At 38.2% G+C, this 63,787-nt stretch overlaps 2 protein-coding genes across 3 annotated transcripts in view; both read right to left on the bottom strand.

Moving 5' to 3' along the window:
• Nucleotides 1–9,585, bottom strand: part of LOC121380128 — a 16,287-nt gene extending 6,702 nt beyond the window's left edge. Inside the window, exons 1-3 of the mRNA XM_041508909.1 lie at nucleotides 9,535–9,585; nucleotides 5,816–6,125; nucleotides 3,028–3,333 (exon numbers count right to left, since the gene is read on the bottom strand). Coding sequence (XP_041364843.1) covers nucleotides 3,028–3,333; nucleotides 5,816–6,089 — 580 coding nt within the window. The 5' untranslated portion in view covers nucleotides 6,090–6,125; nucleotides 9,535–9,585. The remainder of the gene's footprint in view (nucleotides 1–3,027; nucleotides 3,334–5,815; nucleotides 6,126–9,534) is intronic.
• A 28,520-nt stretch (nucleotides 9,586–38,105) lies between these two features.
• LOC121379416 lies at nucleotides 38,106–57,602 on the bottom strand. Of its 2 annotated transcripts, none has more exons than XM_041508028.1 (5): nucleotides 57,480–57,602; nucleotides 53,341–53,644; nucleotides 44,469–44,768; nucleotides 40,641–40,940; nucleotides 38,106–39,003 (listed from the first exon to the last, which is right to left on the bottom strand). In XM_041508028.1, the coding sequence occupies exons 2-5, from the start codon at nucleotides 53,606–53,608 to the stop codon at nucleotides 38,714–38,716; spliced, it is 1,158 nt and encodes a 385-aa protein (XP_041363962.1). In that variant the 5' UTR covers nucleotides 53,609–53,644; nucleotides 57,480–57,602; the 3' UTR covers nucleotides 38,106–38,713. The 2 variants fall into 2 exon arrangements, with proteins under 2 accessions (XP_041363962.1, XP_041363961.1); XM_041508027.1 differs by having other exon boundaries at nucleotides 57,464–57,602.
• Between the last annotated feature and the right edge of the window lie 6,185 nt (nucleotides 57,603–63,787).

The raw sequence follows: 63,787 nt of genomic DNA on the forward strand, positions 1-63,787 counted from the left end.
CTTGGCTTCTTGTAAGTCGTCTACGTCGAAATGGAAATGGGGCGTCATTGCGAGCATTGCCGCTTTAAATAGCCATCACTACCCCAATCTTTTCCCCGAGTTTCACGTGCATTCACCAAAATCTGACCATTTCACGACGATTTACTGCAATTGTCGCACAACGTGCGTTAAATTTGTTTTAGAGAGCATTTGGGCATGTTGTCCCATTCCAGGAACATTAACAAACGTGGTCATTCAGCAACATTGTAAAAAAAAACAAACATTTTTTAAATCAAACACTTTTCTTCTTTCCCTATCACCTTTGCTTTTAGAGTATATATATGTGTGTGTGGTGTAGTATGGAGCTTTTCCTTGTATTAAATATATAATATTTTCCTTTTTGTTGAGTTACCTTTTCCATAATCTTTAGTACGTGACAGGGATAATGTTTGACTCATTGAAACAACTGATACAACTGATACTCGTCGAATAACATTTTGAACGCAAATATAAGGATTAGATGCCATTTGATGTTCATTTGTTAAGACATCTTATTTACACTGCACCACAACTGGTCAAAGGCCGTGGTATATGCTTTCTGTCTGTGGGGAAAGAGTGTATAAGATCTCTTGCTGCATTAGATAAAAAGTTCCCATTCAAACCTCAGGATAAAGCCGATATCCGACGTCATTAACTAAGCTTAGTTATTGTCTATTTACCTATCGCCAAAAGATTATGATATACATTTTTAAACCCAAAATATCATTGGTAAGCATGAAAACTATAGATACTTTTTCAAAAATGAGTGCCTAAATATATTACTGTTTTATAGTGGGGTAATTATTGGTTATGCTTTTATATTCGCGTGTATATATACATGCTTTATTATTTACATTTTTAATGATTAATACCTTTCCACCAACTTTGATATGAATCTACAATCTTTAAATGAGGTTGTATTATTCGACATACTGGTTTTGCTTTCACAAAATGTACTGAAAAAGTAAAAAATACTGAAAATGCAGATGCAATGCCTTCACATGTTATTACTGTGCAAGTTTCACTCCCTTAATGGCGGACTGATCACGTGATTATAAACATGGCCCCGCACAGTACTTTGACGTCACTGGCCAATAAACCCGTCTATACTTTTAAATAAATGTGCAAAATTTCTTGGAACCAAGAAGACACTATTCAATAAATAAAATTGTTCTAATAGTTAACAAATGTCTACAAACTCTAATATAATGTAATACTAGCTTTATATTTAAAATTTAAGCTGTCCTTAGCGAAACTGCTAAATCCGATTAAAATTGTATTCGGCTAATAATTTTTAATGTTAATTAGCTTAGTTATTGTCTATTTACCTATCACCAAAAGATTATGATATACATTTTTGAACCCAAAATATCATTGGTAAGCATGAAACCTATAGATACTTTTTTCAAAAAGGAGTGCCTAAATATATTGAACTCTGTTTTATAGTGGGGTAAATAACCAAAGGTACAATTTGGAGACAGAACTCTTATTGATCTTGGGGTGGGACGTAGCCCAGTGGTAAAGCGCTCGTTTGATGCGCGGTCGGTTTGGGATCGATCCCTGTCGGTGGGCCCATTGGGCTATTTTTCGCTCCAGCCAGTGCACCACAACTGGTGCATCAAAGGCCTTAGTATGTGCTATCCTGTCTATGGGATGGTGCATATAAAATATCCCTTGCTGCTAATTGAAAAGAGTAGACCATGAAGTGGCGACAGCGTGTTTCCTCTCTCAATATCTGTGTGGTCCTTAACCATATGTATGACGCCATATATGACCGTAAATAAAATGTGTTGAGTGCGTCGTTAAATAAAACATTTCCTTCCTTGTTGATCTGTGATGCTAAGTCCGGTTTTCGCAATAATTATGGAGAAATAGTTGGGATTTTGTTGCGGCTTTTGCATTACATTAGTAATTATGTATATTTTGAAGTACAAATATGCTTATTTTAATTACCTATTTTTTAATATTTAATATTTATTTTTTATTACATTTATTTATATATTGATTTATATGTTTGTTAATTTGTTTATTACTATTATTTGTTTTAATGGGGTTTTTTGTTTTTTTGCATACTTAAAAAGCACTTGCATGAACTGACCATCAACTGCATATTTGGTTTCATACTCAGTAACTGAGTTAGATACAATTGGAGTGAATCTGATATTTGTCAGTAGATGGTACAGGCTAGTGGCAGTGAATGATGGATAGACATTTTTTCATATAACAAATACGAGGTATATCTCTCTTACCTCTCACTCGGTGGATTATCTCTCGGACCTACACTGTTCAACTGAAATCGGTTTGTGCCCAACAATGACCATATCTACTTTGTATTAATCATCTACATCAGTCGGGATTTTGAAACAGGGCAATTGTGTTACGAATACATGTCATATTATACTGTGTATATTCTGTCCACATAAGTTTTCGTAGATCGTGGTACTGGGGAGACGATGAAAGTCGCTTCCGTCAGTGGTTTTCTTCGTTAATGCAGTATCAATCTTTATTTTACTGTTTGGATGAGCTGTTGTTACCAACAGACGTCATGTATAGTTTGTACGATGCAGACGTGCATTGGAGCCCTCTTCTGTCCCATGCAAACCAAAGAATAGTCTTCAGTGTATCATTATACAGTATATTATTACAATCATGGATATGGGCTGACGCTTTAAGTACTCACAGAACATATGTGAGTTGGTTCTGTAAAATTAGGGTTGGGGATTGATTTGATTGATTTACTGAAATATATTTCAAAATGCCCATATATGACAGAATCCCATCCGCCGAAAATATGTTCTAAGATACATCCTTAAAAAACCCAACTTAATACCCTAATTTCGATTTATATTCTAGAATTGTTAACAACTTCAAACAACTGGAAATGATCGCAATGTGTGGCGGTCCATAGGTGCCGTTAATAACAATAATAATAACAATAATATAATTTAAAGACATTTCAGCTCCATTAAAACCAGTTATAGCAACAAAAGTAAAAGTAAAAAGACTTGCCAAAATAATTTCTTTTTTCTTTGGCCTGGACACGTTTTTCCAAAAGTGCTGCCAGCGTTGAGTCGCTTATGGCCGTACATGTTGAATCAGTAGCCTCTTCGACTGTTAGGTTCAGTTCTGCCGCTCTACCTATAGCTTTCTGGGTGAGGTTCTTCAAGTTAAGTTGTTCAGCAAGTTTTAGGTACCTGAGAACGACGTTCGCGTCAACGTTTGGCGAACAATCGCAGAGGACGTTTTCACACGTTTGTCTCAGATTGGTGATATCATACTCGTCTGCCAGAGGTAAGAGAGTTTCTGCTCTGTATTCTAAATTAAATAACGAAGACAATAATATCACCCCGTATTGCGCAAAAGGCATTTCATAAAAAATTATAAGTTAAACAATTTATGTACACCTCTATATGTGCGCAGACTTAATATCTTCCGTTACGATACCGTAATAATAACAGCTATGACCGTTGTAGGTATATGTACAGAGAATACTAGACGACAACCTGAGCTAGACGGACATTTGGACGCTTATGATCGCTCTCTGCCGTCAGAAATAACTGTATTGTGAAAACACGGAATGGCTGCCTACCACCGGGCAGGTAAAGATCCCCGCTCTATTACAATATTGATAATTTTCAAGTTCGCTGATAACACAATTTCACATATTAATCACTATTACATACACTACAGGAAGAATCCATCAGCACCAACGTATTGAAACGATATTGTGTGTATTATTGGTTAATATGTGAAATACTTGTTATTGGCGACCTCGAAAGTGACCAATGTAAAGGTATTCAACGTCAAACATAGGATTATTGTAGTACTCGAGCGGGAATAATTTGCCTACTCGGTGGTAGGCAGCAGTTCCGTGTTTTCGCCATACAGTTATCTCTGGCGCTTGTTAAAACCCTAAGATGAGAAACAGATTTAAAACAAATACGTAAACGTACCTCCACCACCTCTAGCTCTTTCATTTCTTTTCAATTTATTTCCCAGCTTATATCCAGTTAAGATTCAAATACATCCAACAAAATATTAACTGAAGAAAATGGAACCTTTTATGGCTCATGTTCGATACAACCGAATGTTTCTACAACACCCTTAGTTTCACACACGTATTATATGTAGTATTCATAGTACCAATATTTTACTGGTACTGTAGTACGTGTTTCAATAACAAGACCATTTGATTGACACGGTGGTACTAGATTACAAACAATTGCATGCATTTATTATCCAGATCAAAACAAAATGTTTGACAACAATAACTGTTAAATTTATTACCGATGGCAGGACTGGTTGTATTAACTGATCTATCATAAGTTAGATGTACCTTGAACTTTGATCCAACAGAGTGTTATTTCGTTTCGCTCTAGTTACACCAACCCATTTAGTCGTTAAAATTATCTTTGGGTGGGAGCAAACCTTTGGGTGGGAGCAAACCTTTGGGTGGGAGCAAACCTTGCACGTCTACGAAATCGGAAATGTTTATTAGCCATATAATAGTTATAGCTATCTCACCACTATTGATTTTATATTGTCGAGCATAGAAACATCAGCATATGCAGCAATTAAACGGGAAAAACTAACTTTATTAGCAATTACACGAACAACTAATCATTAACCACTGTTCCAAAAAGACAACCCGTGTGTGTGTGTGTGTGTGTGTGTGGTTGTGTGGTTGTGTGGTTGTGTGTGGTTGTGTGGTTGTGTGTGTGTGTGTGTGTGTGTGTGTGTGTGTGTGTGACAGCGGGATTGCCTTAGACGTCATTCTACTAAAAAAAATAAAGCGTTGGCCACCTGCAGTTTGCAATATTTCATTTTATTTCATTTCAACTTATTTTCGTGCTTATATCCAATTAAGGTTCAAGCACGCTGTCCTGGGCACACACCTCAGCTATCTGGGCTGTCTATCCAAGACAGTGGGTTACTTGTTAGTAAGAGAAAAGAGGATTTCGTGGTCTTACACCTAACCATAGTCGTTGAACGTCGCTTTAAGTAGGAGCCGGTACCGGGCTCCAAACTCTGTACCTTCCGACCGGCCTTGGTGGCGTCGTGGTTAGGCCATCGGTCTACAGGCTGGTAGGTACTGGGTTCCGACCCCAGTCGAGGCATGGAATTTTTAATCCAGATACCGACTCCAAACCCTGAGTGAGTGCTCCGCAAGGCTCAATAGGTAGGTGTAAACCACTTGCACCCACCAGTGATCCATAACTGGTTCAACAAAGGCCATGGTTTGTGCTATCCTGTCTGTGGGAAGCGCAAATAAAAGATCCATTGCTGCTAATCGGAAAGAGTAGCCCATGAAGTGGCAACAGCGGGTTTCCTCTTAAAATCTGTGTGGTCCTTAACCATATGTCTGACGCCATATAACCGTAAATAAAATGTGTTGAGTGCGTCGTTAAATAAAGCATTTCTTTCTTTCTGTACCTTCCAGCCTTATGACCGACGGTTTAACCACGACACCATGGAGGCTGGTTTGAAATATTATCATTCTTTATTTCTAGAGATTTGGAAAGGGAGACAACTCTCATTAAATATCAGTAAACAGGCAACACACTACATGATATGGCATTCAGTTCTAGAGGTAGGAATGAATCTTGTTCTATATTATAATTATTATTGCATAATCTAACAGTCAAATCAGTTCTGATTGCAACAAAATAAAATAAAGAAAATGGACAGTTTTCAATGGGACTGTATAATCCATATGTAAGGATAGAGCTAGATGATATGTAACCTACACCAGCATCACGCCATCGCTAGTAAAAGGATAAAACGTTTAGTACTTTACCATCTATTTTAAATGCTAAAGCCGGATCAATCCACGCCAGTAAGATCACGATATCTGTAAAACGTTTCCCCTCCAGATTGACTGTACGTGTTTTCTTTTCTTTGAAATCTAAACACAGCATCGATTTGAACACAGGCGACACCAGACACAACAGCTGTTTGTAGAAATACAGTCTTCTTCCTTCTACTAGAAAGAGAACGTCCGAGTGCTTGCTGGGTGTGGAGTACATGGCCGCCATTATTTTCCAAATTTCATTATGCATATGTGATGCCATTTCAGTGATCAATATCTTGGAGCAGTTGGAATTGGACTGAAATGTAGAGGCAAAATGGAAATATTTTAAATGATTGGCTATACGCTCCAGAAACCAGCACAAAGAATCATCACACGGGCTCTGGTGTGGAACTTCCAGGGCAAGAGAAAAAGATGCCGCTCAAAAAATTCATGGCGGGTCCTAATTCATAAAACCCTGCTAAGCCTAGCTGGTTGCTAAACTGATCTCTATCTAGTTTGTTGCTAAGTTACATTCATAAACATATTTATACTTTAGTAAGCTTCAAAGTTGCTTGCCAAGTCTACAGTTGATCGGGAGTCCTCTAAATCACCAGTAAGCTGCTACGTTATTTGTTTGTCGGGATGTCAGGCAGTAAATATGACACGGAGTGTATTACAATTTTTTGTTATATGGCATTTGGTGAAACTTAAAATATCAGTGAAATCAAAGTGTTATCAGTCACTCAGTGACGATAACACATTTTAGAGTGAAAATGTCACTATTTTACTCTAAAGTGTATTATCTTCACTGTCAGAAAGCCGGAACTATTATGCTACTTGAATTTTAAAAATAAAGGTAAATTGCCAAAAATTATATAATAAATAGAAAATTTCATGCTTTTTGACAAATATTATTTATATCTCATCTCGTGAAGTTTGCAATCATATCACACTCAAGATATGATTGCAAACTTCACTCCATGAGATATAAATCATATTTTACCACAAACAAATATCCTCTATATCCTCAGACCCATTTAACAATGCTAGATTGGGACAGGAGGCTATAGCGTGTGTTATGTTTGCATTAAAAATACACTTCTGAATACATTGTCGGTAGGTGTAGGCGTGTCGGTAGGTGTAGGCGTGCGTAAGAACTAAACTGATTCATTTTGCGTGACATAACTGTTAAACAGTCATCTATAATCGATTGTCGCAGGAAATATTAACTGTAATGGTTCCCAGAGGCGGATCTGGGGTGGTGGTGGCCAGGGGCCCGCTCCCCACCCCTAAATGTTGCGATAGTTATTATTTTATTTTATTTTTTTACGATCCCCTCCAAACCTCCCCAAAGTTCTCTTGGCATTCCACCTCATATCACTTGGGGCCCCTAAATGGATTTTCTGGATCCGCCACTGGTTCCAACAGTTTGAATGATGGAAGCAATGTAAATATGCTGTGGTTTGGGTTTGTTTTTATGAGTACGTAAAGAAAACAGACATGGAATGCATATTAAATGTTAAATTAGTAATTTGTAGTTTTTCGCTATAAACACAAAAATAGGTGCAGTCCTGATAATTAATATGTTCATATAATTCTGACAGATTGTGTCATCGAAAGTTGATCGATGGTGAAATTCCAACCGATTCTCAACACTATTTGAAAGAATAAACTTAATTTTCTTTAAATATATTTATTCTGCAGTAGACGACATCCTGATGTTTATGTTAGTGGTTATTAAAATAAATATGGAAATAAAAGATGTATAAACTGCTAATGCTTATAGATACAATTATTTGAAGAGCTTTCATGTCCTGATTCCACCTCTTGTAACCTTAAGGAACTGACGATATCGTCATATAAATAACAAAAATAGTTATCTTCAAAATTTGATGTATTATGATCTAAACTTCATGTTAGTTTGTTGAACTACCACGTTAGTATTTTCCACGCTGAAGTAACACATCTGTATAATCAACATTGTTTACTTACAGGGTATATCTGTGTAGATCTTCTCTGTCTGTAACCGAGTTGTATAAATGACGTAGGAGCTATTTACATCTTCCTTGAACACTTTTCCACCGAATTCATCATCAGATAGCTTTCCGTGAATTTAACCCATTAACCTACTGATATGATGTCATGATATGTTTGCTGCACAGTATTGTGCGCATATAGATTACAGCAAAAATGTCGAGTAGATGTAGCAGGGTTGAATTTATTGGGGGGGGGGGGGGTGCACGGTACTTACCTTGCCGGCAACCTGTACCTTAAGGCTACTAGTACTAGCGTTGTATCTCGGTTTTATATTGACAGACACTATTAGTCCAGTAACTCTGACATATTTCCACAATCCTAAATTAGCCCCTACTTTGTAATAGTGTTAGTTTAACTGTTAATATTATACTATGTGAGGACAGATAATAGAGGTTGCATGTACCAAGGAAGAAAGTTGGAGAAGCATCGTGAAATATTTTTGGAGTAAAAACAGCTGCGGTTCCGATTGGTATTATTACATTGTGACATTGATTATTTGTACAAGTACTATTATCCACTGACATTAAAAAATAATAAACTTTTATTTGTTATACAGTTGTTATGCAGTATAAAAAAGTGATTGAAACTAGTGAAGAGTATCCCCAGACATGGAACAGCGGGTTTTTTGTTTTGTTTTTAAACCAAAACTGAGAGTTGCTAATAAAACTATTAATTAAATATCGTAAATGGTATGTAAGCCCCCATTTTCTTACAGATATATTAAATGTGAGGTGCCACACATTTTAATGTTGTACTGCCTGGGTGTGTTGATACGCTGTTTATATCAGTTTTATTAGTAAACGTTAACAAGATCGGCAATATGAATTGATTTGGTACATTGGAACCCTACAGTACCTGGCGACTTTGCAACACATACACAAGTACGCCCTAGCCTCACACAAAATGGTAGAGCTAAATAGCACTCGAGCTACAGCAGCATCCATCTGGAGTGTCCCATGGTTAGTAGTGGGGCCACGGCACCCCCTTTGTTGGCATTGTATCTCGTTCATAACTATATAGTACTAATAATCCAGTATATATAAACTGCCCCCACCCACCTCTCTCTCTCTCTCTCTCTCACTCTCTCACTCTCACTCTCACTCTCACTCTCACTCTCACACACACGCATACACACACGCACAATGTAGGTGGTCCCCCAATTAAAAAAAAGCACTACCCCAATGGTCATCCCCTCACCCACACTTCACATATCGTTTACTTTGGTCTCTTCAACATGGAGATAACAAGGGGTAGGACGTAGCCCAGTGGTAAAGTGCTCGCTTGATGTGCGGTCGGTTTGAGATCGATCCCCGTTGGTGTCCCCATTGGGCTGTTTCTCGTTCCAGCCAGTGCTCCACAACTGGTGTAACAAAGGCCGTGGTATGTATTATCCTGTCTGTGGGATGGTGCATATAAAAGATCCCTTGCTGCTAATCAAAAAGAGTATCCCATGAAGTGGCGACAGCGGGTTTCCTCATCATTGCATGCATACATACATCAATACATACATACATACATACATACATACATACATATATGTAATACATACACACACACATACATTAATACACACATACATACATAAATACATAAGGTGTTTGAGGTTTTGTTTGCAGGTTACCAATGAACCAAGTTAATACGTTTCACTTTGATTGTTTGACCTTCGTCATAATCATTAATAAACTTACATGTAGCTTTAGGCTTGCCTTGTTGTCGCACAAACCATGGACACTGTTATGTTGTTAACGGGTGGGGGGTTTTCCTCGGAAATGTACCTACTTTCAATTTTGCTTTCCTAGAATTAACCTAGTTCACCAAGATAAACCTCGCGTGCATGCACAACAGCGAGGTTTACCTGGCCTAGCCATTCCGCCATTAGCAGTTTCTGGACAACGTTCCGAGGAATTGTGCTCAGAACGAAATTGCGGTCAAAATAACGATTACCATCACATTTCCCCACCCTAATTGTATATTGTGATCTATTTCGAGCTCACTGAAACCAAGAAATACTTACTTTGAAACGATCTTCACTTTGAATTAAAGGAAAAAAGTCCGACTTTACCGAGCGGATTCTAGCAGCCACTTTCTAGCAGACAATTACGCTGGCAGACAATTTCAGCTGACATGCATGGCGACGTTCTAAACACCGGACTCGTACGCCTTTCAAAGACCTTTTAAGACATAAAAATGAGTCGTGGTTATTATTTTGATTTTGTGTGTTTTTTTATATAAAGATACTCTTTTAAAATCTTAAAATCTGAAATTCTTAAGTTATAGTGAATACTAATAATTAGTATATCAGTGTGTTTGAAAGGCGTTTGAATCCGCTCGGTAAAGTCGGACTTTTTTCCTTTAATTCAAAGTGAAGATCGTTTCAAAGTAAGTATTTCACAATATACGATTAGGGTGGGGAAATGTGATGGTAATCGTTATTTTGACCGCAATTTCGTTCCGAGCAAAATTCCTCGGAACCGTTGTCCAGAAACTACTAATGGCGGAATAGCTAGGCCAGGTAAACCTCGCTGTTGTGCTTGCACGCGAGGTTTACCTTGGTGAACTACCTCTAGCCCTGACCTGTTTATATGCTGTCATACAGCACACCAGGGCTAGGAGACACGCGACCTCAGGCGGGTTATGGCCATGCAGTTGTATAGATGGCCCAAAAATGAATTCTACGCAGTAGGACAACTTGGTACTTACCAATTAAGAATATCTACTTCTCGGCACTAGTTAATTGCCCCATTATATATTTGTCGGTGTGTGCAGTCAAGATGTCGGCCCGGGACGTAGAAAAACATATTTTGTGTAGTACCGGTGTAAACGGAATGCAAGTCCGTAGGAACAGTTGGCTGCCCGGACTTAATCTCCTAGGAATACAGGTCCTAGGTCTAATACACCTAGGAATGCAAATCCTGGTACTTACGTTCCTTAGGAATACTGGTCTGACTGCCAGGATATCAAGTCCGGGCCGGACTTGCATTCCTGGACAATCAAAATTGAAGTCCGGTCGTACACATAAAAGTAAATTATAAATGTAAACAAAGCGAAAAACAGTTTCCTTTTTGGTTTATTTAATTAACTTAGGATACTAGCGCCTCTCTTTATTTAAATATTTTCTATTTATTCCAATATTTTCCATTTATATCATTTGCAAGAGTTTGTACACATTTTCTTGACCTTATTACATGAGCAGAGCCAAGGTCTTTATTCACTGCGTATTGTTCCAACTAATAAATGTTTAAACATTTAAAAGTAACTCAAAAACATTTTCCATAATTCGAAGCATATTAGTACTCGCAAATACGTAAAACTTGCCCATATGATATACCAACACAATTATCTGTTAGACATTATATACTGGTATTTGATGATGATGATGATAATAATAATAATAATAATAATAATAATAATAATATACATTATCTTGTTATTATATAATTTAAAGTTTGTGTCTTTTTGTCGATAATGTTGCAGGCGCGTGTACATAGGGTGTGGGGTGGGGTGGCGTGTTCTAAACACCCCTCTTCAAAGCACATTTCTAGACCTCTCCCCTGCATAGCTTACTGAACATGTGCCTGCCTTGTCAATTTTGCTCATTTTCAAAAATTAATTTGGTCTAACGTATGACATATTAGACTCTAGCCTCTATGATATCTTAGTCCCAACAAACCATACCTTCGATAAAAAAAATGTTAAATGGTTTTCATTAATGTTTCTCAATTAAAGGGACATGTTTGCTGCATTGTAAGATGTTTTCGGCTTATAAAATATTTCTACGATTAAACTTACATATTAAGTATATGTTCTTATTTAGAATATCAGTGTCTGTATATGCAATGTGTTTCTGATCGTCTTAATATTTGTAAGAAGCCCAAACTTGATTTTGTCTAAGAATAATTTCGTACGTACGAAAAGAAATAAATTGAAATTTTACCTAGTACAAATATTAACACGTTCAGAAACACGTTTAATATACCACCATTAATATTTTATGCAGAAAAATATATTTATTATGTAATTACAATCGTTAAAAAGTCTCTGTTAGTCGATAACATCTTAAAAATTGCAGCAAACTCAGGAACCCCTGAACAATTATCATGCTGTCAATAATATGCACACACAATTTACAAAGGTCCTTTTAAACAGAATAACTACTCATGACACTTTTGCACCTGACAATTTTGGTCGCAAAGGCATTCAGGCTCCGTTTTTTGGAAGAAAGGGTGGGGAGGCATGGTGATTTTTATTGGCCGAATGAAACGAAAATGTCCGAATGTGGAACACAACGTATATTTATATTCGCATTACTACCAAGACGCTAAATAGGATTCCAAATAAATCAGTCTGCATTTTTATATGGATTACAACTAATATTGTGAGTAAAATTGTGGAAATGCATGGTGAAGATTTTAGGCCAGCTCATTTTGGCCGAATGTGTCCATCCCTCCCCCCACTGGGGGAGTGACTTACACACACACACACACACACACACACACACACACACACCCCCTCCTCCGACCCCCACCTCTACCCAGTCTCGAATGCTTATGGTGTTCCTAATGGCCAGGTATTATAATACAGAGACCCTTTTCCCAACTCATATCTTATGCATTTTATGGTCAAAACTGCCATAAGGCAGTCAGTGATAATTAATTTCAAGTGTTTTGATGCTATTTTTAATTGTTCATCAATAAAAGTCAAATTTTCATGCTTATTATTCCTGTTATTTATATTGTAGTAACTGGTCATTATAGTACTAGTTATAAGTAATAACTACTAGAACTAAGTACAGTTTTTAAAGTTTTATTTCAGGGATTTTCAGGAATCATATATATAATAAGCAAACTATCGGAAATAAATTCCAGAGTACTAGGAATACTAGGATTGAAAGTCCTGTGGACTAGGAGTACCAGGAATAAAAGTCCCACAGACATAAATTCCTAGGGATACAGGTCCCACAGACTAGGATTCCGAAGAATGGAAGTCCGATCGAACAAAGATTAAGAAAATCACAATCAATCAGATTGTGACTTACCGTCAAAACATAAACTTGCAAAACATATTATTAAAAATTATGTTGGTGTATACAGAAACTGTCTTTTGTTGTTCACCAAATGTTAAGGTTTTTTTAGTTACCAGTTTTCATATATATATTTTAAACACAATTTTGGGCTACATATTGAGGGGGGAGGTATATTTCTTCGTGTTTAACACATGGACATATAGCCTACTTTATATCTGTAGTTGCATTATATACTTTTGAAAAAAGCAAGATATTCGTCCTACTTCAATATGCTAACGAAAATGTAAGACGATTACAAAAATTCACTCACTTGTCTGATTCTCAAGTCTATGAAGTAAAAAACATAATTAAGTTGATACTCAAACTTAAAAATATTTGTTTACATGAAGATTTGAACCCACAGACTCGTACACTTATCCATCACACTACGAGGGAAGGCTGCCAAAACCTCACTGTTTTTCTCGTGTCTTTCTGGCAGTTCGTGCAAATTGCAGAGTATAAGTAACGGACATCTAATTTGGCGGACTAGTATTTCTGTCACTGCTGTAGAAGGAATTTAAGTCCGGTAGGAATAAAAGTCCTAGGATAAAAACAACTTAAAAATAAACCAGGAATGAAAGTCCGGGTAGGACTATGGTTCCTAAGCTATGGAGGTCCGATAGGACTACTCTTCCTAGGAATGCCGAAGTATGAATATCCCGGGTAGTAGAAGGAACTAATTGGTTTACATGTTCTGCGTTGCAGTGTGAGCCGTGGGTTTTTTTTTACCAACGAAATGAGAAGCGTTTATATTCTAGCATTACTATTATGGGTAGCAATTGAGCAGGCGCTTGTGTGTGTGTTTTCCTTTCTTTTATTGTTATTTTTTCTTTTTCTCCTCAGTTTTGTTTTATTTTGCTCGTATTGGTCTCTACTGTTTTAAAGGTTAGTAGTATTTTTATATTTGTTGATTGAGCAGGCGCTTGCGCATTGTAGGTTTTTTCCTGTTTAATCTATATAAAGTTTTGCATCGAAATGGGAAACTCTTTGAGATTTAAAATAATGTCAGCTGAACAGGTTCGGGTGACTTATATTGACACAATAAGAGGCGGCAGGCATCTATATTATAACGAGCATAAATTTCGCGTAAATAAAAAGAATAGAGAGAGAACATATTGGATATGTGTTAACTCGCAGTGCAGAGCCTACGTCCTGACTGTGGACAACATGTTGCAGATGGCAGAACAGATGCAGCACAACCACGCGGCGGTGCCATTCATTAAGCACGTAGACACATTCAAGGCAAAACTCACTGACCGGGCTAAGACGGAAACTATGCCAATTCCGAAAATTTACGGTGATGAAATGTCCAGTCTGAGGAAGAACCATGACGCTGTGCCTGACGGTTTGTTAGCCAAGATTCCTCATTTTAGTGCCATCAAGACGGTACTATACAGACAAGGCCACAAAACTCTACCCCGACTACCACAGACAAGACAGGAAATCAACCCGGAAGGCGAGTGGACCCGTACCGAGGGAGGGGATCCTTTTCTGCGCCGATTTGAAGGACGAGAGGCTGATGTGGTATTTTCAGATGGGACATTTTCGTCAGCACTCAAGCTTTTTGATCAGTTATATACTATCCATGCCAAATCTCACGGACATATGTTCCCCCTTGTGTATTCACTACTCCCCAACTGCACAGAAGATACATACATGTACGTACAGACTTTCCAATACATCCAAGATACTTGCCATGGCCTAGGTTTTCACTTCGCTCCAAGGACGTTTCAGATGGACTTGGAGAGATCTGCTCACAACGCTGTACGCACTGTATTCCCCACCACACGATTGAGAGGCTGTTTTTTCCATTACATTCAGTGTATTTGGCGTCGTACGGACAAAGTACCAAGCTGGACAACGCTGAGGACGTTTGGACTGACACAATTGCCGACAGTCCCCAGGATGAAAAGGTAACATTACTGATGGACTACGTCACTAACACCTGGATAGAAGGGCCATGGAGTCCAGAAATGTGGAACCACTTTGGCATTGACAGCCACCGGACAAATAACCATTTGGAAGGATGCCACCATAAAATAAATCAAATCGCCCAGAAGAGTCATCCGAACATATTTGAGGCAGTAGGTCTACTGAAACGTGAGCAGTCTACAGTGGAAGTTAAACTACAGCAGTTAGATGGTCACTGGCGAGCTCCGGCACGAAAACGAAAATACCGCACTATCGATGCCAGAATCCGGTCTCTGAAAGACTAGTTGATCAGTCACAACATCACAGACATGGAGTACACTGATCACACCGGAGTACTTTTGCATTTCAACTGAAAGCTGCGAGAATCAACGGAAAATGTTTTGCGATCAAAATGAATCGTGGAACTGAATTATGGAAACAATTAATGTGTTACTGAAGTTTGAATAAAAATGTTATGCTACTTTTAAACTGGATTGTTTGTTGTATTAACATATAAAAATTAACAAACATACAGACATAGATACAGAGAGACAGATACACAGACAGACGACGAATGGACAGACAGATTTACACCAGAGCCGTTAAAACTTAGGTTGAAGCCGATATTATTGTATATCATTTTAATTTATTTCATTTTATTTGTAATACCCACAACATAACCAGTGAAACGAATTCTTAGTGCTAATAACTGCACTGTGGTACAGAATTAGTTCGTTGTTACCTTTTGACTGCACACACCGTCAACCAGGTAAAAGGGCAATTAACGAGTACCGGGACGTAGATAGATCCTAATTAGTACACACCAACAAGTCCCGCGACGTAGAATTCATTTTATCTACTTCCCGGGCCAACGACGAGCTGATACTGTATTACAGTACAAATATTAGTACTGCGAATACATAAGTCTGGTGACATCGTGGGTATTAATAATAAATATAATAATATATAATAATAATAAATATAATAATATATAATAAATAATAATAATAATAATATAACTAAAATAATTAGTTCATGAGCTGAGACCCCCGATTTGACCATTTGGTACCATCTGAGGGCACCAAACTTAACCATATTTTTTGATAAATGTATGTATGTGTCTCAAAACAACATGATGGACGTTTCTCCGTATTAATCTGTATGTCATAATATAGCTGATTTTAATTATCATACAAACTGAAATGCACTTCATGAAATGAACCAAACCCAGTGGGTCTCGAGTGTGTTCTGTCTCTCCCTCTCTCTCTCTCTCTCTCTCTCTCTCTCTCTCTCTCTCCTATGTGTGTGTGTGTTGAGCGTGTGTGTGTGTGAGAGAGAGAGAGAGATGCACACAACACACACACGCTCAAACACACACACATACACAAACACACTCGTAAACACAACACAACCACACACACACACACACACACACACACACACATATATATATATATATATATATATATATATATATATATATATATATATATATATATATATATATAATAACAAAAAAAAAGAAACTTCCGATTTGTACATATAGTATTTGTTGTGTTAAAGAATTCATTCTGTAATGAAATTATATAGGTCGTATTAGCCTTGAGCTGTATTATCAGGGTTCATGAATTTTATCGATTATTTTTGCACTGTTAATCGTCGACAACGTGAAATTCAATTTGCACGTGCATGCATGGTTCGACATGTCCCGTGTAGTATTCGGTCAATTTGTTTTACTTGTCTTACTGACATTGTTGTCAAGTGAACGAAAACGCTTCAAAATTTGTAAATAAAATTAACGTTTTTTACATTGTAGCATTTTTAGTATGCCAAGAATACCCAATAATTTACGCGAACGGGCGATTGGCATGCTTGATGCTGGCATGTCGACAGAAGACGTTACAAGGCATGTTCGGAGTTCTAGTCGAGCGATACGAAATCTTCGCGTAAGATTTCGAACGACAGGAAGCACCAACGACTTGCCACGTCGTGGACGTCCGCGTGTTACAACGCGTGGTCAAGACCGCTATATCATGAACACGCATTTGCGCAATCCAAACTGCCACTGCTACTGCTGCTAACACACCTGGGCTTCATAATAACCGAATCAGTGGGCAAACTGTTCGTAATCGTCTGCGGGAGAACGGTTTACATGCACGACGTCCTTACGTCGGATGCGTTTTAACGCAACGTCATCGTCTAAATCGTCTTAATTGGGCACGTGTACACACTCGTTGGATACGGCGACGCTGGAATACTGTTCTTTTTTCGGATGAATCCAGATTTTCTTTACAACGTGGTGATGGCAGGGTGCGCGTCTACCGTAGGAGAAATTAACGCTATGCTGACTGTTGTGTTCTTGAACGAGATCGTTTCGGGGGTGGGGGTTGTGTCATGGTCTAGGCAGCCATTGCTCATGGTTATCGTTCACCACTAGTCGTCATTGATGGCAATTTAAATGCTATACGTTACTGCGATGACATTCTCGCTCATCACGTCATTCCTCTGTTCCATAACAACGCCAACATCTCGATTTTTCAGCATGATAATGCCACCTCTCATACAGCTAGAGACACTGTAAATTTTCTTTGGACAAATAACATTGATTTCATTGATGACTGGCCCACTAAAAGTCCTGATCTCAACCCCATCGAGCATGTCTGGGATAGTCTGGACAGACGATTGAGGCGTCGTCCCAACCCACCCGCTAACGTCAACGAACTTCGTCAAGCGCTCATTCAGGAATGGAACAATATTCCACAGGCAGAAATCAACACTTTAGTCAATTCTATGCGCCTGCGATGCACTGCAGTGGTCAATTCAAGAGGTGGTCATACCCGTAATTAAGTGGGTGGGGTTTTTTTTAACCCCTACCACACTTGGTCAAAATTTCTCCCAGTTTCTGTTAACCTATGGCCATGATTTTTGCACCAAACGATGCATCATGGAACACTCTTTAAACGCATATATAACAATTATTCCCCCGATTTGTTTTCATATATGTTGTCATACAGCACACCAGGGCTAGGGGACACTCGAGCTCAGGCACGTGTGTAAGAATTTTAGCAGGGGTGGGGAGGGGGGGAGGTCTAGACTGGGGCGACCGAAGTTTAAAAGGGGTTCGAGTCATGCTTCCTCGGAAAATATACATGTATATTGACAAAATGAAGAAAATATGTTTGGGCAGGGAGGGGTTTTTGACACCTACCCCTGCACTCACGCTTACGAGCTTTATAGTGTACATGTAACAATAAACAAAGTACAAAAAAAACCCGAATGCATGCATTATTTGTCCAATCGGAGATTCGATAACGTGGCCAGACAGATCAGAAGATTAGATACGGTTGAAATTATTCTTTGTTACTGGATACCTAAAACTGAGCTCGTATTTTTTTATTAATTATTTTTTAAAACATATATTATATTTTAATTGATTGTTATGTAAAATAAATGTAGCCATTTGTTTCTTAAAGTGGCTACGAAAGTCTGAAAGTGGCGATTTTTTAAAAACAAAATGGCGACCTTTTTGTTGACCAAGGCCGACCATTTATATATATATATAGGGATGACAAAAAAGTTATAAATCACAAACTAAATGTAATAATATCAATATTAACAATAAATCATCATTAAATAAATAAATTATATATGTTATTGATATTTTGATATATAATTGTACTGTGGCTAGCTAGCCATAAACATTTTTAAAAATTGGTCGTTCATGTTTTGATAACGTTCGTTACGATAAACAATGTGTTAACAGAAGATGAACGCATAAGACTAGATAGACATTTCCAGTCGTATAATCCGTTACAACACTGTTATTGTTGTTGTTGTTGTAAGACCATAAGAATGTCCTTAAATCGGTTAACAAAGATGTCCAGCCTACCAATCACGCTCTGTAATTATATGTTACTCACCTGCCCTGTTTCAAGACGTTTCCACCAGGTTATATTTGTAATACCATCAGTCACTTCGCTGTTCTATGCACTAGCGATGCCATTTAATTAATATTTACCGTTTATTTCTTTTGGAGACACCCTTTTCAAACGAACAACTGTGTGATCTTTTTCCGAGAATCTAATACCGGTCTAGCTACGTTAGTGTAGACACTCGCACGGGGTTATTTTTTAGTACAATGTCGCTGGCTGTTTGAGTATGAGCAGTGTACCATGATAAATGTAACTCTTCCTTCTGGTGGGAGTGGGGGGTATGCTTTAATGTAATTTGTGGAAAATCACCAGGCTTCTAGGTCGTTTATATCTCGATTACGACTGAACTATGTGGAAGAGAAAACAACATTATGGTACTGGTTTGAAAGTGAGTTTTTTTTAATCACACCACTAGAGCACATTGATTTATTAATCATCGTCTATTTAATGTCGCACCATTGATAATGTTTGACTAGTAGTGTTAGAGGAAACCCGCTACATTTTTCCATTAGCAGTAAGGCATATTCTATATGCACTTTTCCACAGACAGGACAGCACATACCACGGCCGTTCATATATCAGTCGCGGAACACTGGTCGGGGCGGAAAAAACTACACTGGAGAAAGAAAATCATGGTCATTCTGTCAATCTGTCTACGATTTTCTCCTGTTCCCTTTAGGGCCAATTTCGAGTAACACGGAAAGAACATAAGTATATAATGATAAAATATCAACATTTTGTATCCTTGTTTAACAATTTCTGATGCAAAGAAGATTATCTTTGTGTCAGCTTCTTCATGGCTTGTAGTAGCTTTCACAGTTGCTATTGAGTTCATATTATGCAAGACACCTCCTCTGGTGACTGTTACAATTGGTACCTGGCAGCTTTTGACTAGCTTCTCAGAAAGAAGCAGTGGGCAGGACATAGCTCAATGGTAAATCACTTGTTTGATGCGCTTCGGTTTGGGATCGATTCCCGTCGGTTCCAGCTAGTGCACTACGACTGGTATATCAAACGCCTTGGTATGTACCATGCATCTCCTGTCTGTGGTATGGTGCATACAAAAGATCCCTTGCTAATAATTGAAAAATGTAGGTGTTTCCTCTCTTAGACTATAATATGTCAAAATTACCAAACGTTTGACATCCAGTAGCCGATGATTAATAAATCAATGTACTCTAGTGGTGTCGTAAAACAAAACAAAACACAAAAAACCCAACTCCAAACAAACAAAAAACACACACTTTCAAAAACTGAAAAAAGCTCTTTTGGTTTTACGCCAAAGTGCTCTGAGAGTTTTGTATTTTTCTCTGCAAGGGCCTGAGGGATGTATCATGTCGGTGCTAATATATCAGTAGACATAGCATAAATAAATTATAATTCCCCCACTGAATATGTTTAAAATAAAATCAGTAAACAATGAAAATTTTAACTAATAACGATTGTATATAAATGTATGTGAGAAACAATATGTAATCCTCACTAGTGCGACTGCGAGTACGGATAATGTTTACATGCTCATATACCACTAGAGTTTCGAGCATGTCCGTCCCGGGGCCTGTCTCTGGATAGCCAGTGACTTGCTCCGGGACAGAAAAATTTATGTGGACAATTTTGAAATTTACATCCAAAAATTAATTAGTGAGCCTTAAAAATTTTGATGCGCATGTTTTAAGTCCAACTAAACCCAAAACAGGAGGTGCATGTTCTAAGAGAGGTTGGCGCCTACGGAGAGTTGAGGACCGGTCCAGCAGTCAGTGACGGGATCAGGTGCTTCCTGCCGAGCAAATCCTGGATGACGATGTTGTAACCGGCGCCGCAGATCGTCTTGACGATTCGGTGGATAGTTGGGCTGTCCATCTGATGTGGAAGAATCGCCTGTCTGAAGATCTGCTGGCACCGGTGTGTCATGATAAGTCCCGTCGCGTCGTTGAACCATTGGGTGTGCAGCTCGTCGTGAGTCCCATCCGGCAGTGGCTTCCATTTCTGATTGCTGTACCGGCCTCTCAACTTCTTCGTGTCTGTTGTATCCCCTTCGACGTAGTCCCGGAATTGTCTCTTGAGTTTCCCCAAGGCCAACTCCCACGGGTCTACGTCCTCCTCTGCAGCAGGCGGGGGGATTGTTGGTGCAGGCGGCTTTGACTTAGCAGGCTGGTCGTCTGGTGGTGTGACGGCTTTCCGCTTAGCAGCCGCGGCACCAACTGTATCCATTGCCGACTCAACGGGAGCGGTAGGTAAAGTTAACCGCTTCATCGGAGTCGGCTTGGGAGTAGAAGTGGGCCGTCGCGGTGGTGACTGGTACATGGCCGTGTCCAGTGTCCCGCTGGTCGCGTCCGTCGACGTGTCCGCCTGTGGCGAGCTGATCTCCTTCCGCTGAGTAGATGGAGGGGGCGACGATGCAGATGGAACCGCCGCTGGCGGTTGAGCCGCCAAGTTTGGTTCCCCTGTGTCGCCCCTGGCGCACGTCTCCTCTTTCCACGTCCTCTTCTCTTCCTCTTCGGGGTATCGAGATCGCAGTACACTAAAGTCACGGTCGCCCGTGACCCAGTGTACGCGACTCGATGCTTACGCAGCACGCCGTAACTAGTTAAGAGTCCCCGAGAGCTCGAGAGCTCGAGAGAACAAACAGCAACGTCTTGCTTCATAGCGAGTTTAAATCGGGGTGGCTCACTAATGCACTCATTTTGTGGAAATGAAGTCAACCTGATGACCTATTTTTATTTTTTTTTTTTTTTTTTTTTTTTTTTAATACATATTTATTGTCCCAGATCATATAGCAGTGTCGGGTTTGATGACCTAGATTTTCATACCACACAACGCTCGAAACTAATGCAGTTTAAAACTTTTTGTAGCTAGTAATCAAACATTCAGTATCAACAATGCAGAATGTCTCAAACAGTATTTTATATTATTTTATCGCGTTTTCTAGCTTTACGACAAACAGCTGGTTATTGAATAGTAGAGTGAGGTGAAGTGGATCAGTCGAACAAAACTGGTTGAAAGTATATTTAGTTACTAAATATTGACATTAAAAACTGATTCAATTTTTTTCGCCACACCGAAAATTCTTTTACCAATTTTTATCATTTTTGATAATTTGCCTTGAGTACCACCTTGTTTGAAGACCTGCCGACTTGAGTATCATCTTGTTTGAAGACCTGCCGCCTTGAGTATCACCTTCTGTTTGAAGATATGCCGCCTTGAGTATCACCTTCTGTTTGAAGACCTGCTGCCTTGAGTATCACCTTGTTTGAAGACCTGCTGCCTTGAGTATCACCTTGTTTGAAGACCTGCCGCCTTGAGTATCATCTTGTTTGAAGATATGCCGCCTTGAGTATCACCTTGTTTGAAGACCTGCCACCTTGAGTATCACCTTGTTTGAAGACCTGCTGCCTTGAGTATCACCTTGTTTGAAGACCTGCCGCCTTGAGTATCATCTTGTTTGAAGATATGCCGCCTTGAGTATCACCTTCTGTTTGAAAACCTGCCGCCTTGAGTATCACCTTCTGTTTGAAAACCTGCCGCCTTGAGTATCACCTTCTGTTTGAAGACCTGCAGCCTTGAGTATCACCTTGTTTGAAGACATGCCACCTTGAGTACCACCTTGTTTGAAGACCTGCAGCATTGAGTATCACCTTGTTTAAAGACCTGCAGCCTTGAGTATCACCTTCTGTTTGAAGACCTACCGCCTTGAGTATCACCTTGTTTGAAGACATGCCACCTCGAGTACCACCTTGTTTGAAGACATGCCGCCTTGAGTATCATCTTGTTTGAAGACCTGCCGCCTTGAGTATCATCTTGTTTGAAGATATGCCGCCTTGAGTATCACCTTCTGTTTGAAAACCTGCCGCCTTGAGTATCACCTTGTTTGAAGACCTGTTGCCTTGAGTATCACCTTGTTTGAAGATATGCCGCCTTGAGTATCACCTTCTGTTTGAAAACCTGCCGCCTTGAGTATCACCTTGTTTAAAGACCTGCAGCCTTGAGTATCACCTTCTGTTTGAAGACCTGCAGCCTTGAGTATCACCTTGTTTGAAGACATGCCACCTTGAGTACCACCTTGTTTCAAGACCTGCAGCATTGAGTATCACCTTGTTTAAAGACCTGCAGCCTTGAGTATCACCTTCTGTTTGAAGACCTGCATCCTTGAGTATCACCTTGTTTGAAGACCTGCTGCTTTGAGTATCACTTTCTGTTCGAGTATCATCTTGTTTGAAGATATGCCGCCTTGAGTACCACCTTGTTTGAAGACCTGCCGCCTTGAGTATCATCTTGTTTGAAGATATGCCGCCTTGAGTATCACCTTCTGTTTGAAAACCTGCCGCCTTGAGTATCACCTTGTTTGAAGACCTCCTGCCTTGAGTATCACCTTGTTTGAAGATATGCCGCCTTGAGTATCACCTTGTTTAAAGACCTGCAGCCTTGAGTATCACCTTGTTTGAAGACCTGCCACCTCGAGTACCACCTTGTTTCAAGACCTGCAGCCTTGAGTATCACCTTCTGTTTGAAGACCTGCAGCCTTGAGTATCACCTTGTTTGAAGACCTGCTGCTTTGAGTATCACTTTCTGTTTGAAGACCTGCCGCCTTGAGTATCATCTTGTTTGAAGATATGCCGCCTTGAGTATCATCTTGTTTGAAGATATGCCGCCTTGAGTATCATCTTGTTTGAAGATATGCCGCCTTGAGTACCACCTTGTTTGAAGACCTGCCGCCTTGAGTATCATCTTGTTTGAAGATATGCCACCTTGAGTATCACCTTCTGTTTGAAGACCTGCCGCCTTGAGTATCACCTTGTTTGAAGACCTGCTGCTTTGAGTATCACTTTCTGTTTGAAGACCTGACGCCTTGAGTATCACCTTCTGTTTGAAGACCTGCAGCCTTGAGTATCACCTTCTGTTTGAAGACCTGACGCCTCGAGTATCACTTTCTGTCTGAAGACCAACCGCCTTGAGTATCACCTTCTGTTTGAAAACATGCCGCCTTGACTATCACCAACTGTTTGAAGACCTACCACCTTGACTATCACCTACTGTTTGAAGACCTGCCGTCTTGAGTATCACCCGCTGCTTTAAATATCATCTTCTCTTTGAAGACCTGTCATCATGCTGATGTTTGTTATCTTATTTTGTCTTCTATTCTCGTGTGGAAGTGCCACCAATCAAGGTGTATCGTATTAATTATGTCGACACATTATTTTTTCTTTTATAAGTCTAGTAATTTTTAAATTGGTAGTCTTTATCTAATGGTTGCTTTACAGTTCAGTGGTACATATTCTCAATGAAATAATTTGGTGACAGTGCACCAGATTTTGGTGAAGCAATCTGAAGCCGATAATGAAAGATATATTATGTGAAAGAAATGCGGTAGCATGTTCTAAATCCCATGCAGAATTAATTTTAAAACTTTAAAAACATTTGGATTTTTATACAAGGTTCTAACATATACTTATCTGTGATATTTGTATTTCTTTCACAGCTCATCACACTATGTTTTTACATAATTATATATATTTTTAATATTTTAATTTAAATAATCATGTTCATATACCTTACCTTAGTTATTCATTTTATGTGTCTGATATAGCCGATATATTATATTACATTCGTATCGTTAAAAGCGCTCGCTTGATGCGCGGTCGATCTAGGATCGATTCACGTCGGTGGCCCATTGAGCTATTTCTCGTTCCAGCCAGAGCACCACGACTGGGATATTAAAGGCTGTGGTATGTGCTATCTTCTCTGTGGGATGGTGCATATAAAAAGATTTCTTGCTACTAATGGAAACCTGTAGCGGGTTTTCTCTCTATGACTGTGTCAAATTGACCAAATGTTTGACATCCAATAGACGATGATTACTAAATCAATGTGCTCTAGTGGTGTCGTTAAACAAAACAAACTTCGTGTCGTTAAACATTTATATTATTCTCTTCCTGTTTAATCATTGCTAATTTAAAACATGTTTCGGCGGACTCCACAAACAACGTGGTAATATGAAGCTTTCGAACCAGTCGCCATTATTTTTGTTTGATGTTTGTTGTTTTGTTTTTGTTTTATTATTTGTTTTATGTTTTGTTTTGTTGTGGGTTTTTGTTGTTATTGTTAGGTTTTTTAGGGGTGGGTGGGTGGATTTTTAGGGGGGCTTTGGGTGGTGGTGGTGGTGACTGTACGAGTTGTTTTTTGTTGTTTGTTTTTTGGGAGTTTTTTTTTAATATTTATTTTCACCAGTCCATTCTGACCATGTCAAGGTTGGGGAGCCTTGAATTCATGGCCTTACATCAAAGTAATATAATTTATATACAAGTACATATATCTAATTTGTTGTATAATAATGTTATATAGTCATATATAACAATTTGATACATAAATGCATTTGTAATGTTTCTGTATAAATTAAAGATTGGTAAAAAAAAAAAAATTGCTATGACGCATATAATGGAAAGGACTGGGAAATATAGGAGAAGAAGAAAGAAGATATAATGGTTAAAGCACATAATAATAAATTGATAAATAAATAAATAAGCAAAAAAAAACCCCAAAAAACCCAAATAAATAAATAAATAAACAAATAAAATCAATCAATCAATCAATCAATACATGGGGGGGGGGGGGGGGGGTGGGGGTATAAATCTGTACTAGCGCGAAACGAAAAAGACCTGGAATTCGAAACAAGCTATTGTTAGGAAATACGTTTCAGTCAAAGAGATTAAGCCATGGTGTCCATTGTTGATTAAAAATTTCGTAATTGCAATTCTTATATAAAATATATCTTTCTATGTCAAGCTTGTTTCGAAAAATGTTTTTTAATTCCATTGATATTTAAAAAAAAAATTCTGTACTTTCATACAGTAGATATAATATTTAATGTTGATAATCAACCAATTTACAAAGTTACTATTTTCGTCATTGATCATACCAAACATAACAATATCTTGACTAAAAATAATGTCAATTCCTGTTTCAGTCAGTATCTATTCTCGTATTGATTCCCAAATGTTGTTAACCTTGTTACAGTCAAAGAAAAGATGTTGTAACGTTTCACATGAAGCTTTGCAGAAGTCGCAAGCATTAGAATCCACGTAATGTATCATATACAAAAATGTATTAGTAGTTAAGATTCTGTGTACTATTCTATACTGAAACCATGATAATGTTGTGTCTTTTACACATCGAAAAGGAATAACATAATACTTTTCCCATTTCTTTGTATCATACATGTATCCTTCATTTGCATATTTCAATTGTGCTTTTGGAATGACAGTTTGTGAATTTAACTTATCATACATAGGTTTACAACCGCTTTTGTCTTTTAATAAATGTTTTATCTTAAACGGGAAAACAGGATTTTTATGACTTGTGAAAGTGTCATGGTTTATGTTTTCTAATTTGTTTATAAATGATTTAACAGCATTTGTTATTGACGCATATTTCAAGCAATTTGTATTTATATGATATTTTGTTATAAACTGTTTGTATGTTAAAACATCACCTTGTTCGTTTAATAAATCATTAATAAATGTGATACCATTATTGATATGTTTGTATATAAATGGTTTGTTACCTATACATAGTTTGCTGTTATTCCAGATATTAATACTTAATATATCATCCACACTTTGTGGGTTTTGAACTTTTTGTATATCTATCCAGCTGGACAGTGTTTTTCTCAAAAACCTATTGCGAATATGTTCTATTTTGCGCGTTAGGAAATAATCACCTTGTTTAATCATGTCTGTTAACGATATCTTTGTAATTGACTTAAACAAAGTGATCCACTTTGAGTTATTTAAAAACATTCTACGAATCCATGTACATTTCAATGCTGTTATAAAATTATTTATGTTTATCATTTTAATACCACCCCTTTCATAATCTTGCGTTATTAAATTTCGTTTCAATTTTTCAGTTTTACTCTGCCAGATAAATTAAAAAAATAATGTATTTATATGTTTTATCAGAATTTCATTTGGATTCGGTAAAGCTATTAATAGGTGAGTTAACGTTGGTATTATTAACGTTTTCAATACTGTTATTCTTCCTAAAACTGTCAATCTTCTGCAAAACCATACTCTCATCAATTTTTGTACTTCTGATATTTTTTAATCATAATTCAGTTCGATTATATGTTCCATGTTCACAGAAAAGTTGATACCAAGCAGGTTAAAATGAGTTTGACCCCATTCTAACTTCCATCTCGTATGATGGAATACATCCTTAGAAAAACTTTTCGTTCCTATCCAAATAGCTTTAGATTTGGACTGTACGAGTTTTTAAATGTGTTTCTTTTCTATTTGTTGGTGGGGGTGGCTTCCTTTTTACATATTCATTCATCTAAGCACACAATAAATGTAAGAAGCAGCTGCCGTAGAGGATATGTAATATATTGCTGCACATCATCATCCTGGCGTCAGACTTAGGAACCGGGGAGGGGGATGGCGCGACCCGGCACCGCCTCCTCGCATCCTATGTTCTATTTGGGGGGGGGGGGGGGAGGGTTCAGAATGTCAATACCAGGGTGGAGGTTGTATTGCAGAAACGTCTGCTCCACCACACACCTATCATCTAACCAGTGTTACATGTAGCCAGAGTTATAAAATATGCTGCAAATATATTTAACTTGGCACGCGAAAAGACCGTTAACAGGTAAGTAATGCCGGGAACAACGGCAGATTGACAATGAATTGTATTCTCATAAACTGTAGGCTTAGAGAAGAATGAAATATAAATATATCAATTTTCCTTCTTCTTTTTTTCGATTTCGAGGAAAATTTAAATCAAGGAAAACAATTGTCTGGCGTTTCTTCTTGATACTATTTAAAGCATTTTTTCTAGTGCATACTTAGATAGATATTTGATACAAAACATGTATATGGTTATTCATGATTTTCCCGTCAACCTATCATTTGGTACATGGATGTGATGACTGTAAACACTGTTTTAACATTAATTACAACGTGTACACATGAATGTACGATAATTAACATAAACAAGTGTTGTTTGTTTCAACTTACCAATTCAAGTTTTACGACAACACGGCCTCAAATGTTATATTTATAGGTATTAACACAGTGCTAATTTTCTTTGTTTTATACACTGTAGGTTTTCTTTTGTGTTTCACCGGAAATGTTAAATGAATAACAGAAGTCACAAATAAACATGATTAACAAGTTAACAACATGGTGATACAGATAATATATAATTCTAAGCTCTTAGGTGAACGACAGAGTTGACACTGCGAGTGGGGTGGTGGTAGGGGGTGATATAAATATTGAAATGATTTTTTTTTTATAGGTCATATTTTTTCCATGTTATTAGAATATGACCGAGTTGATAATAAACAATCTAAATTGTTTTATATATTCAGAGGCATAATAATGCCATGGGTATTTCACTTATAGATAGGTCATATCATATATTAAGCATGCTGACAAATGAGATATTGGTAAGAAGTGTAATTGAAAGGAAATATCGTTTAAATCGGAAAAAATGCAATACAATGCGTTTGAAACAAAAAACAGAACAAAAAACAACAACACAACTTGGGGACTATTTGTCAGAATTACAAAATGTTTGACATCTAATAGTTGATGATTAATTAATTAATGTACTCTAGTGGTGTCTTTAAACACAATAAACATTTAACATGTCCGGATACTTAATATATACATTCTGAAATGCTCACTGCGTTATTTATGCCTCTCAATATATATATAATACACACAGACACACGTATATATATTAACATATTTATATTTTATAAAAGTAATCGCCAACAGTCAATAAATATGGGAGGGGGTGGGGGGAGGGGGGAGATATAATATAATAAATATATATAATTAATATAGAGCATACTTCGCGGAAAGATAAAAATTGCTGAATAAAAATAAGGTACTCTATAAAATGCAGTGAAACCTGTCTTAAACCGGACTCTAAATAAACCACAATTCTGTCGAAATCTGCCAATATCATGATTTCGAATATTCTAAATAACATAAAATGCGACCCTCTATACACCAGAACCTGTCTAAATCGGATCAATATTAGGTCCCCGGCGTGGTCCAGTTTAGACAGGTTTCACTATATTCGTGTTCTCAGCATAAACTGACAAATTTAATTTAATTATTTATTGTTTTGTTATTCGTATATTCTCACTTTTTCACACACTAAATTGTTGCTTTTTAAAATGTTGATGCGCAAAAGAGACCCCGTTTTCACTGTCAGTTATAACGTATATAGCCTACAGCATCATGTGCTCTAGATGTTTCAAACTTTCTTGGCAGCTTGCCAAACTCGTCCAGGATATTCGGTGGCTTCATGTCGTCATGAGTAAACACACATATTGTTACAGTCAAACTGCGCGAGTGACATTCGTAGAAATTTACCTGTGTTAAAACTCTCTGATGCATTTACCTTCTTACTTGTATGTGTTGTTTGAAGCATTTTGCAAGCTACGAATGATGTCATTTGTGTTTTCTAGAGAAGAAAAGATTCTTGGCCATAATTTCTGTATGACCATTTGATTCAGTAATAATTAAAATACTAACTGTCAAAATTGAAATGTGTTACATTGTAAAGTAGTACATGTATATTGTTTGATGCTTCTTGTCATACAATTTCATTTTCCAAAATATGCATATATTCTGATTTTCACCATGCGTGTATATTCGGACATTTTGATAATACTTTGTAGTTACTGGATGCAAATTTGTGATAACTTAATTTTCTTTTACACAGCTGTTCCTTTCATACGATGCGTAGTAAACAAGTAGAAAACGTTAAAACATTGTTAACGCTGCCATCACTGTTCGGGTAGAAAGGTGATGGTGTACACCTATGGTATTGATATTACTAAATATAAAATACAAAAACATCATAAAAGCTTCCATCATTATTCAGATTGTAAGGGGATGATGCCACGCTTATGGTAATGGTATCTAGATAATAATTTTGCAGTCCTGTAGTATATGCTGTGGTGTCCGAAACTTTGGTTTCGTGAAAATGTTATATAGATTTTTAGCAATATACCTTTTTAGAGTACAAGGAACACAAACATCGATGTTTCCATTTTATCTTCCGCAGTCTTGGATACATGGCGGCCATTTTAAAACATGCTACCGAACATTCTAATTCAGACTTTGTTTAAGACAAAGTTACTTTATTAGCTGTGATACATGTGGTTTTTGACATTTTTATAAACACATATTTGTGAAAATAATCATTTATTTATATTTCGGGTAGCCATTTTTAAACATGGCTGCCAGATATTCAAGATGGCGGATAAAAAATAAACATCAATTTTTATGTTATTTAACACTCAAATTACACACACACAAAATCCATCATACACTTTCTAACACACACACACACACACACACACACACACACACACACACACACACACACACACACACACACACACAGGTTATTACCAGAGTGGGTGAGGGTTTTGGGGGGGGGGGTATCGTCAATATCATATATTAGGAATAAAAATAGTATTATTCCTAATATGCTAATAATAGATCGATAGACGTATTCGATCTAGGTTAGAGGAAACTTGAGTTACCGGCGTTGTCATGACAGGTACACAAACAGTGAACGAATAACAGCTATAGCCTATTAGTGCATGCTGTTTTGTAATTTCGTGAATATTTCATATAGATTTTTAAAAACATGATTTAAAAAAAAAAACTTTGTAATTTGAGTGCCCAATAGTAAAACGAATTGATGTTTCAATTTTTTTATCTGCTATCTTGAATATCTGGCAACGAATTTTAAAAATGGCTACCTGAAATATAAAAAAATTATGATGTACCAATCGTGGTACACTGGTTGAGACGAAAAAAACAGTCATGGTGCACTGGTTGGGACGTGAAAAAACAGTCGTGGTACACTGGTTGGGACGGCATTGTGGTATTGTAGTGAATGAACATACTGACAACAGCCAAATCATGCAATCTCCTTCAGCGAGACAAAAAACATAATTAAGAGAAAGTTCCGATGAACCCACGCTGCAAGCAACAAGGATCGAATCCATCATCTGGAGAGATACCAGGAGACAACCATTTTCAGGCTAAGAACCGGTCACTCATCTCAGATCCCATATGTACCGCCTGAAACTGGCAGACACTGCTGAATGTCCATCTCAAACAGGACCACAGTCCCTAGAGAACATCCTGCAATTCTGCCCCCTCTACGATGAAGCCAAGATAAAGCACTGGCCGAACGGAGCAACACTGGCTGTCAAGCTTTGGAGTTCCAAAGAAGACTAGACAGAGACAGCTTTTTTCATTACCACAACCGGACTCAAAATCTAAAGCATGATCAACTACAGCTTGAACGCAGAAGAAGGTTGGAACGGGGGAAAACAGTCCTGGTGCACTGGTTGGGACAGGAAAAAACCACATTCGTGTGGCACTGGTTGGGACGGCGAAAAACAATCAGAGAATGGGTTCACTAAAATGATTTGATCCATCGACGCAAGCACCTCAGGCGAGCACCCTGCTGAGTGTGGCACTATGAGACACACCTCTCACAAAATAAAATTTAATTTAAACTTTATTTGCAGAAAAGCAGACAAAGAAGTTTGTTTGTTTTGTTCTAGAGCACATTGATTTACTAATCATCGGCTATTGGATGTCCAACATTTGGTAATTTTGATATATAGTCTTATTTTTCCGTTATTAACAAGAGGTCGTTTATATGCACCATCCCACAGACAGAATAGCACATACCATGGCCTTTGATATACCAGTCGTGGTACACTGGCTGGAACGAGAAATAGTCCAGTGGGCCCACTGACGGGGATCGATCCCAAACTAACCGCACATCAAGCGAGCGATTTACCAATGAGCTACGGCCCGCCCCCAAAAGCACAAACAAAATACCACGAGGTGTAAAATAACAACGAAGTGTAGAATAACCACGAGGTGTAGAATAACCACGAAGTGTAGAAGAATAACCACGAGGTGTAGAATAACCAAGGTGTAGAATAACCACAAAGTGTAGAATAACAACGAGGTGTAGAATAACCACAAAGTGTAGAATAACCACGAGGTGTAGAATAACCACAAAGTGTTGAATAACCACGAGGTGTAGAATAACCACAAAGTGTAGAATAACAACAAGGTGTAGAATAACCACGAAGTTGCTTTCTGCTTTCCCAATGGTTCCTTCATTGTAGAATCGAACTCTCTCGGTAGACCTATTCTCTGATTGGGTTTTTCTCGTCCCATGACTGGTGTATCAAAAGCCGTGGTATGTGCAGTCCTGTACGTGGGAAAGTGCACATTAAAGATCCATTGTTGCTGATTAAAAATGTAGCGGGTTTCCTTTCTAAGATTATGTCAGAATTACCAAATGTTTGATATGCAATAGCCGATGGTTAAATCAATGTACTTAATGGTGTAGAAAAAAACACCCAAACCTATAACAACAGGAATCCTATGAAGACCATGAGTCAGAATTATTAAATGTTTGACATCCAATACCCGATGATTAATAAATCAACGTGCTCTAGTGGTGTCGTTAAACAACACTGTCTCGTGTGAATAGTTCTGAAACAAGCCTAGTAAGTAGACAAAAACGATACTGACCGACATTGCGTTGTCGATCAACGGCTAACGTGTTCATGGTCTCAACTGAACAACTTCAAGAGCGTTCCTTGTTCCTTACTGGGCGTAAACGGTGGCGGTAAATTCGTCCAGAAATAAACGAAATGATTGATTAATATGACTGATTGGTACGTTGTATGTGTTGTTGTGTTGTGTGTGTCGTGTTGTGTTGTGTTTGTGTGTGTGTGTGTGGTGTGTGTGTTGTGTTGTGTGTGTATTAGTGTGTGTGTGTGTGTGTGTGTCTTGTGTGTGTGTCTTGTGTCTTTTTGTCTGTGTGTGCGTGTATCTGCGCGCGCGCGCGTGTGTGTGTGTGTGTGTGTGTGTGTGTGTGTGTGTGTGCGTGTATCTGCGCGCGCGCGCGCGCGTGTGTGTGTGTGTGCTTGTCACCCAACCACCAATACCCATTGGTGTAGCCGGGGGACGAGCATTAGGCGACCACCCCCGGTCACGTCATTTCTCCCAACACCTTTTATATATGTGTATGTAGTTCAATAACAACTCGGACACTGTATATGCCCCCCCCCCCCCCCACACACACACACAAACACACACACACGCAGGCACTATGTGAGGACAGATAATAGAAGAGGTTGCATGTACCAAGGAAGAAATTTGGAGGAGCGCCGTGAAATATTGACAGAGTTAAAACAGCTGCGACTCTGATTGGTAGTAACATGTGGCATTGATTATTTGTGCAAATACTATTATCCATTCACAATAAATAAATCAATACATTTTTATTTGTTGTACAGTTATTATGCAGTAAACGTCATTAAAACTAGTGTAGGGTAGCCCACAGAAATGGAACAGCGGTGTGGGTTTTTTGTGGAGGTTTTTAAACCAAAAATTAACGCAAGTAGCCTACGCCCTAGCCTCACATAAAAGGGTAGGGCTAAATAACATTTGAGCTATAGCAGCGTCCATTTGGGGTGTCCCATTTGTCGGCAAACTATACCTTATAGCTAATAGCATTATATCTCGTACTAATAATCCAGTATGTATAAACTCTCTCTCCCTGTCTCTGTCTCTGTCTCTCTCTCTGTCTCTCTGTCTCTCTCTCTCTCTCTCTCTCTCTCTCTCTCTCTCTCTCTCTATGAATGAGGTTGGATACCATCGCTCGGTGGTGTTGTGGTGAAGTGATCGGACATAAGGCCGGTAGGTACAAAGTTCGCATCGCCATACCGCCTCCTACCCAGAGCGAGTTTTAACGACTCAGTGGGTAGGTGTAAGGCCACTACACCCTCTTCTCTTTCACTAACCACTAACAAGTAACCCACTGTCCTGGACAGACAACCCAGATAGCTGAGGTGTGTGGGTAGGTGTAAGGCCACTACACCCTCTTCTCTTTCACTAACCACTAACAACTAGCCCACTGTCCTGAACAGACAGCCCAGATAGCTGAGGTGTGTGGGTAGGTGTAAGGCCACTACACCCTCTTCTCTTTCACTAACCACTAACAAGTAACCCACTGTCCTGAACAGACAACCCAGATAGCTGAGGTGTGTGTGCCCAGGACAGTGTTCTTGAACCTTAATTGGATATAAGCACAACAAATAAGTTGAAATTAAATGAAAGGAGGCTGGATTATAATTTGCAGGTGGCGAAGTATCAGTATTAGTCCGGTAGTATATATAAGCACCTACTCTTAACAATTTAATCAGTGCTTAGCTCTGTTTGTACAGTCACCAATGTTTATTCAATATAGTGGTGAGACACGTACGGTACCTAGCGAACAAACACACAAGTAAGCTATAGCATCTAGCCTCCCACATAAACAGCCACGGTAGGCTGATAACGGGCACTGCTCGGGCTATAGTAATATCCGTATGAAGTGTCTCCGGGTAGTCTCGAGTCAGGGTCGACCTAGAATAGCTGTGGGGGCGGGACAATAAAAACGACTCAGTCCACAGTGGTACATGGTTTTCTTCGTGTAGACAAAAAAGGCCACTTTAAAACTGAAAATGGATTTTTTCTGTAAGAGTATCTACCCGCTGCCCCTCTGGATTTGGAACAGATTTTACCCAGTATATCAGCTGTACTCCCCAGTTCCAACTAGTGTTTTTACTTGGTGTATTAAAGATGGTTATTTGCTATTGTGTGAAGCCATGCATTGAGTTATTATCGACTTATTTAGCGTTGTCTATGCACAAACCCAGACTGGCACGCGGTAACTATATACGAGTTGGCTAGCTCTTTTAAACGGCACAGTAAACATGCCAGTTTGTAAGGACTGGGTTCGGATCCCATTAGGGGGCTTGGGATGTTACATACCAGTACATGAATCATATGCTACATGCAATAGTTGTGTCCAGCAAATCGTACGAGTAGCTAGAATTGAGGGTTGCGTGAACATTATGGACAATTGTTGGGGCAGAATTACCTTTTAAATCGGGGGTGGGGGGTGGGGATTTGAGTGCTCACCTGAGGTGCCTGCATCGCAGGATCGAACCACCTCGGTGGTTCCTTTCAGCCGATTGGGTATTTTTCTCGTTCCAACCAGTGCATCAGAACTGGTCAAAGGCCGTGGTATGTACTTTCCTGTCTGGGAAAGTGCATATAAAAAGATACCTTGATGCTAATGGAAACATGTAGCGGGTTTCCTCTGATGACTAAGTGTCAGAAATACCAAATGTTTGACATCCAATAGCCGATGATTAATTAATCAATTTGCTCTAATGATGTCGTTAAACAAAAACAAACCAACAAATCGTGCGAGTAGGTAGAATTGTGTGTTGTGTGAACATTGTGGACAATTGTTGGGTCAAAATCACTTTTTACATCGGATATATCAGTCGTGAGATTTGTAAAATTTGGGGACAGACTCGAACTCGAGTCGGAAGAAGCGCTCTCTCTGTCAACTAAATAGTCGGGAGACTCAACAAGTTCGCGAGTTAATCAACTATCAGTGGCGTCGAGTGGCTACGATTTGGAAGTGGATGGGAGCGTGATAGTAGACTTACCCTTTCACCTAGTCAGAAACTTTATAGCCATGGCAAGGATGTAAAACGTGTGATGACAATGCAGATTAGAGTCTATTAAAGTTTTATAAGCAGGGGTCATGTTTCTTAATGGGGTAGAAGATTTTCTACTGGGGTTTGTTTGAAGGTCGGGCTGTTTTTCTCTGGTTCTAGTACAACGGACAACATGTGTTGCTCCTCTTCAGGGCATAGCGTCCGCACTCTTCCAGCATGACGCATCTCCAGTGGATGAACACCATTTCTCATTGCTTTATTAATTTCTTCATGAGTGAATGGGTGCTTGGCCAAGCTTATCTGACTTGTTCTGATCCATTTTAATCTAACCTCTACCCTTTGAGCAATCTAGCTTTGGGTGGCCCTTCTACGAGCGCTTAGTGTCCCTCAACTGGCATATCAAATAATCAAAGGTCATGGTATGTACTGTCCTGTCTACAGGAATATGCATATAAATGATTAGCCTGCTATTTTGAAAGGAAAAGCTGTTTACAACATGCCTCCCCCCCCCCTCCTATTTTATGTCCGTCTCTCTGTCTGCCACTGTCGCTCATTTTCTCCGTGTGTCTGTCTGTCTCTTTCTCTCACTCTTTTTCTTCATATGTCTCTCTCTCTCTCTATTTGTTAAGGGGCGAGACGTAGCCCAGTGGTAAAGTGCTCGCTTGATACGTCAGTAGGTCCATGGGGCTATTTCTCGTTCCTGCTAGTGCACCACGACTGGTATATCAAAGGCCGTGGTATGTGCTATCTTGTCTGTTGGATGTTGCATATGAAAGATCCCTTGCTACTAATGGAAAAACGTAGCGGGTTTTCTTTTTAAGACTAATTGTTTAAATTACCACATTTTTGACATCCAATAGCCGATGATTAATAAATCAATGTGCTCTAATGATGTCGTTAAACAAAATAAACTTTAACTTTCGTTTTTAACTCTGTCTGCCTGTCTGTATAAAACATAGCATTAACTACAAATAAAACATGTTAATCTGTCATATACTTGTATACAACTTTATTTTATGATTTTTTATTGATATTTATGGAACGCAGTGATTACGTTGATCACAACGCATTTGACACGTTCAGTCTGTGCTCACGGCGACTGTCACTGGTCTGGGGCGGATCTAGAGGGGGGGTCCAAGGTGTCCGGACCCCCCCCCCCCCCTCAAATTTGAGAAGTGCCCCTTTTATTTAGGATTTTTAGGTTTTTTACAAATTTATTTAGTTTTTTAAAATTATTATTATTTTTTAAAAATCGAATTATATCAAAGAAAATCCATGTGAACCGTGTGTAATTTTTCAATAGTGCCTTTTCATAATGTTATGGTGCCCTTTTTGTCTTGGACACCCCCCCCCCCCCCCCCCCATCAGAAAAGCTGGATCCGCCCCAGCTGGTGTGTAGAATAAAGTCGCGAACATTTAAAATTACCGCATTAACAGTGATTTGTGACTGCTTGTCTGGACCATATGCGGATACTTAATTTCGGGCAAAATGAGCTAGTCTGAAACATTTTCACCATGTATTTCCATCATTTTACCCACAATATTACTTGTAATCGTTGTACCGTATAACCGGAAATTTTCGTGGTCTTAATTTTTCGTGGTTTGAGGTATAAAAACATTTCAAGGTTTCTTATTTTCGTTATTTGCCAAATCTAAATTGAAAGTGATTTTATTTTCAAGTTTTAGCAAGTCTAGTTGCGAGAATACTTGCTATTGTTGATTAAAGTTTCACTTCGGCTGCCAGTTGTTCGATACTACCGACGTGTAAAGTTAAACAATAGAACAGTCACCTGTAGCCTAATTGGCCACTGTGATACCCGGTATGCTATTCGACAGACAACTGATCACAGTCTTTGATTTTGTGTAAAGCCAATTACGACGTATGTGTGAACAAAGCACTTAAGGACGCCATGAAGTCTAATTTTACCACATGGTATTCAAAGCGGGTTTCCTTGGCTATGAAACACGGACATCAAGATCGAAATGCTTCGAAGTACTTCGGCGATAAAACCAATTCATGCAAGTTGGATTATGAAAGTTATGGCAGAATTAAAAATACGCCAGGAAATGTTGAAATCAGCATTCATCCACCCCAGAATCTCTGATGCAGTGCGGGCGGACATTGACAAAAACAATATACAAAATTTAAAAATATTTCATTATATTCTACAAACAGTGATATTCACGCAATGACATTTTAAAAATTCTAACTTGTTGTTTTGACTATACTATTCTCTTGTCGTATCCGGTGGACTGCGCATGACAGGAAATAAAATGTTCCGGTAAATTGTCAGTGTGTTATGGTTTTCACAATAAATATTTTAGTTAGAAAGTGTTGATTTTTTCAAATATTTTCAAGGATTTATATTTTCGATGCTGACTACGTACCCTCGAAACCCACGAAAATAGAAATCCGATAATTGATTCGTTTTCAATCCTATATATCTGTTTGACAGTAATGTCAATATGAATACATGTTGTTATCCACATTCAGGCAGTTTCGTTTAATTCGGCAAAAGATCTCTTGGATTCTATCTTGTGTATAAACATCGATTTAATCACAGCAGCTGTTTTGTCACCAATACTTATGTCAACATTATTACATGTAAACTATAGTGAATCTTAGTGGCAGTAGGCCACACCATACAAACTCTGGCTATTGTCATCACGGAATCTAAAAAACAATGTGTGTTTTTTCTTGAAACTTTTAATGTGCGGTCTCAAATTTGCATAATGTTCAAACATATTTATTGATTCATTCATTCTTGTAAAATTTAAAGATTATACATATACATGTAATATTAGTTACATGCCCACAAATTATTACATCCAAATAAATACATTTACATGTATCAATAAAAACTAACAAAAATTAAACAGAAATCATAAAAGTATTCAAAAGGTTACACCAAAATTGTGTTAAATAGAGTACATTGGAATATGTAATCAGTTTTTAAAAAGACATAACGTCAATGGCTGGGACATTGTTTTAAAGAAAGAACAAACTACAGCTAAACATTTAAACTATTGTATATTTTGTTTATCGACTGATATACGTAGACAACACCACGGCGTAGCACAATGTATGGCGCATACCTACAGGATATGGGGACACGCTCACTCTCTCACTGCCACTGGAAATTTTACACTGAAATTATCATAAAATAAAAACACAAGAACAAAGTTGTACAAATAATATTTGAGTGCATTTGTGTATAAGTAGCTACGTTCATAAACGTCTGATATACACACATGTATAACGAATTCTACTCGAACATACTAAATGTTAATACATAATTTTACATGCTGCTACTTTTACCTTTTCCTCCTTCACTTGGTTCAAAACACTGAATTGTGTATGTTTCATCTGAATACCTCAGCTGTCAATTAATTTCTTGTAAAAAGAATTTCAACAGCTGAATACGAGTATCTGTATCCAGTTGTTTGTACGACTCCGTCGCTGCTATCGCCGATATCTGATATTTTCTTGTTTCTCTCATGGCTGTTTTCATCAACTCTGAGCACTGCCCTCTGTTGGCCAGTAGAATACACCGAGTCAGGTCGTGTTCGTTAAGCTGTGAAATATTTGTCATTAGGTAATTTTCGCAAGCTTCGTGTAAAACTGTGATGTCATACTCGAGTGACAGCCAGAATAGTGGAAGTTTAGTTTTCACTGAAAGTTTCAAATAGTCATTAAAAATGGAAAATATCAGAATGATATAAACTGAAAATCGGAATGACGTAAATTAATAATTCAAAACGACATGAATTGAACATCAGAATAACATGAACTGAAAAACAAAATAACATGAATTGAAAACTGGAATAATATGAACTGAAATTAGAATAATAAACAGTTGAAAATCGGAATTATTCGAACTAAAAATCTGTCACATCAAGGTTGATGTTTTATGTATGCGTTACTTTTGTTGATAGGGATAATAAATAAGTGAATTTGATTTGTGTGCGTGACTTTTGTTCTGTGGTGTAGTATGTAGCACAAGTAGTGTGATGGAATGGCGATGGAAGGCACGGGAATTGTGTATTGGGATGGCCAATTCATGGAAAGCACGTGATAATCGTGTTGGGAAATGGTTAAATAGAAAGAATCATCAAATATCTGATAGTTATTCTTTTTCGTCAGGGAAGAAGGTACTCTCGTATTTCTCACGGTGTTAAGACGTAAGTTTTGATTGTTACTACTTTGATTGTTGCAAATGATTTTGTAAATATTTTGTGCAACAATGATTATGTATAGATAAAATTATTTTGTTAAAATGTTAGGCAATACATGTACAAGTTTATAGTGATGTTTTGTATGTAAATAATTTAGTACATATATATAAAACACGGGATTGTAGAATGTAATAAATGCAATGCGTATTGTATTGTTACAGCGGGTTTCCCAGGTGTGTAATCCTGAGGTTGGGGTGGAGACAACTCCTGATTGGATTCATGTGAGTGGACTCATGTGATTGGATTCCCAAGGTTGGATTCTCGAGGTTTGATTTTCGAGGTTGGATTCCCAAGGTTGGATTCCGAAGGTTGGATTCTCGAGGTTGGATTCCCAAGGTTGAATTCCTGCGGTTGGATTCTCAAGGTTGGATTCCAGAGGTTGGACTCCTGAAGTCGGAATCGGGAGGTGTTTTACCAACAACTGGTGTGATTTAAAGACTGTTTTAGTAAAAATTCCGCTGTAAATGTGAACTCTATTATTGGAACTTTTGTAATGTGACAACAGACTTTGTTCTAGAACAAATTGAACATTTAAATGTGTGATTTCTTCTTTGATTGTTATTTTTACATCATGGGGTTTGGTTGATGGATGAGTGGGGCGAATGAAACGAGTGATGAGTGATTGTGGAGTTTTGTTGTGTGTGTGTGTGTGTGTGTGTGTGTGTGTGTGTAGATGTATGTATGTATGTATGTATGTATGTATGTGTGTGTGTGTATGTAGTCTTTTCTTGTATTAAATATATAATATTTTCCTTTTTCTTGAGTTATCTTTTTCATAATCTTTAGTACGTGACAAAATAAAAACATGAACTGAAAATCGGAACAATAATTTATTATACGTTCTTTATGCGACGATGAATCCGAACATGAACTGAACATCAGAAGAATAAAATAAAAAATCGGAATAACAAACTTTCGAAATTCAAGATATGGTCAACTCAAAACTGGAATCACAAGAACTGAACATTGGAATGACGTGAAATATAAATCGCCCAAAGAAAAATATGCTTTATGTATCGGTTATTTTGATATTCAGAATGCATTTATTATTGAATGCTAGCGTACGACACATACCGTTGACAAAAGATTTATCTTCGTTTGTAGGATCCAAGAATTCCAATATTGTTGATATTTCATTATAACTTCCAACATCCAGTGATATTTCTCCAAGTTCACTGATTTCGTCCAGCTTGTCTGCGAACCGTGACGAAGCTCGACGAAGTATGTCACTGAAGAAGTAAAGTCGCTTCTCGTCCACGATAATAGTTACATCTGTGAGATCAGTGGCAGCGGAATACTTGGACTCTTCAACAGCTTCTGTACATTCACTCGGTGGTTCGTCGGGTTTCAATTGAGTAGGATGCCTCCTAAACCCTATACATATAAGGAATGAGATAGAATTCAAATGCGAAAAAAGACAGGGGTGTTTGGCGGGGGAAAATACTGAGTTATTGTTTTTAAAAATCAGTGTTCATTTGCGGTTAAAATGGCAAACCCTAGTTTTTTAAACACTACCGCATATTGTAATGATCTTTATTTACTGGTATACTATAACGAAGAAACTAGTTATAGGTGGTATGTACATTATGGTATATTTTGCCCACAGACAATTTGTCCCACGTAGATTTCGTCCATTCGGATCGGACATTATTCTCGTAGATATAACTTGCCAAGTGCATTACATTAAGCTTTTAATTATAACTAATTAATGATATAATTTACCACCTATAAAATGAAGTAATAGTAAGTTTGCGACTGTCTAACAATAATGTGGTCGGTTAACTTATTTAGTATTTCCGTCCAAAAGTCTATTAATCCATCATTTTATTATAAATGTATGTATAATTTCATTATGTGTATAACAATACAGCTCTAAATTAAAACTGTTTAGTGGACAAACACGGCATATTTCGTCAACAGATAATTGATTTACAGTACACGACTCGCAATTTTATCAGTTATATCATAAAGCATCGCCTATGTATGATATTACATTTCTTATTTATAATTAGTGTCATAATTAGTTTAAAAACAAATAGAGACGAGATGTAGTTTATTGGCAAAGAGTTCGCTAAACTGTAGGACAGACAGCCTTAGGAGAACTTGTTTTTTGGTTTCTTGTCCCAAGTAGTGATGAACGATTGGTAGATCGAAGACTGTGGTGTTTAGCATCATGTCTGTTTGTTTAGTCTTCTTGTCCCAAGTAGTGATGAACGATTGGTAGATCGAAGGCTGTGGTGTTTAGTATCATGTCTGTTTGTTTAGTCTTCTTGTCCCAAGTAATGATGAACGATTGGTAGATCGAAGGCTGTGGTGTTTAGTATCATGTCTGTGGGAAAGTGCATATGAAACATTCCTTGAAACTATTCTGTAACAGTAACTTGAGTGGTGGCAACTGCGTGTGAATGGAATTTAAAAATTTCCACGGGATCACATAATCAACCAGACTAATATAAGAAATGTTCTAAAAAAAATTATGTCTGTATATTAACAGCATATTTTTACTTAAGAATGTTTCTTATGAATGTAAATTAATTAACAGAATGAACAGAAGTCGCAAGTAGGTTCTTGTTATTTTCCTTTCCAACATGAAACATTATTAACAATAAGTTAACAACATGGTAATACAGATAACATATATATTTCTATATCTAAGCTCTTAGGTGAACGATAGAGTTAACATTGCGACTGAGACATCAAGGGTCTCCCCTTGGGTCCCACCTTCCCGGACACCACCAATTATCACAGTGTAGTTTACTTATGAATGTTTTACCGGAATGTAACTGAAGGAACATAAGTACCATGGTGATACAGATAACATAGATATAGCTAAGCTCTTAGGTGAACGATAGAGATAACAGTGTGGCAGATACCTCAAGGTTCTCCCCTTGGGTCCCACCATCCCAGACTATATATATGGGTCTCTATATATGTGTCTCTATATATGGGTATCTATCCTCGCTCTTTTATAAGATTCAGCTAAGATGGTTACGTCCTAATTTTCCTTGGGAATATATTTCCCGTCAATAGCATTTCCCTAGGCAACATACCCAGAGTAAGACCTCTTTGTGAACCGTGTCACATGATAAATTATAATAGTTAACTGCTGACATAATAATGAATAGTGAATTGTTGGCAGACCAGGTATTAGCTGGGGACATCAATTAAAAATCAACAGTGTCTTGATTGCAGTTATTTAGTTTCAAACTAATTGGTCTGATTGCTAGCCCCTAAGTAACTAAAGTCTAAGTTATTGCATAATCGACAGGTGACACCATCACTATTAATTGAACCGTATATGGACGCTAAATTATTTAGTACATATGAATATAATTGTAAATCTTCCACTATAATATAATAAGATGCTGTTAGGTGTATTGGCGCACATAAGAATATCATTTTCAGCTTCTGTCAAAATAATAGTGAAGAATCTGAAGTACACTACATATTGTGTGTATGCCTGTGGTAAATACACATTTGAAATTGCGCATATATTTAGTCTCTCCCCCCCCCCCCCCCCCCCAAAACACACACACATCCAAACTTTCAAAATGGTTTCCTTGTCCGATGCTTCGGCGCAGTAGATGTGTTCTGGAGATCCCGTTATTTTTATCCCGCCCATGACTTTATTATGGTATCCCATAAACGCTACATGTTTGTCCATGGATTATTTTAGCACAACTGTTTTTTGTTGTTGTTGTTGTCTTGTTATATTATGAAAATTAGGCTAAAGATCACACATCGGTTTTGGTGTCGTCTTGAGTAGCACAGATCGCCGTCACTGTAAATACATGTTACATTGTGATGCACGCCCAAGATTCTTACATTGATTGTGCATATACGTGCGATTAAGTTCGCTTTGTATTTATTATTTATTTATAAAATATTTATTCAATAAATGACGTGGATTGGTTAGGTGTTAAAATTTCATTATTAGCTCTTTTTTATATATATATTCAGTTTGATTTCCTGTTGGGTTTTTTTGGGGGGGTTAGTTTTAAAAATCCCAAAGCAATTATACTCTTTGCTAATCATACCAATTTGCAGGATATGTTCTTTCACACTGATTTAATCATTTATTGACATTAATGATGCTGGTCTACTTGCGTTTATATACAGAAAACTCCAGCTGAATGACTTTTCGAAGTTACGCTGTATTCATTGAATATCATAATAATTTGCAAAAGGAACAATATCTGTTTATGCATGATCTTCATCATGGGATTAACAACTGGAAACGAATTGAGCTTTAATTCGCCCTAACACTGATAATATGACAACGTCCTGGACGCGACTGCAAAATTCTGACACCAAATCACCATATGTAAAAACAAGAGTACCGGTTACATGATACTCACATCAGGAGTTTGATGGAAAACCATATCTATATTAATGAATATGTTACGGGTATTTTCAATTCTAATTAATTGAAATGTTTGCAACGGGATGGACGAGCAGTTTGTTTTGGACCACCCACCATCCCAAGTTGTTCCTACATGTGGTTTGATGGTCCTGTATTCAATATATGATCTGGATACGGATTTACTGTTATGTGCAGTAGACCGCGAAAAGTAGGCTACAGTGACCTAGTAAGAGTATACAACACACCGCTATTCCAAGTTGTTCCTACATGTGAGGTTTGATGGTCCTGTATGCAAGATATGGTTTAAACAATGCTTTATTGTGAAAAGTAGGTCACAGTTACCTAGTAATAAAACGGGACACACTGCCATCTCAAGTTGTTCTTACATGTGAGGTTTGATGGTCTTGTGTGCATCTGTATGCACGATATGGTCCACACAAGAAAACGTAAACAGACGGACGTACGGACGGACAACGCCATACCATAATTGGACTCATCATAAATGGGTGTATAAAAAAAGAAAAACCAAACCGACGTACCATATAGTTGTTCTCTAATTTTCGCACGTTTTTCCAAAATTGTTATCAACGTTGAATCTTCTATAACTGTGTGTGTCTTATCAACAGCATCTTCATGCTTTATGTTCAGTTCTGCTGCTCTAGTCAAAGCTTTCTCGATAAGATTCTTCAAGTTAAATTGTTCAGCAAGCTGCAAGTACCGGATGACGACGTTTAGGCTACCTTTTGCCAAACAGACGCAAAGGACTTGTTCACACGTTTGTCTAAGATTGGTGATGTCATACTCGTCTGCCAGAGGTAGGAGAGTATTTGCTCTGTATTCTAAATAAAAAAACGAAGAAAATATATATTACCACATATTGCGTAAAGCCATTTCATAATAATATTAGTAAACACATTGCTTTATTCCTCTAGACACGATCAGGTAGCTTTCAACTTTCGACATGTAAAATGTCTTCCGTTACTTTCAAGCTACGTTATAACGAATGGCTTAACGTGCGAACTAAGTGTTCGCTTCGATGTAAACTTTTGCTGTTATTAAATACACTTTATTAGTGTTATTAAATACACAGTTTCATGACAACACAAACATAAACAGTTAGCTTTAATATTTTGAATTACTGGACTGGCTAAATGATACAAGTCAAGGTTAGTGTTATTAACGAATAACTGCGATACAAATATAAAAGTGACGACGAAATAATCAATGTGGCGAATGTCTTTAGCTATTTGTTTTTAATAAAAATAATAATAAATACGAGCTCAGTGTTAGGTAACAAAGAATAATTTCAACCATTATCTAATTTTCTGATCTGTCTGGCCACATTATCGACTCTCCGATTGGACAAATACTGCATGAATTTGTTTTAGTGTTCTTTGTTTATTGCTACGTGTAGATTTTTGTTCATTGTTATATAAACGTAATCCAGAACCAGACACATGAGCACATTGCATATTGTCAGAGAGCTTGACATCAGATTCTGATGACTTCCATTTGATAGTGTTTTCCTACTAATCAGGCTTGACGAATATGGCATCTTACTGTTGACCTGCATGGAACACAATGCGATATAACTCTTTGTACATTCTGATTCAAAAATATGTTTGGTGATTAATCATATTATTGGATAGTCATTGGGTTCGAAACTTATCCCTACTCAAGCAAATTTTCTTTTTTTCTAAATATATTTTTCGAGGGAGCATGACTCGAACCCGTATAAACGTCGGTCGCCAGTCTAGACTTACCCCCTCCCTGTTAACATTCCCTCACATGCGCCTGCTTACAAAAAACTAATACAGTATTATTGTTTTAAGATCAATGTGTCATGTATTTGATGTAATAAAATATAAAAATATTGAATGACATGTTTTGTGTTAGGCCTAAAAAGACATGTTTTTTTAATTGATTGTTATGTCAAATAAATTCTTAAATAACTCTGGAAATAACATATATATAGCCGGTATATAATGTATCGACTTGTTGTTTTAATGTCTGATTAATCAGTTGAGTTTAAACGCACTCTCTCACAGATGGTTGACCTAATTATTGACCTAACAAGGTATTATATGACAATATATACATTTGATTTGTACCTAAAAGTACTTTATTGAACCATCTACATAACCACCATATCACACTTATTTTATAAAAATAATTGAATTATGGGTACGGTCCATAATTCTGAGAAAAATAACGGCTATTTGGAGAGCAGAGGTGTGACGTATTATTTTGAGTCACGTGACGGGCATTCCACGAATAACCACAGTGTCAAAACGATTTACCAAGCTCGTGTAACGAGAACGCTTGACCGTCCTATGCGACATAGGGTAAATAGAAAAACAACAACAATGAAAATAAGTTATTAAAAAATAATAAAAACATAATAAGCTTATACATTAATTTATTTTAGCAACAGACGCATGTTAAACGTCGACAATCCCGACTGGTTAGGCCTTTGCATCTATAGATCTATAGATAAATTTATCGTTAGTCGTACGCGAAAAACTCTAAACATCTGGATCACGAACACCTTTATTTTCCACCTTGTAAAATTCATTATTATGCAAAATATCAATAACAGCTGACTTGGGATAGGAATTTACATTTTTAAAGAATACGCTGAACTAGACGATGTTTATATACGATGTGACTATATATGCGAAGGCCGTGTATATAGCCTCCGCTAATGAGGGCTGGCTATATTCACAGCAAAAATGTATATAGGCGGTAAATAAGTATTTGATTGATCCATATTACAGAACCATCTAGAACAGGGGGAATACATACTAAGTACTGTACGAACAGAGCGTTTTCTGAACGGGGAGGGGGGAGTAAATGGATTTAGCGGACCCTTTTGTGTACGTTTTCCATAGACATATGAATAGCGTAATAATGCCCGTACAGTACTATCAAAATAAATAATAATTAAAAAATGTAATATTAATAATAATACACAATTATTATTATTATTATTATTATTAGCCTACTATTACCTTTTTGGGGGGGAGGGGGCAGTGTTTTATCTGGGAGAGTTTTGGCTATAAAAATGCAAGATTAACGTGCGTGCACACACGCACAAACGACAGGCTGAACTTGTCCCTGCACGTAGAACTGGATTCAACTGGGTTAAGTAATAATTCAATCTAATTAAAATTAGCTCCACTATTACATGTCGATATAACAGCAGCCCGTTGGAGCTCGTGTCCAGTTGACTTTTCATTCGATCAGTCAAAACCAACCTTTGGACGACAAAACATGCGACAGTACACTGTTTTTTCACGCTATACATTAAACCGAATGACCACTTTGCGAACCAGTCAAAATAATTTAATAATAATAATAATATTAATAATATATATTAATAATAATAATAATAAATGGTGGATTCATGTTCTGAATGTTTATTATTTTAGTTCAGTGTATTTGCAATTATTTTCGTTAAGAAATTAATAATATATATTTTTATTATTTGCCATGTATATAGCCGGCCCCCATTTGCCAAGTCTATACACGGCGGTCGTTTATATAAAATTCAAAAAGACATTATACGGTTGTCGTATATATAGCCTCATCACTACGAGTCTGTTTTGCCGTAATTTTTTAACTTATAAACATGAAGAGTTCTAACTTTTGGTATTTCAGATGAATGTAATTTCCATTTATAATCCATATTTAGAGAAATAAGGCCCACTAAATCCGTAATTGAGTGCCTTTGAGTTTAATGTGTATTTTAATGGTAAGTCTGAAGTACTGATTTGCATGTGTATGTTGCACGTGCCTTGCGTTCAAGGCAATATCTGGATTACAGATTAATTTTGAACGTATTTAATTCTGTTGTCTGAATTATTATAGTTTCATAATATTTTAGGAAGAGTTTTGAGAAGTCTGTTTTATATATAGTCCTATATTTAATAGTTGGTATACATACGCTAGGTGTTGATAAGGTGTATACCATTTCAGTCACTCTTGCGAGCCTAAGATGTCATAACTGTCTGAGCCTTTGTGAACATCATTGAAGTACTGTAGCTTCTCTTGCGATGGACGACTGATGGATAAGTTATTTTGTCTTAGGGTATGACAAACCGAACGTCGTCGTATTGGATGACAACCCTAACTTCGTCATAGACGATGACACTGGATTTTCAAGATGACAATTCAACGTAGTGTGAAACGTTAGAATTGTTAAGCAATTGTTTCGTTAATTAACTGTGTATTAATATACAGACATGTTTCTTTTCAATTGGTATTCCCTACCATTTATGTATTTGAGAACTATTTGAGTTGTTCAGGGGTAGGAATTCTCCTCGGATCCGCGATTTTCCTCTCATGGAACATTGCGTTTCTCGCATTTTAATCGTCCTTTCCACGGGAAAGAAAAATCGGTCATGTAAACTTCTAGGCCCAGATTTTCGAAGCTATCTTAGCGCTACGATATCGTAAAACTGTCCTAAATGATAACGTTACACATCAAATTACGTCGTGACGTCATTAGTTATGACAGTTCTACGATATCGTAGCGCTAAGATAATATTTCATGAATTTCCGCAGGGACATGCCCCCGGACCCCTCTAGATTTCCTCTTTTTTACAGTTCACCAATTCCCACTCCTGGTTGTTAGTATTGTTATTATTAGCAGATACGTGATTTGTATCGCTGGCACTATAATTTGCTATATCTTCTGCGATATTCTCTTAGGAGATATCGCTACTCTGATCAAAGTTTAGTCAAGCCATTATTTTGTTATGTTACTGTCTATGTTTCAACGCTAACCTATCATTAGTGACGTCACGCCACTGTCGTTCTGCTAATTAACGCGTATGCCGCTGCCAAATAGAGTGACATTCAACACACATTACTGACATTGTTTACAATTGTCGCAAATGAAAAGAATGATAATGGATGATTAAAAGAATACTCCCTCGTGTTTTGTGATATCATAATTTATCATGCAACCATGCTTCCTATTGGCCTGATGACCCCTACCTGATAATTCGAAGTGTTATCATGTCACTAGCAGCCAATGGTGTAGATCTTCTTCAGGTCACACATAAACTTGAGTTTATTTTCACAGAAATAGGTACACAAATTGTAATGTTGTGACACAACCGACTTTGAAATATAATAACATTATTTTATTTAAAATTTGGAAACATATAACTTACAGGCTGGCTATGCCATTCCCAAGATGTTTTCGAGCATCTACCAGTGTCCGACTTCCGGTAGTAGTTTCTACACGATAAAACTAATAGTTTCTATACCGCTTTTGACTGAAACATATTACAAAAATATAACTTGAAAGGGGTTGCATGATAACGAAAAATAGCTGGTAACTACGTTTTGATATCGTGTTTATTTGGCTGAGTTTGATAACGGTGTCACAGGCTCGCTGAAGCTCGCCTGTCATACCTCTATCTAAACCTCGCCAAATAACCACGATATCAAAACGTAGTAACCTGATATTCTATATTTATCAGCACTCGTTAAGGCAATGAATGTACAATTCATATTAAATGGAAGAAGTGTTCTAAGTGATGATGAAAATAAGGATATATTTTGCATGTATATAAAATCATAAATGATACAAAACATTTTCTTGAATTAGTAAATGTCGTATTGTAGTTTTCATATACATGTATTGTTTGTTTTGTTTTTTGGGGGGTTTTCGGGGGGGGGGGGGGCGTAGGGTCTCACAAACCTGCTGTCAGAATATCGAACACAAAAAAACACGAATTTCATTCCGTTTTCTTTAATTTTGTCTTTGAAAAAAAAAATTCATTTCTGTTTATATTTTAAATTGCATACGTATATCATTGTCGTCTGTTATGTTTTGACAGTGATTCATGAGTGCATCTCATCAAAGCTGTACTTATTCCAGTGAGCTCTGTCTTCTGCTAGTTTTGATTTAGTGAACTACTCTAAGAGTGGCAGTCTTCTTTGTGTAGAAAGAAATGTTTTATTTAAGAGTGGCAGTCTTCTTTGTGTAGAAAGAAATGTTTTATTTAACGACGCACTCATCACATTTTATTTACGGTTATATGGCGTCAGACATATGGTTAAGGACCAAAGTGATATTGAGAGAGGAAACCCGCTGTCGCCACTTCATGGGTTACTCTTTCCGATTAGCAGCAAGGGATCTTTTATATGCACCATCCCACAGACAGGATAGCACATACCATGGCCTTTGTTACACCAGTTGTGGAGCACTGGCTAGAAAGAGAAATAGTCCAATGGGTCCACCGACGGGGATCGATCCTAGACCGACCGCCCATCAAGCGAATGCTTTACCACTGGGCTACGTCCCGCCCATGTTTGTGGAGATGCAAGAAGGATACAGTATCCAGTTAAGGACCTCGGTCGTGGTTTATAGACGAGGAGCTAGACAGAGTCATGGAATCAACCACTATTTATAAAATACCCATTCGACTTCATTGTGTAGAGATACGTCCTTGATCACGTGTTCGCTTTTGTCATTCAGATGTATTATAACAACGACTAAGCTAGACAACGTGTGCGTGATTAATTTGTTTTTAAAAAGCAATAAAATATATTTCAATCAATGGGTCTGTTAAATAGTTTCAAAGATTGACTAAGTAGTTTTAAATACTTCGATTCAGTATTTTAGAATAGTTACAAAAATGTGTAGGGACACACCCGGACATCTTTTGAAATAAATCAAGTGTTTAAAAATAACGATACATTTAATTGCAATGTTTTAACAAACGCATACGTTTAATCATGTACGGTGTCTTTGATGCATTTATTACTTTGTTGGATAACAACAAAATAAGTAAATATTCAGCACAAAAGTATGTAAACTAGGTTAAACGTTTTCCCGGTGTACAGGACCAACCTGTGTGACATAGGTTAAATACTTTATTTACGGTACCGTTACTATTATTCCTACTTCGCCCACAGATGTACGAAAATCCAGCCAGCTGTAGACACGGAAAGTGTACATGTGCAAAATGTAGTTGGATTGCCGTTTGCAAGCTATGATTATTTTCTAAAACTGCAATAAAATGTCAAAAACGTTGGTAAGAATCTAAGACGAGCCACATTAAGACGCACATATGTAATCACTCCACCGTCGTTAGTGCGAGTGTTTTGTTTCATTCAGTTTCAATTTATTTTCGTCCTCGTATTAAGATTCAGTCACTCTGACCTAGACACACATCTCACCTGCGTTCAAGACAAACAGGCCCTTGATGTTTTCTATCCCTACCATGGTTATAACTGTGGAAATACCTAAAGAACACGCAGCCTACACGACTACCAGGGTCTAACCAAACCAACTAAAACTCTATTTACGTGCCTACATCCACTGGAGGTTCAGGCACGTCCATCCCGATCGCCACCTCCGACGAATGTCAGTATCGATCGGGAGAGAAAGGGGTTGTTTAAATTCTGGGGGCAATTTAGATTGTTGTACATATCAAATGGGGGAAGGATATTATATCATTTGTTTGCGTCTGTCCCAAAAACTATAGGAGGCTATTCCACATTAGTTAATTGTTGATGCATTTTAGAGCGGGCATTTGGTCCAAAAAGAAAGATTTTTTTAACTTAGGCTAATTTGATTATTTACAATTAAACGTCACTATTAACTATGGTTGCTTTTGAGGAGGGGGGAATCTATCCTTTACTGGGGCCATGTCAGTACTGCCCATAAGGCCCTGGTTCATGGCCGCCAACCTCTTGTACTTTGTTTTTCTTTAATATCAACTTATTGGACTTCGTCAGCAGCCAGGGGGGAATATCCTTACTGGGATTTGGTTAGCATTAGTCGATCATCCTGGTCTGTGCCCCTAAAACCGACGGGGTCCATTATTATATAATAGGTTAATATTTATTATATCCAACACAAGATTAAGTTTTTGCATTAACCTTACCTGGTTTATTTAACATATTTTATAAAATCAACCTTTCCGGAACAAGCTCAACCCGTCCGTCGAAATATGCCGCGCCTGGTTGTTTCGAAATAGCTTTTTTGAAACTTTCTCCCGTAATTTTAACTGTTGTATATAAATTATTCATTTACATTAAATTTTATAAATTCTTTTTATATTCATATTATATTTATATTGTGGTGTTGGTGTTGTGTGAACAAGTGTGAATGAGTCAGCTTCAGGTTAGTATGAGGGAGGGAGGTTATTACCTGGCAGTGATATACTCCCCCACTCGCCGGCTTGACCATTTATTGTATATATTGTTTTTTGGATTTATAATTGTGTTTTGGTTTTAAAATTGTGTAATATGTTTACTGGCATGCTCGTTTTAATTTGTTTTGCTTATGCTTTTTTATCATGTTTTTAGTCAGCTCATTTAAATAAAAATGGGGCGGTATACTGCACCCATGCCGGCTATGGATCCTGTGTGTTTATACCTTGATTTCCATCTGTTCGGTTTTTAAAATTAAAGTAGTTGCAGCGTCATTAAGGATGACATAACGTTTATGTTCTCAGGATTACCGAGAGGCGCCTCGATTCTTCTGGATCTACAGAATACGTTTCGCTCCCCAGGACTCACCAGACGCAAAACTTTCCTAAAAACCTTTCCCTCTCTGCACAATATCAACGCGGTTAAGCCACTCTCCTAGTGGCATGCGGAACTCTACTAGTGCCGCGAACGGTGGACTATAACCATTTCTTGGATGAGCTCTGGAATTGGATGGCACGACGGTTGGACAAGCTCGGGGGGGGGGGGGGCGATCTGGGGGTGGGTGAGGGACGGGTTATTTCACCGGAACCTAGGGCTAGGTGCTTAGGCGTAGGCGGTTTCGGCCGTAGGGAGAGATTAGGTGTGTCCAGGGACCTGTCCCCTTTCTCTCCCGCCACCTAGCCCTTCCCCCCTGGCGGGTCACACTGAAGTTCCAGATATGCCCAGTGCCCCTCCCATAATTCCCCAACCAGTAAATAAACTTCCTGTGGCGGGGGCCCAACTTCCTACTCCAACCTCCTTCCTAACCCAAACAGGGCTAATTATAACTATTTTGGTTTTAATTTAGAATGCCCGTTCAAAATTGCGCCAAAATTATTTTTAATTTATTATTTGACAGACTTATAGAGAATTTTATTATTTAGGCTACGCAAATAAACTTGGTTAAACTCTCAGATTGTTTTTTGGTTTAAAATTAAAAATTGTCCCCCTTAAAGTATTCCGTCCCGGAGCAGGCCTCTGGCTATCCAGAGACGGGTCCCGGGACGGACATGCACGAAAATTTAGTGGTATGTGAGCATGTAAAAATATACAGGAACAGGAACTATTAACTATATACCCTTTAGGTTTTTAAGGTCAGCAAATTATTGAAAATACTCGCATTCCAAAGGCTAGAGGTTAAAAATAAAGATCACCAGCGTCTGTGTGTTCTAGTTAAAAGGATTAAACGTAGCTTACCATCAATTTTAAATGTAACTGCCGGATCAATCCACGCTAGTAACAGGACGATGTCTGTAAACCGTTTTCCCTCCAGATTGATTGTCTGAGTTTTCTTTTCTTTGAAATCTGAACACAACATCGATTTAAACACAGGTGACACCAGACACAGTAACTGTTTGTAGAAATACAGCTTCCGTCCGTCCACTACAATGAGAACATCCGAATTCTTGCTTGGTGTCGAGTACATGGTCGCCATTAATTTCCAATTTTCTGTATGTGATGCCATGTTAGTGGCCAGTATCTTCACGACGTTAGAATTGGACTGAAATACAGAAGTAAATGAAAATATTTATCCCAGTTCCATAAATAAAATCCATTGATATAGTTATTCAATATATATATATATATATATATATATATATATATATATATATATATATATATATATATATATATATATATATATATATATATACCATGTTTTGCTATTGCATGTAGTAATAGTTATCCTGTAACTGTCAGTCAGTGTGTGGTCAAATTAATTGAATATAGTTTTAAATAGTCCTCGAAGTGATCGGAAACAGTACTATACAATCCTCTATGTCTTCAAAGATGTGTGAAAGAAAAGTATTTAGAAGTATATCTTGTGTGGATTTGTTGTTTTAGTCTCTCTCTCTCTCTCTCTCTCTCTCTCTCTCTCTCTCTCTCTCTCTCTCTCTCTCTCTCTCTCTCTCTCTCTCTCTCTCTCTCTTTCCATGATCGATGCTTTTTATTAAAGACAGATAAACTTGAGTGTTTAAAGTGTTAACGAGAACTGCTGTTATTTAATAACCTGTCTTGTCCAAGTGTTTTTCATTGTTGAAAGAGTTAAAGAAAATGCCGCGTATAGATGCTACACTCATCCATGACAATGCGCCAGGTCGCACGATTCATGTTTCTATTTCTGCAGCAAATAAATGTGGTTTCTTATTGTTTTCCTGACCTTCTTGTTAACGTGACCTTTTCCCTACAGATAGTTTTTAATTGTTAAATTGAAAGCCTCAGTAAAAATAAAAAATCGGTTTCAGCGACGCCGTGTTACCTCGTGCTTAACAAGAGGTTATATCAGTGGTCAGAAGAATACAACATTATAACAGATGCGCAATTTGGTTTTCGAAAAGGAGTTAGCACTGTTGATTCTATATTTTCGCTATATTCTATAATAATGAAATCTCTGGAACATAATGGTAAATTATATTGCTGTTTGTGGATTATAAGAAAGCGTTTGACTCTGTGAATCGATATAATCTGTGGACCAAACTATTTAAGTACGGAATTAATGGCAAACTGTTAAAAGTATTAAAATCTATGTATAACTGTGTTAGATCCTGCATAAATGTAAATGGTTTTAGATCTGATTTCTTTAAAAATACCATCGGCCTAATGCAAGGTGAAGTCTTATAACCGATACTTTTTTCACTCTTTCTAAATGACCTAGAAAATGAATTTATTGTCAAGGGTTGCCCTGATACTATGTTTAGAGATCTCAGTGTTTTTCTGTTACTCTTTGCAGATGATATGGTTATTTTCTCTGAAAGTATATATGGATTACAGCATATTCTTGACACATTGTTCCTTTATAATAACAAATGGGGTTTAACTGTAAATAAAACAAAAACCAAAATTATGATTTTCAGAAAACGTGGTAACTTACTAGATGATGAAAAATGGTCCTATGATGGTGACTCGGTCGAAGTAGTAGACCAATTTAACTATCTTGGTATTGTCCTACATTTTACCTGCAAATTTTCACATGCTATAAAATGTATATCTGAACAAGGAAGAAAAGCATGTTTTGCAATGAAGAAAAGTTCCAAGCCCTTGTTTTTAAACCAAAGTTCATTGTTGGCGTTATTTGATACGTATGTAGCTAGCGTACTGTTCTATGGTTGTGAAATTTGGGGTTTTTAAAAAGCAGATTTAATTGAAAAAATTCACCTTGATTTTTGTAAAAATGTTCTAAACGTTAAAGGATGTACAAGCAATATTATGATTTATTTTGAATTAGGTAGATATCCATTGGTGCATGAACGTACCTATCGTATGATGAAATATTGGTTCAAACTGATCAAAACTGATAATTGTATAATGAGTACAATGTATAGTGAGATGAAATCTAGCTGCGTCTATAAAAAATAACTGGGTATTTTTTATTAAGAAAACATTTCAAGAGTTTGGGCTTGGTTATATTTGGGACAATCAGGATCATCTGGTAGAAAGTACGATGTATTATTTATCACTAATTAAACAAAGGATTTTTGACCAAGCATTGCAGAATCTTTACCATCAGCTAAATACATCTGTGAAATGCGGCAATGTGTATAGATACTTGGTCGAAGACTTAAAAACTCAACAATACTTGGTCAAACCTATACCTGATATTTATAAAACATGTATTACGAAATTAAGGCTATCTTCACATATTTTGGCAATAGAAACTGGTAGATATAAGAAAATAAGTCGTCCCAATAGAGTATGCATTTATTGTAATAGCGGAGATGTAGAAGATGAATATCATTTTGTATTAATATGTACATTGTACAGAGATTTAAGAGAAAATTATATAAAGAAATACTACTGGAATAGGCCATCTATGCTAAAGTTTATACAGTTGCTGACCAGTAAAAACAAAAATATATTGTGTAAATTGGGAAAATATATATTTAAAGCATTTAAAATTCGAACTTCCTTAGTCTAAATATACTGGAATTATCAAGATATATAATATGTTGCATTTGAATGTCAATTTGTATATAATACTCTACCTATAAAACTATAATTTACATTCTCCTTATTGAGAATATATATGTACATGTGTATGTGTGTGTGTGTGTTCTATTTATTATCCTAATTGTATGTTTACTAGTATTGTTGTTTGTTCATACCAATAAGCCGCTATGCTTACGGTGAATAAAGAATTGAGAATACTATAGAAAAGTCTTAGCGTCGCACGATACAACATGACGCCTAACGAAATACGGATGCGATGGACTAAATACACTGTGGAATCATGTTACAAATTATGGATGAAATACTGTCACGGATCAAATAAAAGTAGCTCGGGCTGGGAAAGTTTTTAAATACCCCTTGTATATTGTACATGTAGTTTTTACAATGCAGTTTTTGTGTGAAGTGTACATTGCACACCACGCCGTGAAAAAACAAACTGATGAGTCATGTATTGCTGCCTTAATTTAGATTATGGGGAGCTAGTTAGGATATTGCCATATTTGATCTTTTTGTAGTGCATGTAATGTTTTTAATTCACATGCTTAGGGGAGATACAAATTACTCCCTTGTACTAGTCTCAGGGCAGTCATGAAGGAGCCACCGCGATAGACACCCCACCCCCTATAAATGAAGAGGTTTTGCAGAGGCGGATCTGGGGGGGGAGGGGACCGCCCCCCCCCCCTACATTTTGCGACAGTTATAATTTTATTATATATTAATTTTCATCCCCCTCCAAACCTCCCCAAAGTTCCCTTGGCATTCCACCTCATGTCATCCCCCCCCCCCCCCCCCCAAAAAAATATAATAATAATTAAAAAAAATAATAAAAAGGATTTTCTGGATCCGCCACTGTTTGGTACAGTATATGAAAAAATAATAGCAAGCAGGAATTGATTCGGTGTACATGGGAATGGGCCTATAGATTGCATTGTACCAAGAATTAGATATTTACGGAAGTAAAAACAGCTGCTTCTCTGACAGAAAGTAATATGTGGTATTGATATTTGGACAAATACTAGTATTCATTGCCAATAAATGAATCAATTTATATGTGCTACACAGTTGTTATGTAATATACACAAGTGGTTGAAACAAAATGAATAAATGAAAGTTTAACGACACTCCCAAAGAGGTTGGAACTTTGAGCAAAAATTTAATTTGCTAATAAAAACATTCACCAAAGCTCTTAAATGGTGTGTGACCCCTATCCCCATTTTCTTGGAAGTACATTGCAATTAAATGTGAAGTGCCATGGTGTCTTGATAAGCTGCGAATATCAGTTATCATTATCGGCAATATGAATTGATTTGGTACACTGTAACCTATAGATAACGCGCAGCGTTAATAGTTATCAACCACATAGCTTACTTACAATATAAATTATTTACCGGTAGAGTACTAGAGGGTGTCACCACGTTTATGTGGTATACCAGCAATTTCACCGTCTGACAGAATAATGTAGATTATGTAGAGAGTATTTACATTTTCCTGGAACTCGTTTTCACTGAAACATTTCCTAATAGCCTTCGGGGAATTTGACCCACTAACCTACTAAACGTTATGTTCTGTTTTCTGTTGTACATACAACGTCGCGATTGGATTGCATACCGGGCAAACGGTCATTAAAGCAACCATTTCAATTTCGAGTGGATTTAGGGGTGTTGGTAAAACGCGGATCGGCCCGGATCACACCAGAACGGATAGGAATCAGATATCTAATGAATTAGATTTCTACACGTTGTATCATTTTAAAGGCTAAGTATTTTAATATAGTAGTTTAAAAAGCATTCCAACATAAGAAATTTTACTGTTTCCTCAGACCCATATATAGTCCTCATTTTAGTTTTTTTCTGTTCGGGTCTACTGATTAAAATCAAACTAAATTTAATATGCTACCTTTTGGTACCTTTTTTGGCATATTTCCTGGACCTGGAGATGGTAAGTCACCCCAACCTACCACCCCCCCCCCCCCCCCCCCCCCCCCCAACACACACACGCCCCGTCGTTTGAAGTCGCTATTTTAATAAAATACAGAAAATATGTTTGTGCAGGAAGGGGTTTTTGACGCCCAAAACCCTACCCCTGCACACGCGCTTGCGAGCTTTATAGTGTGACATAGTTAAAGTTGAAGCTTGTTTTGTTTAACGACACCACTGGAGCATATAGATCGAGTACTCTGACCGTAAGAGAGTAAGACGGACATTGGGACAGTTATAAATTATGCTGTCTCTCTCTCTGTCTCTCTCTCTCTCTCTCTCTCTCTCTCTCTCTCTCTCTCTCTCTCTCTCTCTCTCTCTCTCTCTCTCTCTCTCTCTATATATATATATATATATATATATATATATATATATATATATATATATGGAACACATTGATTGATTAATCGCCGACTATTGGATGTCAAACATTTGGTAATTCTGACTTACAGTCTTAGAGAGGAAACCCGCTACATTTGTCCATTAGTAGTGCTTGAGGGATATTTTATATGCACTTTCCCGGACCGGACACAACATACCACGGCCTTTGGTGTATCAGTCGTGGTGCACTAGTTGGGACGGGGAAAAACGGTCGTGGTCCACCGGTTGGGGCGGGAAAAAACAGTCGTGGTGCACTGGTTGGGACAGCATTGTGGTACCGCAGGGAATGAACATGCTGACAAGCTGGCAAAGGAGGGAAGCACATTGGAACAACCAAATCGTCCAATCTCCTTCAGAGAGACAAAAACCATACTTAAGAGAATGTTCCGATGCACCCACGCTACAACCAAGGATCCAATCCATTATCTGGAGAGATACCAAGAGACAACCATTTTTAGGCTAAGAAACGGTCACTGCCATCTCAGATCCCATATGTACCGCGTGAAACTGGCAGACACTGATGAATGTCCATGTCAAACAGGACCACAGATCACATCCTGCAATTCTGCCCCCTCTATGATGAAGCCAGGATAAAGCACTGGCCGAACAGAGCAACACAGGCTGTCAAGCTTTGGCGTTCCAAAGAAAACTTGACAGAGACAGCGTTTTTTATCACCACAACCGGACTCCAAATCTAAAGCATGATCAACTATAGCTTGAACGCAGAAGAAGAAGAAGGTTGGAACGGGGAAAAACAGTCCCGGTGCACTGGTTGGGACGTGAATAAACAGTCGTGGTACACTGGTTGGGACGGGGGAAAACAATCTGAGAATGAGTCCACTGAAATGATTTGATTCATCGACACAAACACCTAAGGCGACCACTCTGCTGAGTGTGGCACAATGAGACCCACACCTCGGGCGACCACTCTGCCGAGTGTGGCACAATGATACAAACACCTCAGGCGAACACTCTGCCGAGTGTGGCACAGTGAGACACACACCTCAGGCGAATACTCTGCCGAGTGTGGCACAATGAGACACACACCTCAGGCGAGCACTCTGCCGAGTGTGGCACAATGATACACACACCTCAGGCGAGCACTCTGCCGAGTGTGGCACAGTGAGACACACACCTCAGGCGAGCACTCTGCCGAGTGTGGCACAGTGAGACACACACCTCAGGCGAGCACTCTGCCGAGTGTGGCACAGTGAGACACACACCTCAGGCGAGCACTCTGCCGAGTGTAGCACAGTGAGACACACACCTCAGGCGAGCACTCTGCCGGGTGTGGCACAGTGACACACACCTCAAGCGAGCACTCTGCCGAGTGTGGCACAATGAGACACACACCTCAGGCGAGCACTCTGCCGAGTGTGGCACAGTGAGACACACACCTCAGGCGAGCACTCTGCCGAGTGTGGCACTATGAGACACACACCTCAGGCGAGCACTCTGCCGAGTGTGGCACAATAAGACGCACACCTCAGCTGAGTGTTGCACAATGAGACACACACCTCTCACTAAATCAAATTTAATTTAAACTTTGTTTGCAGAAAAGCAGAAAAAGAAGTGTGTTTGTTTTGTTTAACGACATCTCTAACATTTCGTAATTTTTATATATAGTCTCAGAGAGGATATAACCACCGACGGGGATCGATCCCAAATCGACAGCGCATCAAGCGAGCGATTTACCACTGGGCTACGGCCCGCCCCCAAAAGCTTAAACAAAATACCACGAGGTGTAAACAACAACGAAGTTGCTTTCTGCTTTCCCAGTGGTTCCTTCATTGTAGAATCGACTCTCTCGGTGGACCATTCTCTGATTGGGTTTTTCTCATCCCAACTAGTTCCCGACGACTGGTGTATCAAAGGCCATGATATGTCCTGTCCTGTCAGTGAGAAAGTGCACATAAAAGATCCCTTGCTGCTAATAGAAAAATGTAGCGGGTTTCCTTTCTAAGATTATATGTCGGAATTACCAAATGTTTGACATCAATAGCCGATTGGGGGGGGGGGGGGTAGCCCAGTGGTAATACGTACCGCTTGCCACTCCGTCTGGGATCGCTCCATGTTGGTGGGCCCATTGGGCTATTTCTCCCTCCAGCCAGTGCACCACGACTGGTATATCAAAGGTCGTGTTATGTGATATCCTGTCTGTGGGATGATACATATAAAAGATCCCTTGCTGCTAATCGAAAAGAGTAGCCCATGAAGTGGTGACAGCGAGATTCCTCTCGCAATATCTCTGTGGTCCCATATGTCCAACGCCATATAACCGAAAATAAAATTGTGTTGAGTGCGTCATTAAATAAAACATTTCCTTCCTTCCTTCTAATAGCCGATGGTTAATAAATCAATGTACTTAATGATGCAGTAAAAAACCCACCTAAACCAATAACAGCAGAAATCCTATGAAGACCATGAGTCAGAATTATTAAATGTTTGATATGCAATAGCTAATGATTAATAAATCAACGTGCTCTAGGTTTGTCGTTAGACAACACTGCCTGTCCCGTGTGAATAGTTCTGAAACAACCCTAGTAAGTAGACCAAAACGATACTGCCTGTCCTGTCCCGTGTGAATAGTTCTGAAACAACCCAGTAAGTAGACCAAAACGATACTGCCTGTCCTGTCCCGTGTGAATAGTTCTGAAACAACCCCAGTAAGTAGAAAAACGATAGTTCTCCCGTGTGAATAGTTCTGAACAACCTAGTAAGTAGACCAAAACGATAAGTAATAGTTCTGAAACAACCCTAGTAAGTAGACCAAGACAATACTGCCTGTCCTGTCCCGTGTGAATAGTTCTGAAATAACCTAGTAAGTAGACCAAAACGATACTGCCTGTCCCGTGTGGATAGTTCTGAAACAACCCCAGTAAGTAGACCAAAACGATACTGCCAGTCCCGTGTGAATAGTTCTGAAACAACCCCAGTAAGCAGACCAAAACGATACTGCCTGTCCTGTCCCGTGTGAATAGTTCTGAAACAACCCTAGTAAGTAGACCAAAACGATACTGCCTGTCCCGTGTGAATAGTTCTTCTGAATAGTTCAAACCTAGTAACCAAAACGATACTGCCTGTCCTGTCCCGTGTGAATAGTTCTGAAACAACCCCAGTAAGTAGACCAAAACGATACAGCCTGTCCCGTGTGAATAGTTCTGAAACAACCCCAGTAAGTAGACCAAAACGATACTGCCTGTCCCGTGTGAATAGTTCTGAAACAACCCCAGTAAGTAGACCAAAACGATACTGCCTGTCCTGTCCCGTGTGAATAGTTCTGAAACAACCCTAGTAAGTAGACCAAAACGATACTGCCTGTCCTGTCCCGTGTGAATAGTTCTGAAACAACCTAGTAAGTAGACCAAGACGATACTGCCTGTCCTGTCCCGTGTGAATAGTTCTGAAACAACCCCAGTAAGTAGACCAAAACGATACTGCCTGTCCTGTCCCGTGTGAATAGTTCTGAAACAACCCCAGTAAGTAGACCAAAACGATACAGCCTGTCCCGTGTGAATAGTTCTGAAACAACCCCAGTAAGTAGACCAAAACGATACTGCCTGTCCCGTGTGAATAGTTCTGAAACAACCCTAGTAAGTAGACCAAAACGATACTGCCTGTCCCGTGTGAATAGTTCTGAAACAACCCTAGTAAGTAGACCAAAACGATACTGCCTATCCTGTCCCGTGTGAATAGTTTTGAAACAACCCTAGTAAGTAGACCAAAACGATACTGCCTGTCCTGTCCCGTGTGAATAGTTCTGAAACAACCCTAGTAAGTAGACCAAAACGATACTGCCTGTCCCGTGTGAATAGTTCTGAATCAACCTAGTAAGTAGACCAAAACAATACTGCCTGTCCTGTCTAGTGTGGATAGTTTTGAAACAACCCTAGTAAGTAGACCAAAACGATACTGCCTATCCTGTCCCGTGTGAATAGTTTTGAAACAACCCTAGTAAGTAGACCAAAACGATACTGCCTGTCCCGTGTGAATAGTTCTGAAACAACCCTAGTAAGTAGACCAAAACGATACTGCCTGTCCCGTGTGAATAGTTCTGAAACAACCCTAGTAAGTAGACCAGTAAGTAGTACCAAAACGATACTGCCTGTCCCGTGTGAATAGTTCTGAAACAACCCTAGTAAGTAGACCAAAACGATACTGCCTGTCCCGTGTGAATGGTTCTGAAACACCCTAGTAAGTAGTCCAAAACGATACTGCCTGTCCCGTGTGAATAGTTCTGAAACAATCCTAGTAAGTAGACCAAAACGATACTGTCTGACCCGTGTGAATAGTTCTGAAACAACTCCAGTAAGTAGATCAAAACGACACTGCCTGTCCCGTCTGAATAGTTCTGAAACAACTCCAGTAAGTAGACTAAAACGATACTGCCCGTCCCATCTGCATAGTTCTGAAACAACCCTAGTAAGTAGACCAAAACGATACTGCCTGTCCCGTCTGAATAGTTCTGAAACAACCCTAGTAAGTAGACCAAAACCATACTGCCTGTCCCGTGTGAATAGTTCTTAAACAACCCAAGTAGACCAAAACAATACTGCCTGTCCCGTGTGAATAGTTCTGAAACAACTCCAGTAAGTATACCAAAACGATACTGCCTGTCCCGTGTGAATAGTTCTGAAACAACCCAAGTAAACCAAAACAATACTGCCTGTCCCGTGTGAATAGTTCTGAAACAACCTAGTAAGTAGACCAAAACGATACTTCCTGTCCTGTGTGAATAGTTCTGAAACAACCTAGTAAGTAGACCAAAACGATACTGCATGTCCTGTCCCGTGTGAATAGTTCTGAAACAACCCCAATAAGTAGACCAAAACGATACTGCCTGTCCTGTCCCGTGTGAATAGTTCTGAAACAACCTAGTATGTAGACCAAAACGATACTGCCTGTCCCGTGTGAATAGTTCTGAAACAACCCTAGTAAGTAGACCAAAACGATACTGCCTGTCCTGTCCCGTGTGAATAGTTCTGAACCAACCTAGTAAGTAGACCAAAACGATACTGCCTGTCCCGTGTGAATAGTTCTGAAACAACCCTAGTACATAAACCAAACCGATACTGCCTGTCCTGTCCCGTGTGAATAGTTCTGAACCAACCTAGTAAGTAGACCAAAACGATACTACCTGTCCCGTGTGAATAGTTCTGAAACAACCCCAGTAAGTAGACCAAAACGATACTGCCTGTCCCGTGTGAATAGTTCTGAAACAACCCTAGTACATAAACCAAACCGATACTGCATGTCCCGTGTGAATAGTTCTGAAACAACCTAGTAAGTAGACCAAAACGATACTGCCTGTCCTGTGTGAATAGTTCTGAAACAACCTA

This window comes from Gigantopelta aegis, chromosome 8, assembly GCF_016097555.1.
Source record: "Gigantopelta aegis isolate Gae_Host chromosome 8, Gae_host_genome, whole genome shotgun sequence".
Taxonomy (NCBI): domain Eukaryota; kingdom Metazoa; phylum Mollusca; class Gastropoda; order Neomphalida; family Peltospiridae; genus Gigantopelta; species Gigantopelta aegis.

Excerpts from the sequence above, each read along its gene's own strand:
- LOC121379416 (XM_041508028.1), bottom strand. The coding sequence starts at position 53,608 with ATGGCATCACATACAGAAAATTGGAAATTAATGGCGACCATGTACTCG. Across the intron at positions 44,769-53,340 it reads AGTTACATTTAAAATTGATG|AATACAGAGCAAATACTCTC; the intron begins GTAAGCTACGTT and ends TTTTTTATTTAG. Across the intron at positions 39,004-40,640 it reads AGATAAATCTTTTGTCAACG|TGAAAACTAAACTTCCACTA; the intron begins GTATGTGTCGTA and ends TGAAACTTTCAG.